We start from the raw sequence: 71,166 nt of genomic DNA, 5'->3' as shown, positions 1-71,166 counted from the left end.
CATTTTAAAATAACTTTCCCTTCCTTTCAATGAACATTGGTGTGACAATGCTTGTAAGTCCATTTTAAGGAATCACCTGATCTCCTGGAAATAGGAAAAAGGTGGTCATCTATAATGGGGTTAGTGGAATCAATAGGAACTAAAACATCAGAGGAAGCAAGAGGCAAACCTGGGTCAGTGTCAACCGAATTTGGAGTCTCCGGAAGTTATGTGGGTTTTCCTGCTATGGAATCAACCTCCTTGTGAAGTCAAAGGCGTTGTCGTGAAAAGCACTGAGAAACATGACACAAGGGAGGTGGTAAAGTAGGTGACATAGGAGGGTTGAATGCAGGAGTGGACACAGGCGGGTCAGATAAAAGAGTAGACAACAGGGATTGGAACTGAAAGAGGAATAGATTGCTCACTTCCTTCCCCAAAACACTCCCCCTGAGAAGAACCCCTCTGGAAGAAAGGTGTGGACTAAAAAAGGTGACATCCATAATAAATACCAACTTTTAGAGACTGGGTCATAGCAACAATATCCCTTTTGGTTTTCTGCATACCCGAGAAATGCACGCTTCTTTGCCTTGGATCAAGTTTCGAGCGGTAAGGACCAAGAACATGGAAAAAGCAAACACAACCAAAAACCTTGAGAGGAATATGGAATACCTCCCCCTCAGGAAAAAGAAGGCTGAACGGGGTGCTATATATCTAAGAACACGAGAAGGCACCCGATTTAAAGCCATCCTCGATACAAGTGATGAAAAACTGAGTTTCAATACAGTCCAAGTATATGGAGGATTGATACAAATATAAAATGGGTTTCGTTATTTAACAAAGTTGTGCTAAAGGACTGCAACTTCTAGATGAAACTCTTAGGACTCCCTTTCAATATCTGGAATGAACAGGCCTTAGGAAGAATCATTAGAGCCTTAGGGGGTGTTCTTCTGGAGTTGAACTTGAGAAACTTGCGTGCTGTGAAGATCAGAGTTGCAGGGCTGAAGTCGGAGAGCTTGCCTCGTGCTCTCGAAATTCTTTCAGATGGAGCCTGGTATAAGGTTTGGCCGGTGACGAAACGTGGCCAGAAGTGATAAGTGATCAGATGGAGCCTGGTATAAGTGATCAATCATAGGGTTTTTCCACCTCTCAAAGCTTCCTTTAAAAGCAATTAATTCAAATTTTTTGAATTAAATTCAAGAGTTTTAGGTGGCCCTTCCTATGTTGATGTAGCCAGAAAAGATTGTAACTCGACACGTCTTAACAGAGCCACCACTTCTAAACCGGGTGTAAGATTGGTCGAGCCATCTTTTGGTCTACTCACCACTTATAGCGAGCCACGCAATGACTTAAATCATCACGTGGAGCAGGACAAGCTCTATTCGACTGTAGATGGAAACATCTGTTTATCTTCATCCAGAAAAGAGGAGCCCGATCTGTTTGCTTCTCAAGGCTATCAGAAATCGCAAACAGGCGGAGGAAGGTGCTCCTAAGCTAGAATCTTTGTTCGAACTGTGGTGAGCATGCTTCCAGTGTAGAAGATCGCCCATACCCACACTACAATAGGGGTATAATAGAAGAGAGAGAGTACATCACAGAGAGGTGGACAACTGGGTAGAGAAAAAGGTATTTGTGTAAACCAGTTGACGGGGAATAGTTCCCTCCAACCCGAGGAGACAGGAAGCTCTAATTGTTCTTTACAGGGTTTGAAAACCAACCACCCTCATCTGCCCCTTTCCTATAACCCTCAGTTGGAACCAGGTAACTCTGACAACTCTTTCAATTCAATTTGTGCTACTAATGAGTGTTCTATGTCAATTGTTCCATATTCTTTTTCCAACCTCGAGTTAAAGGCCCATGGATAGGAAACCGCAATGAGATTACAAGGGGAGGAGGGGGAGACAATAGTAGGATTACAGGGAAAGGATAAAAGGATATGGGGTATCATTGAGAGGATAATGGGTGAAGTGGAAAGGAATGATTTGCAAAGGGAGGGTACAAGTGGGACAAAAAGAGTGCCTAGAGGAGAGAAAGAGAAAATGAATGAGGAGAGGGGTAGATGTGGAGAGCTTGGAAAGCTAGATAAAAAGGAGAATTGTAGGGAAGATTTAGTGGTAGAATTTGTGGAAAAGCTAGGGGTGTAAACTGAAGAACCCAAATGATTTAAAAGCATTTCTACGAAAAAAAGGAGGATAGAAAGTTCAAGAAAAGAAAATTGAGTGAGGTTGAGAGATTAAAAAGAGATATTGAGGGGGATAAAAAGTTTGGGGCCAGAGGGGGCAAAAGAAAAGGGTCCAAGTAGATTTTGGCGGTGATAGGGTAGATTCTTACAAAATTGTGATGAGAATCATATGTTGGAATGCGAGGGGGCTAGGTAGTGCTAGAAAGAGAGCAACAATCAAAGAGGTGTTTAAGAAGTTCAATCCAGATGTGGTATTACTTCAGGAATCCAAAAGAATGGATTTTGACTGTAGGTGGGCGAGAAGAAGATGTGCTTATAAGACTAGAGGATTAAGTGGGCGGCTGCTCTATCATGGGGGTCCTTAGGTGGTATTGTGACTTTGTGAAAAGAAGATGTGCTTATAGGACTAGAGGAGTTGATAGGGGATCATTCTGTTTCATTGAAGTTTAGGCAGGTGGAAAATGGTTTCGAATGGGTTATAACAAATGTTTATGGGCCCAATGACTATACGCAAAGAAAGAAACTGTGGGAAGAGTATAATGATATTAGGGGCCTTGGAAAGGACCATGGTGTTTGGGAGGGGATTTTAATGTAGTGAGACTCATAGAGGAAACCAACAACCCTAGATAGAGAGTCACAACAAGTATGAGGAGTTCAATCAGTTTGTGGATTCATTTGAGCTTAAAGAACTCCCAATGCTTAACAATACTTGCACCTGGTCCAACCTCCAATCAAGCCCAATTTGCTCTAAGTTGGACAGGTTTCTCTTTTCTATAGATTGGGAGGCACATTGGGGTAACTTAATATCTAGGGTGCTCCCGAGGCTTACCTCAGACCATTGGCCTATAGTAATGTGTAAGGAGAATCCGAGAGGTGATGGTCCTGCACTATTTAGATTTGAAAACATGTGGTTGACCCACCCGGGCTTCATTGAGAAAATCAAGGATTGGTGGCAACACTATAATCTGCTAGTATAATGGGAAGGAATGAGGTTCCATAAAAAGCTTCAGTTCTTAAAATCCCAAATAAAGGAGTGGAACAGTTGGAGTTTGGGAGAATTGAGGAAAGGAAACAAGTGTTGATAGAGCAGATAGAAGAGCTGGATATGAAGGAATGAAGGAATCTTTTTGGTGAAGAAAACAGAGAAAGGAGATGGAGTGTAAGGAAGCAATTAGATGATCTTTTGATTAATGAGGAAATAAGCTGAAGGCAGAAATCTAGGTGCAAGTGGTTGAAGGAGGGGGATAGAAACACCGGATTCTTTCACTTAGTGACAAACAATAGAAGAAGGAAGAATTTCATTTCGAATTTGGAAGTTGAAGGAACAATTATTTCCCACCCAGTAGAAATAGCAGAAACCTTTGTTGGCCATTTCAAATCTATTTTCAAAAGACCTTTAAATGAAAGGATCTAGTTGGAGGGTTTAGATTGGCTGACTCTAAGTCTAGAAAATAAAGAGTGGTTAGAAAGGAGATTTGATTTGGAGGAGATAAAGGAAGCAATATTTTCAATGGATAGAACAAAAGCTCCAGATCCGTACGGGTTCACAATGGCTTTTTATCAAGATTGTTGGGGTATTGTGGAGGAATATATTGGGTCAATGTTTGAGGAATTCCATAGAAGGGGAATAATCAACTCGGGCTTGAACTCCACTTCCATTGCTCTAGTTCCTTAGAAGAAAGAGGCTTCACAACCAAGGGACTTTAGACCTATTAGTTTGGTGAACAGTTTGTACAAAATAATCGCAAAAGTGTTGTCTCTAAGGTTAAATAAGTTCTTCCTTCTATAATTGCACCTAACCAAGGTGCTTTTGTGATTGGAAGACAAATTAATTATCAAATCTTGATTGCAAATGAGAGTCTGGAGAGTTTTAAGAAATCCAAAAAAAAAGGAGTGGTGTGTAAACTGGACTTGGAGAAGGCTTATGACTTGGTTGATTGGTCATTGTTGGAGGTATTGAAAAGTTTTGACTTTGGAGACAATTGGTGTAATTGGATTTGGGGTTGTATTAGAAGTTGCCACTACTCAATCTTGGTGAATGGAATTGTGGTGGATTTCTTCCCTGCCTCGAGAGGAATAAGACAAGGTGATCCACTATCCCCTTTCCTATTCACTCTAATTGCTGATGTACTTGGGAGACTAATTCAGAGAGCAGATTCAAGGAATTTAATAAAATGATGGAGAGTAGGGAGGAGATACCTCTTATTCATCTACAGTTCATAGATGACACTTTCCTTTTCTGTGAAGGTGAGGACATTGAGTGGATTCGGAACCTAAAGTTGGCAATACAACTCTTTGAACGGGTATCCAATCTCAAGGAGAATTTGGATAAAAGTAGTTTGGCAGGTGTAAATTTGGAGAGGGAGCTTAGAGAGTATGCAGATGTCTTAGGGTGTGCAACCTCGGATTGGCCGATGGCTTACTTAGGTAATAAAATAAAATTTTGGGACCAACTTTGGGTCGGGAACTCACCTCTAATGGAACAATTCCCCTCTTTGTATGCTCCTTCTGATTTAAAAAATGAACCCATTTCTTCCTTCTTAACCCCCTCAAACTCTCCTTCAGGGTTTGGGTGGAACCTATGGCTGAGAAAGGCAATTAGGGACACAGACTTGGACCACATTTTGTCTTTGTTAACCATTCTTGAAAATGTCTTCTTGGATCCCATTAAGGAGGACACCAGATTTTGGGTTCCCTCCTCTTTAGGTGTTTTCTCTTGTGCCTCATTTTTCGAGACTTTAACTTAGCCTTCTGATCCCATTGGGTTGTCTTTCCCGGTTAAAAAAATTTGGAGTAGGCCCGTTCCTCCTCGGGTTGGTAGTTTTTGTTGGAAAACTTTCTTGGAAAGAATTAACACAAATGACCTACTTCAAAAGAAGAGACACAACTATTGTTTACTTCCTAATAGATGTACTATCTGTAAAGCTGATGGGGAAACTAGTTACCACCTTATGGTCACTTGTTCGGTTGCTAAATCAGTTTGGGAGTGGGTCTTTTCCCTTTTTGGGTGTGTTTGGATTCCCCCTTGGAGTGTCCAAAGCTTGTTCTCTCCATCTTTTTTCATATGGCCAAAGAAGAGAGGGAAGACTATGTGGAGAAACATTAGGGCTGCAGTGTGTTGGGTCTCTATGGGAAGAAAGAAACTCACGAATATTTTTAGATAAGGAAAGAACCATTAGAAACTTATTAGATATAATCCTGTTAAGAGTTGCACATTGGTTGAAAACTGTGGAATTGTTCTCAGATTATTCTGTGGCTGATGTGGTGAGAAATTAGAAGGAGATAGCCTCCTCTGCCCTCTATAAGAGGACCTATAGTCCTTCGTGGTCCCCTCCTCCTTTTGGGTTCACAAAATTGAATTTTGATGGTAGTTGTATAAGGAACCTAGGGCTTTCTAGGATTGGGGGAGTATTTAGGAATGAGGCAGGGGCTATTATTGCTATGTTCTCAAGCCCAATTGGGGAAGGAGACTCTCTTAAGATTGAGATCTTCATAGCCCTAGAAGGTATCCAAAGAGTAAGGGAGTTGAGCATCAGATGTTTGGTTCTTGAAGGTGACTCGGAGGTGGTGATTAGGTGGCTAAAGGGGGGAGGCAGTGGATTATGAAGTTATAACAATGAAAAGAATAAATTTAATTAGCTGAGTAGGGATATTGTGGTTCATTACAACTGGGTGAAAAAGACTACTAATTCTTTTGCTGATGGGTTAACAAAGCAAGGGGTGGATAAGGTTTTGACTTTTTGGGCTAATTTTTGAATTTTCCTTATATTCTTTGGTGGGGAGTTAAGTCTTTTTACCTCCCCTTTGTACCTAAGCTTCACATAGTTTCATATCTTTAATAAGGTTTCTTGTTATTGATTAAAAAAAACTACATCACCCCAAAATTGAACTGGAACAGTAGATGTTATCATCATGCTCCTTGCAATCTCTACAATATGTCTGTTCTTTCTTTCTGCTATACCATTTTTCTATGGAGTGTTAGAACAACTGCTCAAATGAATTACTCCATACTTTGATAGGTATGAAGCAAAGTTCTTTTTAAAATATTCATTGGCATTGTCTAAACTAAACACTTCCAATTGTACCCCAAATTATGTTAGCACCTTTTGATGAAATTGTCGAACCAAGGATGCCACCTCATTACGGGATCTCATCAAGTATATTCAAGAATACTAAGAAAAATCATCCTCAAATAAAAGAAAGTATCCATAACCACCCATAGAAGGAACATGGTATGGTCCCCACACATCAATATGAATAACACTAAAGGCAGATGAACATCTTTTGTTACTATATTTAAAGGAATATCTACAATGTTTTCTAAGTTGACAACATTCACATTCTAAACTGGGCAAATTAAAAGACTCAAATAACTTTGGAAATAAGAAACACAAAGAAAGAAAAGAAAAATGATCCAACCGATTATGCCAAAGCATAATTTGACCCACAGACCTTGACTCAAAATCCCTGCTGACAAGATGCCTCTAATGGCTACGAAGCACATCCAAAAGGTAGATTTCATTCACCTCACGACTACTCCCATTCGTCATCTTTTTGAAACCAAATCCTACAAAACACAATGGCCAGGAGAGAAAATCACTAAGCAATTCAAATTCTTTGTCAAACTACTAACAGATAATAGATCAGTACATAGTCTGGGAACATGGAGGACAATGTGTAGGGAAATGGAATCAGTTATCTTGACAGACCTCTTCCTAGCAATGGGAACATGAGATCCATCAACTGTTGAAACTCTATCTCTACCAAAGTAGAATTGGTAAGAGGAGAAAATGGTGGAAATATTGGTCATATGCTCTAAGGCTCCAGAACCTATAATCCAAAGAGGTCCCTCCTTACCTATAGTAGAAACATAGTTTGTAGTGGCATGTGAAGTACATGTATGAGCAAAAGAAGTAGAATGTCCACCTCCTGATCCACCTGTACCTATCTGTCTACCTGATAATGGATTATGTCTGATTGTATCTTGCTGATTAAGTAACTTCACATACCTCTCTAGTTCGGGCCTCATTGCAACAGTTGTAACCGACTCCAAAGTAATTGTAGTAGGAGGTCCAGACAAGTCACTGGTTACTGCCATGTTCACATTTTCCTTCTTGTTTCTAAGTCTATTCGGCACAAGTTGAGGGTGAAGGTTCCAACATATATCTCTCACGTGTTTAGGCTTCTTACAATAGTTACAGATCAAATCCTTCTTACCTTCCTTCCTGATTTCATTTTCACTCCTATCCCCGCTCTGCTTAGGTTTCATTGTGCTAACCATAGTAGACTGCTCAAGACTTGGATTCCTCATCATCACATTCCTCCTACTCTCCTCTCCTAATACAAAGGCATATGCCTGAGAGAAAGAGTAACAATATCTCTAGAAATGATATGTTGTCGTGCAATGCCATACTTGAGGTTAAGTCCAACAAGAAATTCAAAATCCCTATTCTTCTCTAAAAGCTTCTGATAGGTTGTTACATCCTTGCTACTTTCCCAATTCACAATCTCTAAATGGTCAAGCTCCTGCCACAAGGTTTTGATGGTCAAAAAATAAACAACAATAGGTTTATCTCCTTGTTTGATAGCAATTACTTGGTTTTTCAACTAGTAGGCTCTAGCAATATTCTCACTCTATGAATAAGTTTCTACAACCACATCCCAAATCTCCTTATCTGTGTTAGCCCACAAAATTTTTTTACTTATATGAGGTATCATAGAATTGCACAACCAAGTCATTACCATATAGTTCTCCTATACCCATTAGGAATAATTAGTCTCGGGTTTCACTTCCTCACTAGTAATATACCCCAACTTCCTACGAGCACCAATGGTCATCTTTGCAAATTGTGACCATTCTAAATAGTTTGTACCATCTAACTTAACTATAGTGGTGGTCCTAGCCCCGAAAAGGTCTCCAACACCTCCTCCCACTTGTCCCATCTCACTCCTAGGTTTGTTTTTAACTCCGTAACCCTCCATTATTCCCAAAAAAAGGGTTAGAAAATCACTTTAAGATGAAAAAATAGGTATTTATCTCCTTTAGGCACCACAAACACCCTTCTAGTACCCTAGAAGCTCCTCCCTCCAAAGATTCATTTTTTGTGGGAGTAGGAGAATAGAGAGAATAAGCAACTACTCCCTCTAGAGGCCTCCAAAATAGGTGGGACTTGAACCGCCCCCTTTAGAAAACTTTAAGGAACCAAAAAAAAAAAAAAAAAAACTAGGGTGCCACTCCCTAGGTAAAAAATTAAGAGTCCTACAAAAACAAGACTCTCTCTTTTTCTCCAGTTCTTCCTGAATTTGATGAAAAACCCTAGACCAGTTACAAGACAATGCAGATCCACCAAAAAAATCCAAAAATTAGGCTTACCTGAGGTCTTCGATTAGCCTCTCACCTCACCATGTAGTCAGTCGATCTAGGGCTGCATGGTGGAGCAGCTCAAGTAACCTCATGATTGTTCTGATACCAAATAGAAGTTGTTGATAGTTGATTTTGATATAATATTTGTGAAGAAAAGAAGCAAAAGCTGAAAGGTTTTAACAAGAGAGAAAAAAAGAGAAGAGGATGTAGAAGAGAATGGGTGGTAGCCAAAAAGAAATTAGTTCTGGCTGCCCCCTTCCTTTGATTTATATACTTTATAAAAGAATGAATAAGTACAGTAATACCCTTAGTAAGTCGGCTACTAGTAAATAGTTGAAAAGACATAACTTAAACTAACATAAGATGATGGGCCTAAGGCCCAATAACTTCCTAACTAAATAAGGTAAATAAAAAATAAACAAAGTTGGGCCTAATAACTTAACATCAACCCAAACTCAATAAGAACTTTTTCCTCTTAACTATTTAGCTTTTATTGTTTGAACCCACGCCTGTTTAGCAAGCAAGGCTAGGTTGAAATGGTGAGGGTCCCTAAACCCCATACCCCCATTTAGTTTGTTTCTACTTGAATTAGCCTAACTTACCCAATGGATCTTTCTTTTTATATATATATAAAAAAAATCTCCTTTGGATTTTTTTTGGAGTGTATCACACACTCCTTTTGGAAGCAAAAAGCATGACATGGTGTAAGATGGTATTGCAGCAATTACAACCTTTAATAGCACTTCCTTTCCTACCTGGGATAGGAATTTCTCCTGCCAACTAGTTGTTTTTGTCACTGCTCTTTCTTAGATGGCTAAAAAGAGCCTTCTTAGTTTTGCCTGTTTTAGTTGGTAACCCCAAGTATATTGAAGGATATTCCACCTAGACCTGTTCATGGGTCAGGCCAGGTTGGGCTTTGTATATGTATCAACAAAATACACTTATGCTCGAGCCCAAGCCCGGCCTGACCATCGGGCCTAAGTCTTGAGCCCGAGCTCAAGCCCGACCAAAAATTTGAAAACAAATTTTTTTCTTTTTTTATTCAATAAAAAATGTTTTATTTATATTAAAAACCTTCAAAACTCAAAAATAATAAACATCTCACTATTACTTGGAAGAAAAGAGAAGAAGAGCAAAGAAAAAAGATTGTATATATATTTTTTATTAAATAAAATATATTTTTATTATTTAATATATTGTATCAAGTCGGTCTCGGGCTCGGGCCGGGCTTTTTTTAGAAAGCCCGAGCTTGGCCCAAAATAACGTTAGGCCCCATGCTTTAGGCTTGAGCCCGCAGGCCTAAAATTATGACCAAACTTGACTGGCTACCCTGCCCATGAATAGGTCTAGTACCCTCTTCATTCCCATGGTTGAAGCAATCATTTTTTTGGAGTTTATGATGCAAGTTTTTACTAAAAAAAATATTTTAGATTTTTTTAGATTTACCTTTTGACTTGAAGTTTTTTCATAACATGTGATAGACTCTAGAAAGAATTGTCCCTCCCTTGGATTCGCCCTTGTGAACATATAAATGTCATTTGCAAAAAAACAAGTGAGGACACAAATCCAACATTTTCATCATGCTATACTTGGTGGATTTGGAATCAGAATGACCCATTCCCATTCCAATGATTTGATTGGGCAAAATTAGAATCTCATTCTCATTCTTAGTGGATTCCCTGTTTGAGGGAATGACCATTCTCTCTCCATCCTTTGGGAATGAAATCCCATTCCATGTTTATTTCCACAAATATAGTACGAGAATAGACCATTCTTATTCTGATTGTGATCCAAACGGACACTTGGTAATTTCATAATAACCGTCCAATTGGTAGATTGTTATTCTTATGAGTTGACCCATGTCATAATGATCCGCAAGAGTAACATGACTCAACAACTCATCACGCATATGTGAATTCATTCATTCATTCATTCATTCAAGAGAGAGAGAGAGAAATGTGATTTGCTGGCATCGGATGAAAGCTTTCTATTTTAAAAGGTTAACTAGCCGTTGTAAGGAAGCCAACAACACCTTTAACGTTCGAAAATTTCGAAATCTGTCGCTTTGCGTTTGGTTGATGGAGAGAGCGTTTTAAATTAATTCCGACGCCTTTCATTCCCATCTCTTGCGCTCTTGTTCCTCTCGCGCTGTATTAGCTCCCTTGATCTTCTCCTATTGATTGCCGACTCTTTGATTTCTCAATCTCAATTTCTCTGTAAAGATGACAACCGAAACTCAGGGCTACAACAATGCCCCTGCTATCTCTACCGCGATCACGACCTCGAAGCAGTCTGTCCCTGTGGCCAAGAGCGTCGATACCCAGTCTGTTTTGAAGAGGTACATTAAATTCTCTAGATCCGTAATAAAGATGAACCGCTTTATTCTCTTTATCGGGCTGTTTCTCATGTTATTTTTTGATCTTTATGGTCTCTTTAATTCTTTTTCCTGGATTGCTTTTATTTATTTCTCCGTTGGATTCGTGTTGAGATTAGGGCTTGTTCATATTGCGTTTCCTTGCTGATTGGATTTGAATTTCAGTCATGATTTTCTTCAACAACTTTTCTGATGTTGGTTTCTTCTGTTTCTGCTATTGCTTCATGGAAACAGGTTGCAGTCCGAACTGATGGCACTTATGGTAAGAACTAAGAGTCATGCTTGTTAGAGTTTCAAAACCCCGAAATCGTTTTTTCCCTGTAGACTTCAGAAATTTCAAGTAGTTCAATTTCCTCTTATGTTGGCTTTGACAATCTTGGTTCGTTCTTCTGTTCTCAGATGAGTGGAGATTCTGGTATATCTGCTTTTCCGGAGGAAGACAACATATTCTGTTGGAAGGGGACCATCTGTGGAAGCAAAGGTACAGTGTTCGAAGGAACAGAGTACAAGCTCTCCCTTTCCTTTCCGGCTGATTATCCATTCAAGCCTCCGAAGGTGAAATTCGATACCAGTTGCTTCCATCCCAATGTGGATGTCTATGGCAACATTTGCTTAGACATCCTTCAGGTACATATATTAGTTGCTTTTCCGCCTATTTTAAGGAACTGAATTGTTAAATTAGTTTCTTATTTTTAATCTAATCGTATCTAAGAGTCAACTTTCTTTTCCTGGAATTACAGGACAAATGGTCATCTGCATATGATGTGAGAACGATACTGCTATCAATCCAAAGTCTGCTTGGAGGTAATTTGTCCCATTTAGCTTGGATTTTAAGTTCTTAAAAGAATTAAAACTGGCCCATTTCAGTAATTCTTTATTTACTGATTTTTAAATTGTTCTGCCTTGTGGATTCAGAACCAAACACAAGCTCACCTCTTAATACCCAGGCAGCTGCGCTTTGGATCAATCAAGAAGGTTAGTGACTGTTATTAAGTTCAACATAAAGACATCAATTCATAAGTACAAATTATGGGCTTCCATTCCTTCTATATGGAAGAGTTCTAATAATATCTTTCTGATTTTGTCGTTGGTTGGTTTTACAGAATACAGAAAGATGGTGGAGAAACTATACAAACCTGCTGCTTAAAGAGTTCTGAGTTTTCAGTGATTTTTCTCAGTTGAGTGTACAAATATATTCTTTCTCTTCTCATTAGAGATTGTTTTTGTCATCACTCATCATTTATAAGGGGAAGTGACATTTACTTACTTGCTCCTGTGTTAGAGAGAGAGAGATTTGTATTCCATAAAGACCAATTGAAGCTGTGTAAGGAATTTATTCTCAGGCTGATTCTATTGCATCTCAATTTGTCTACAAACTTGGTAATTGTTTACTACCCGGTTGTGGTTGTGAAATAAAGATAACAGTAACGATAACACTAGAAAATAAAAAGGGAGTACATAGAAAGAGAAAGCCATGGACCCTTAAATAACGGAGAACTACAAATATATTCTTTCTCTTCTCATTAGAAATTGTTTTTGTCATCACTCATCATTTATAAGGGGAAGTGACATTTACTTACTTGCTCCTGTGTTAGAGAGAGAGAGATTTGTATTCCATAAAGACCAATTGAAGCTGTGTAAGGAATTTATTCTCAGGCTGATTCTATTGCATCTCAATTTGTCTACAAACTTGGTAATTGTTTACTACCCGGTTGTGGTTGTGAAATAAAGATAACAGTAACGATAACACTAGAAAATAAAAAGGGAGTACATAGAAAGAGAAAGCCATGGACCCTTAAATAACGGATTAATGAACTACAAATACATTGTATTCAACAACTGCATCACCAGTTTTAAGGTCGAAAGTGCGAGTCTCGGCCTGAGCATAGCCTCGAGCGAACCGGAAAAGCCCAGTTCCTCCCACCACCGGCATCTCCCTCACCGTCGACTGAACAGGGTTTCTCCCTAACACACTAAGCGTGCTGCCATTGTACTCCCCTTCTGTGAAGGCAAAGTTCATGACCATTAAGAAGCTAAACTCACTTTGTGATGCATAGGCATAGAGTCCTTGACATCTCCCTACAAGCTTCGAAGTAGCCTCCAGAGTTTCAGTTAATGGGTCATCCATCATTATGACCCGGCCAAACGCTGTGGCAGATGTCTTCGTTGCTGCTGCTTCCACAATGGGGACGGCAGTAGGGTTGGTGCCACCAAGAATGTCATGGAAGTAGAAGTGAAGGTGGGTTGCAGTCTCCTCCTGCTTTAGCCCCACGGACTTCGGTAATAGAGTCCGGGAGAAGCGATGTGGCTTTCCAGCACCACTAGTGGCAACACTGGAGGAGAAGAAGCATGTTAAGACAATGAGCAATGAAGTTGGTTTCAGGAGAATTCCGGCCATTATTAGAACAAAAGGTGATGATGTTGATTCGCCTAGACGAATTGGGATGAACCCTATATATAGAATTGAAATTTGACGTAGTTTATTAGATTGTAATTTTATAAGCAAGGCTGCGTTTGGTTGCAATGTAAATCTATTTGCACTGATGCAAAACTAAAACTATAATAATACAGATGATATGAGTGTAAATTCTGATTTATTTTTTATTCGAATTTTGGCTTATTTTGTTTGATTGCCAAATGAACGGTTAAGTCCTTTTGTTTAGTGAACGGATTCAACTTTATAAGCCAGCCAACAACAATAATGATATCAAGCTATATTGGTCTTCGGAGTGGGTTACAGGAAAAATGGAGATGGGACATGGATGGTGATTCGTGGGACGGCCCTACCAGTTGGGTGTGTTTGGTAAAGATTCTTCAACGTGGCCATGTGGTTAGGTAAGAGCATCCAGGTCAAGCCTAACCTGACACAGGCCCGAAAGCGGTGGGATTAGGGCCCAGGTCTTCAAATTCGGGCTTGGGCCTTCGGTTTCACATTTGCTGGTGTTGGGTCTAGGTTCACAGCCCAATCCAGACCGGTTCACTCAAGTTGTAGCCTTTTGTCAATCCTATTTACGGACCTATGTTAACTTTTATGGAGATTATGATCAAAAGTTGCTTCATCTACTTGTATGGAGGTTTCAGATGAAACCCTATGGGCTTGTTTGGCTTTCCAGGTTTTTCGTCAATCACGGCTGCACAGCTTTCCATGTGGGGAATACCTTGCAATGGCACAATGCTGTGCTGTGTAAAATCCCTCACAAAGGGCATTTCCCAAGGATATATATTTGAAATAACTAAATGTACATTTTCATTGGTTGATACTTTCTAGTGGTTGCCCGAGGTTGTCTGGACTGGTGTTTCTTCACTTTCTTCTACTTCCCAATTAACGAGTTTGTTGGACTAGGACCCATGAGTAGAGTCCTGCTTTGGGGTGCACCTTGGGACTTGGGAGGGCCCAATCCGAGCCCAGACTTATTCAACACAGGATTTTATACGGGCTGAACTTAGATGTTTTGTTCATGGGTTGGGCCTAGCTCCAAATTCTCAGGTCTTCCTATTTTTTTAGGTTAGCCCGGGCTTTATCTTTAAGAGGCCCAAGCCCAAGTTGAAGCCTGATCTTAGCCAAATCCAAGCTGGGCCGATTACTAAAACTTGTCTATAGGCATACATAAATACATATGCATGGATAAAAGCAAAATATATAAAGGTTTATGTAATGATAACTGGTGTAAGGACATGTACGTGTCTAAAGGAAAAGCTAAAATATAAGTTAATATTATATAGTCAAATTTAACTTTTATGACATGCATAAAACCCATAGTTTTATTAAACTTTTTATTACATTGAAGTTAATAGGTCGTCCAAGTCCAACTCAGGCATAGACCCAATCCAATTACGTCAAATTTCCATTCGGCCTGGGCATATGTTGGACAGATCTTGACCTCAGGCTCAGTTTGGGCTTGGGCCTTAAGACCAGGGTTGGGCTTGCGTTGCTCTTGACCCGACTCAACCCGCCCGTTTAACCCCGTGTTACTGTAAAATTCCCTCTACGGCCCTACATATTAATAAATTTACGGTTGTGCCGATTCGCGCCCATTTATAAAGGCTCAAACTTCATTTTCTTTTTTTCTAGTTGAACCGTAATTTGTGAACAGTCATGGCGGGAAGAAGGCGCTGCAGAAGAAAGAGCTCTTCGTCTTCCTCACCCATTCCGATTGGTAACCGGAAAACAAACCCTAGAACTTAGAGAAGGGAGCCCTAGTCCTCCCAAAACTTAAAATGAACAGGGAGGAAACTCCCATGTTCTTCTCATTGGTACTTTTTGCAAGGCTTATTGTTATAATTATTATTAATTTTTTTCCAGGGAACTGCAACGTCGAGATTGAAGGAAGCGACTTCGTCTGCAAATCGAGCAGAAACAATCTCCATATCTCAGTTTCAGATACCGTAAAAATCAAAATTTCAGGTGATAATTCCGCCAATTTTTTTTAAGATAACAACACACTTTGTCGTTTAACTCCAATAGCCAGATTATTATTCTGTAAGACTCTTTTTTTTCCTGAATCAGTGGACAATTCAAGAAAATGCATGGCAAAGAAGCACTGTAATGAGCTTCAGCACCAGGATTCTGAAGAAAGAGGTAAAAGATTATGTTTATTCATTTGATTCATATAGCGTTTGGATTTTTAGATGGCCTTTGATATCTATATGCAATTGGGTATTTTTTATGATGTTTTCGAATTCTTCAGTGGAAAGAGAGGGAGGTTTCTCTATGGGGAATTACTTATTCCTGCTCATTAATCCCAAAGATATTGATAGTCGTAGCAAATGCCTGCTGCAGGTACCTTCTCTTTCACTATATGAGTAAATGTGAGTAGTGTTTTTGTTTTTAATGGAAGTAAAATTGGCCCCTAAAAGGAAGCTGAAGTATGATTTTATTACTGTCCTCTTGAGTCACGATGCAAGCATTTGATCCTTGGTTCTTGGTCACAGAATAGCTCATTTGTTGTGTATTTTAACACACAAATACATCTACCAGGAAGTTATGCAAGTGGTCATGTTGGGAATTCTATCCACTCTTTTTAAAGTTGTTTGTTGATGGAATTCCAGGAAGTGCTAGGGATTTACACGAAAGAACTACCGTCAATGAATTATGCTGCAAATACTGGAAAGGAATCACTGTTCCTTGAAAAATGTGTACTGAATGGGTAAGAAATATCTTCCCATATCTGCTTTTCTCCATGCTTTTGATATGCCTGTAGAAACCTATAAAGGAAGATTATATCTGTGAATTGTGCTGCTACTGGATGTAAATGTAATTGTATTGGCATTTGTTTAAATACATCTAAACTAGTTCACCGCTTGTGTCATTAATAAGGTAGAATTTTAGAATTGGTTGTGGTTCATCCTGCAGTTTATGTGTATTCCAAGTTTTTAATCTGTTGAAATTTGTTGTGCTTCATCCTGCAGAAAATACTGTACCTTGTTGTTGAAATCAAATTCTAGCGAAAGATCTACTGAGGTAAGTAATGTCTCTTTATTTCCATTGGTGTAATTACATTTAAGCCATGGTTTATCAAATTGTGGAGTGCTTGGTGCTGTTATATAGCTATTACAATTGGATCATTTGTGCTCTTTCTATCCACAAACAGCACTCTCCTGCTCCATTCTGGGCAAAGTTCTTTATAATCATGCTTCACCTGAGTCTCATTTTTCCATGCACCCAATTACCATCACGTCTAGAAGTGTTCTTGGTGGTAAACTGGCAATGGTGTTATGTGATACAGATACTTGGATTTTCAATAAACAATTTGTATGCTTGTTCAATAATGTAAGAACTGCTAGGTTGTGGTTATCTCAGTTTTGCTTAACATGGACACAAAAATCTATGCATGGGAAATCTATTTAATATTTATTTTTATTTTTCTATTATTTCCATCTTTATGAAATTAGCACAAATACATCTATTATTTTTTATGGACATGTTTCTCTGTTACTTAATTTATATGACCTAGTCTTGGTTAATGTAAGCGGGTTTTCTAGGAGTCCATCTTTCTGCTAATCTCAAGACATCCCAAAAAGCTCCTTTTCCTATTTAGTCCCTTGTTCTCTGTTTCCTCTGCAAGACAAACTTTTTCTAGGAGTCCATCTTGCTGTTTGGGTCTGGTTGATTGTCAGGATTTTGCTTCATCCTTTTTTTCTTTTTCTTCTTTTTCAATAAACTTTTACTTTCAAAAAAAGGAAATAGACAAACAGAGGACATAATGCCTATTGTCTTTTCCTGATTAACAAAAACAACTTCTCTAGTAGACTGTATTTCCTAAATGATATGGGATATGAGCATACTTTTGCTTGCTCTTAGTGATGTATCTAAATTGAACAGAATAGCTCTCTGACTTTTAATATTGATGTATTATTCTTTGTCATTTTATTTATACAGGTGGTAGGTGCAATAACTTATCAAATAATTCCTGTTGACACACAGTATGCTGAGATCCCTGTTGCTGCCATAAGTTCAAACTACCAACACAAGGTTTAGTTGTTTCCGGTTTCTGTTTCATCTACATGCTGTCTTCATGCAAAGTTTTGTCAGTTTCTATTTAAATTGCAGAGGCCAGAGAGCACTCTGTATTTTTTTCTAATGCACAAAGATTTCATGTTGAGTGCTATATTTGAACTCCATTGTTGTATTTTTGTTTTTAAAATTGTCGCATTGGTTGAAATGCTGTTAATTCTCAATGTGGCAAGAAGGGATTGACAGATAAACATAATTGAACCATAAGTTCCAATTCTTATATTTTTTGTTCTTCAAAATATTGGAGTCTATATATCTAGGGAGATCTTCTCTTGACTTTCATGTTAGATTTACAATGTTCCAACATAAGACAATGGTGTTCTTTGTTTAAATGTGTCCAATTGAATATTTTATTAGTGATTTAGTGCTGATAAAATTGAATATTTTATTAGCTGTAATTTTCCATAATTTTGGATTGTAGAATGCATTTTTTTGGTTCTCAGTCATAATCAGATTCTTAATTTAATGTATTGAACAAATCTGGCACATCTGACACTTTCTTTACATTTGACGGATCTGGGCAATTTTCAGGGGATTGGCCACCTTCTCTACACAGAGCTGAAAAGGAGACTTCAGAGTGTTGGTGTACGTACAATATTTTGTTGGGCAGACAAAGAATCTGAAGGCTTTTGGCTTAAACAGGTATCTTGACTGGACTTGAACTGAAATGGGTATAAATATATTTAGGATCATGTCATATTTCTTGGTTGATATGCTCAATTCTGATGGTCTTCTAATGATGTCATCATCATCATCATCTAAGCCTTGTCCTCACCATATGGGATCACCTACATTAACCCTGTTTCTCCATTCCATTCTGTTCAGTGCCGTATACATTGCTAAATTATGGACATATGTCCTTTTCGGCTGGATTTCCAATGATGTCCTATTTATAATTGTTTATAAGCATCTTGAGTGCCAATTTCTGAAAATGGTCACTTTCTTGTTCAGTGAGTGAAACACAACTCCCTTGGTACCATCCAAATCTTTAATCTAATATAGTTTCCATAAGAAGAATATGGAACTGAAGTAATAATTAGATTTTGAGTGAAGCCTGAATTTTACAAGTCTCCATTTTTTAGATCAGATTGCAAATTTGCAATTTGATCGCCTTCACTTCTATTTACCTGTCAATTTTGGTGACAGCATTCTTTATGTGAAAGGCTTGTTGATGAAGACAACCAGTCAAAATATTGTAAACTTCACCATTTGTCATTTTTATGATTGATGCTTCACCATCTGTCATTTTCAGAAAGAGAAGAATGCTGGAACCAATTTTTACAGAGAAACTGTTTTCATAATATCTGATGATTAATTATCCTTAAAATGGATTGCAATGCAGAGTTTTGTATCAGTAGCAGAAGTGGATACCAAGGGTAAAGTTCGCAAGGTTCCAATTAGAGCTGATATTCGGAGAGCATTATGCTTTCCTGGTGGCTCCATCCTTATGGTTTCTCATATTAATAAGGATATCAATCTTCCTGCTAATCATTCAAAACAGTTTGAATTGGGCTTTCCATTAAAGCCTCATGCTCCATCAACATCATCTTTTCCTGTTGAAATGCAAGAACCTGTGGGTATAGGGGAATTGTCTAATCCTATGACAAATAATTGTTTGGAGGAAGCAGCAGCACTAAATCAAATTGGTCCCCAAACCAAAAGTCAGTGTCAGGTCTTGGGGAATGGTGGATGTTTAGTGGATGGTAGGTAAAATATTCTTTTTGGTTTCTTTCATTTCTTTCTATATTCTCTATGTATTTGGCAGGACATTTAGAATTAAGTAATTCATTTCTACAATCAAATGTTCTTCAATTACTAATATGTAGTATTAAAACCCTCCCTACACTGCAGGTTCTTCTCCTAGTGATTTTGTAAAGAATTGCATGGATGTGGTTCTGTGGGATGATTGCAAGAACACTACCATTGCTCCAGATGCAGCTGAAACTGGAGATGGTACTGATGTAAAGTATTGTTCTTGTTCTAGACAAGGTGCAAAGAAACGGGTGTGGGAAGCATCCTTGTCCTCTTTGAAATCAAAAAAAGTAAAGGGTGGTCATCATATTGGCTGTCATTTGGATTCTAATTGGGAACTTGTTTCTGAAAATGGACGAGGAAATGATTCTTCTGTTGGTGGTTACTCCTTGGGTACTTCTGTAGATAAAACTCTTGTGGAAGTTAATCACAAAGATGCTCTGAATTGTAGTTCTTTGGCATCCCATGTTGAAGAAAGTCCTCCACTTCATATCATGCCAATTGAATATAATACAAGTGAGAAACATCAGCCAAAAGGGGAATGCCATAGAATTATGCTAATGAATATAGCAGATGAGGTTAAGAAAATGCATCTTACAAAGGTAGGTTCTGTTATCATCGGTGCACACAAAGCATAATTTGATTTGGAATTTGTGGATTTGTAATTTCAATTGCTGTAAATGAAAACTCAGTTGTGTATATAAGGAAGTTCTGAAATAATCAGAGATTGAACTTTGTCATTTTTATGTATCAATAAAATGCAATGCTTGTAAGACTTTGCAGAGTGTCAATGTGTCTAAACTTATCATTTTATGAAAGCTTTAGTGGTCCACTCCTTGTAAGTACATGGTCCTTAAACCAAGACTTTCACTACTACATATTTCTTCAGGCTGGTGAGACCCAATCTACTTCAACCTTTTAATAAAATAGGAGTTAAATCCCTTTGCAGATCAGGAAAAAAGTGCAAGAATTGGTCAAAGTTGTGGATGTTAAGCAGTTGCACAATTGCCATTATAGTTTTTTCTTTGCTTTTCTTTTTTAATTAACTACCTATAACTTTCGACATTCCTTTAGACAACTTATAACTGGTCTTTTCCAGTTAGCAGTTACCAAAACATTGATAAATATCTCTTGTAGTTTTTTTTTTCAATGTAATGGCATGATGACTTGAGTTTTTGGCAGTTCCTTCTCCAGGATTGTGTGTGTTTTCTCCTAAATCTCTTTAATTATTGTTCTCTAATATAAAATCTTTATCATGAACTTGATCTTAACCCTAGAGTCCATTTCTTCTCCTAGTTGACAGCTGCTATCTCACTCTCTCCCTACTTATCCACTTTGTATTTTTTCCTCACTCAATTTCTATGGCTTTTGGACAAAGAAGATGAAATCTAGTAAAGCATAGTTTTGTTTAGGCATTGTTATAATTTCTAACTCCTGCCGGAAAGTTATTAATTTATTTTCATTTTTCTCCTTGGTCACACTAGACACATTCACTAGGCTCGTGTCTTAAATCATAGATTTTCTTTATGAGAATGGACAAAATAGCACATGTAACATTATTTAGAACCCCTGCGATTTCTTCTGTGTATTTAAACAGTTAATGGTAGTTTAGATATCACAATGGTTTTGTTGCATTCTTAGTCTTTTATATTTACCAAGTGTATTAATCTCTTTGTTTTGTACACTTGGTAATGGCATCAGAAAAAGAGATGATATGTGTTGAAAACTTGAGTCAGCATCCATTTGCCATTGGAGTTTACTTGTAAGAACTCACTCAGAAAATGCATGACAAGTTCTAATTTCTCTAGTTGCGCTGGGATTAGTTATTGTTCTTCTTACATAGTTACCTGAACATTTTATTCATGCTTGCTTCGATAGACCAAGTATCATGTAATAAAGCATCAATCTTGGATGTCTGCTTTAGTGGGTATTTCATTTACAGTTGAACTTTTGTTATCTTCTTTTACTTGGTGTTGTTTATGGCTTATAATTCTTGGGCATGGATGTGGATATCATAGATTATTGAAGGCCTTGGTGGTGGTGTTACATCTGATGGGAGAGTGAGCACTCATGTTGTCACAGGAAAAGCAAGAAGGACTCTGAATTTTTGCACTGCCTTGTGTTCAGGGTTAGTATTCTATGTACTGCATAGGTCATGACAAAGAAATTATGTTTGATTTCTACTAAAAGTTTATTACATTTTCCTCTATTCTCTCCTAAAGAAAAAGTTAATCACATCAAGCCTTCTATTTGTATCTTATTTAAAAGTTTAGATCATGTTTTGATTTACAATGGGATTTTCAAGTGTATATATATATATATTTATCGATATTCGATAGGGTTCTCAAGTGTATATTAGTAAATCTATTTCCTTCGCTTTTCATCTTAACCATCATATAGTGCCACTAATCTATTGTCTGTTCTACTGCTTCCTGTTTTGTAGAAGCACTGACATATTTTCTTTTTACCATTTTCTAGATATAGAATGTGGTTTCTAACATGTAGAATGTTTTCCTAGGGATGATCATGGGCCGGGACTAGGCCAGGTTTTAATATAGTAGTAACAACATCTGGGGCTGCTTGGGTCTGGCCTGGCCCACACCCCAGGCCTGATAATATATGTCCAGGCTTGGACTTGGGCTGGGCCAGGCTGGGCATCCGGTCCTCCCTGTATAAACTAATAAAATTATATTTTAAAAATTAAAATTTCAATTCAAGTTTATAATTAAAATTACAGAAAATATATATAAAAATTTATTATGCATATGTATGTACACATTATAAAATTTTCTTTATATACACAAATACATATATACAAATTATAAATACATGTATTATTTAATGGTAAAACCTCAAGCTCGCAAATGTGAGAATGCGGGTTCAAGTTTGAGAGTGGCCATTGTATGCAAAAAATGCCAAAGATTGGGACTGAGTCCAGTCTACCCCTCCCAACCAAGACTACAAATAGTTGGGACCAACATGGAGTAATGGCCTTATATACATATTTTATTTAACAACACACAACAAAACTTCTGGGGTGGGCTAGGATTGGAAGAAAAACTGCTGCCTGGGCACCGAAGTTCTTGAGACGGGCCAGTCTGGGCATTGTGGGCCCTGGGAGAAATAACAAACCCTAATGTTTCCTAAAAACAACTGTTACTTTTTCTTCTCCTAAAAAGACACCAAAAACAATTCCAAAAGTAGCTTTAAGTTGATGTAATGGTAAAATCTTGGATTTTCAAGCATGAGAACATGGGTTTGAAGTCCAAGATAGGGATGATAATTTTCCGCCCAGGCCATTAACTCTGGGCCTGGGCCCAATACTTTAGGCCTGGCCCAGCCTACACACACACACACTTATATACATACTATATTTTATTTTGTACATGAATATTATAATATGACACCTATAATTCATATTAAATATTATATATTTAATAGTTTATAAATTAAAGTCATAGGCCCAGAATCCAGCCCGGCCTAGGACTAGGCTTACATTTTAGGTCCAGAACCCAGTCCTGGCAGCACCCAGACCTGGGCTATAGTCCTTATTAAGGTGCTAAGCTTTCCTGGCCCAGTCCATGATCCCCTTTAGTCTGAGTCTCCTAGAGTAATCACTTTGTGCTTAAATAAGTAAATAAATAAAGGTTAGGTTCATATTCAGTCCACCCATCCCAAGGCCACAGATAGATGGGACCAAAATTGGGTGATGGCCTAGGACAAAATTGGTTCATGATGCATGATTATGGATGGGGACCATTGTTTAGTGCAATGGTAAAATCTTGGTCTAACAACTGAATACAAGTACAAGTTTGAGAGCAGTCACTTTGTGCAAAAAATGCCGTGAAGAATAAAATTGCTATGGAGGCAAACTTTCTAGTCAATTTTACCAAGGAAGTCCTTGCATACGCCATTTAAAACTGATAAGGCAGGCCTTCAGAACTGTGAGTTCCGTGTTAAGTGTCCAATGTATGAAGCAAAAATAAGGTTTAAGAAGCTCCAATCTTAACTGTGTGTTATGGGGGGATTCCAAGGGGGATTTTAGTTTCCAAACCATTGTATCATATGCAGTGAGATGGGGAAGTGCCAACCATGTGTTTTTTACTGCCTTGTGGGCAAGTCCTTGCATACACATTTAAAACTGATAAGGCAGGCCTTCAGAACTGTGAGTTCCTCTTTAAGTGTTCAATGTATGAAGCAAAAATTAGGTTTAAGAAGCTCCAATCTTAACTGTGTTATGGGGGGATTCCAAGGGGGATTTTAGTTTCCAAATCATTGTATCATATGCAGTGAGATGGGGAAGTGCCAACCATGTGTTTTTTACTGCCTTGTGGGCAAGACCACTCTAGGTTTTTTCATTGTGTAGGGTTGAGCTAATTACTTGAATTCTTGTACGTTCCAGAAATCTATCTTAGCTTTCTTTTCTATACTTAAAGTTTCTGTTTTAAATTATATTTTTCTGTTGCTGATAAAAAATCAGTTCTCCTACATATATGGTAAGCTTCGTTGTCTTACTATTAGCATTTTTTATTAGCACGTACAACCCAACTTTACCAATATTTAAATACTTGATCTTGAATATTTGTCATCATTATACATGCATTGGTGCCATTAATATAGCTTTCCATTACCTTTTTTCCAAAGTCGAGGCAAACAACATTCAGTGCTAACCATCTAGGTGTGCTCAGCTCAATCTAAAAGATCTTCAAAAAAAGGTTTGAACAAAGTCCATACTCCATAGTGCTTTGCCAATGCAAGGTGCAGAGTTTCCATCTGTACTGAGAAGAATTAGTTGTAAATGGTTACCAAAGATGCAGAGCAAGTTAACCCTCTTTTAGTGCTGTTAGTTATACATGCCCCCTCTCTGTGGTACATGAAAATATCTTTATGGGCGTGTAAAACCAAAGACGGATCTTAAGAAATTCTACTATCTTCTCAAGAAGTGTAGAACCCTAGTTCTCTCCTGTTAGTTCCTGAAGAATAGAGTTTCTCATCTCATTGCTTTCAGTATACCCCACCTTGTCTCTCTCAGTGTGTAAATAAACCCATAGAATACAAGACATCTATTCAGCATATTGTGTCTACAATGTAATTCAGAATTTTTTGGGGCCACTGGTGTTTAGTAAACTTACTCTATTTCATTTCTAGTTTTATTATTTCATTGTGCCATCATCTATCTGTAGATTTTTGCCAAAACTTGACTGTTGCACTAATTAAAAAATCTTTAACCATCTTTTGTCTAAATTGCAGTTATATGTAAAGCATTGTTTGTTATTCAGCATGTGTAATGTGAACTGTTCCATGTACACAAAAGAACATGCACAGTATTCCACAAAAAACAAAGAATAAATGTTGCCCTGGAGGATCCATACCCCAATAATTCACTCCTAGCCTCTCTCCTGGCAAGACTGTTCAATCAAGTTAACCAACCTTACTGTACAGTCATTCTAGAACCATAACACATATATACAATGACAGTCTATTGATCACCCTCTACATTATCAAAATCCGAGGAGAGTGTGTCAGCTTAAGAATCTAAAGCATAAGCAAAAACTCAGCTCTCAGAGCCCGTTGAGCTAATCAGACCATGGAAAATATAAATATTTTCGACCTTTACTTGTCTTCACACCTTTATGTATTGGTCATCTTTATGAGCTATTTGTCATTATACACTCATGGTGCTTATGAATTATTATCAACCATGCAGAGCTTGGATAGTCTCGTCAAGTTGGTTAAAAGCAAGCTTCAAGGAAGGCAGATTTGTGGGTGTGTCAAATCGCCTGTACATCTTAGTATTTAATACTTGGTAAAGCACTCTAATGATCCTCCATTAACCACTCTTCTCATTTTACAGATGAATTACAATTCATTCTAAAAGATGAAGAGTATGAATTGAGATACAGAATGGAATTGAAGGATGCTGTTCATAAGGGAAAAACAAGTCCCCAATCTTTGCTTAAAGGATACGACATCTATCTTGCTAAACATCTTCAGCCTCCTGTTGATGTCCTTTCAATCATTATTGAGACTGCTGGTGGAAATGTAAGTTTATAATGTTGCACTAAATTATGAATGTTTGGATCCACTGGTTTTTAAGAGTGCCTATTCTCAATTGGTGATGCATATTTGTTCGATCTGAATAAAATTCACATGAGCAAAATGATTAACATATCATACATGTTATCACATAGAATGTTTATATTTTACTTGATGCATCTTTACAAACTTGCATATATCTATTCTTTAAATTTTGAACAAAATTAAAAAAAAGGTGGAACAATCATCAAATGCAAAGAATGTAGTGAGAATTACTTATGGCTAAAAGATATATTTTAACTGAAGGTTCTGAAAGGAAAACAGAACAGCAGGTAGACAAATTATTTCAGATGGTAATAGAAAATTGCCTCAGATCTTTCTTTCCAGGCATTTGACATGGAGGTGGTGGCTTTATGATATGCAGCTTTACCTTCTAGAGCTTGCATATTGACTGATTTTTGGATATAATCCTCTCCCTTGACATGTGAACCTTAGCCAACAATATAAGAAATTGGCATTTCTGCAAGATGGAGTTGTAATTGTTCATGTAGGTTAGAGTGCTAAATTGTCGACTTTTAAGTTTTTGAGAAAACTAATGTTGGTTAGCCCTGTTGAAAGCATTTCAGATATTTCAATTAATGATAGCAATTTGAAACATTATCATTTCATTTAGATTTTTTGGGTAAAGTTATTTCGTTTTGATTTCAAACAGGAATAATTTCACAATTTAAAACCTTGTTTTTTCATCAATCTTCCATTATTGACAACTTTATCCTTTGAATATGTGAATGTGTGTTTGTGTTGTTTAACATTGCTCACACCTTAAAAGACCTACTCTCTGGTGTTTTTAGCATGAAGTGGCTTCTTGCAGAATTGAGTCTGCATTTTCATGTTTGCCAGCCTAAGATTTTATCATGTCAAGCAATGACACCTTTATGCTAAGAATGTCAATAATTGGGTCCATATCTGGTCCACCTCTCCCAAGACCCTATAGCTGTGACCAACATTGGGTAATATCCCATTTACCAAATAATGGCTCCTTGTTAGTTAAAAGATCCATTTTTTTAAATGTTTGAATTTGTTTGATTTAGGATTCAATCTCTTGTATTTAATATAGTTAGGACCATTGATGGAATTTATGACTAAGGGTGAGCATTCGTTTTATTTGGTTTTCCCAATTACAAGTTAGGCTTCCAAAATTCAAAAACTGAAATAACTGAACTGAAACCAATTTTTTTTTGTTTTAACCAAATAATCCTCACCCCTATTTGTGACTTCAATTACCTTGTATGAATTGATGAGAATTCATTGTTTGTGCTTCCACATAAGAAAGACGAGAACAAACATGGTTGTGCAGCGTTGCAAATATTGAATTTCATTTAAGTTTGCATTGACAGTGGCCTAGGTTATTGTATACACGTAGCACTATAGCATTGCTTGGTGTTATTACTTTGAATTTTACAGGTTCTTTGTGGATTGGATAAAGTTAACGAGCCATCAAGAACAATCTTTGTTGCAAGTGAAGAAGACATGGATGAGGCACTTTTGGCTTCAAAGAGAGGGATATGGATTTTCAATAGCGACTGGTTTATGAATTGTGTCATGACACAGGAGCTTGATTTGGAGGCAGCTCAGTTTGCAGAACCTCTCTAGTGCACTCCAAGCTTCTCAAACATGTAGATACGTCTATTCATGATTCTTGTGAATGGGAGCAAAGTTTCTATATATGCTATATATTTTAATGCCGCATTTTGGTCCAAAATTGTCAAACAAGGGTATCTGGTTTGTTACCATATTTACAGCATAGAGGAAGTCGGCAAATGTTGATTTTACTATTGGCCGACTGTCCAACATGATTGCTTGACTAAGAACCCGAACGAGGTGGTATCAATATCTTGTAATTTTCTAAGCTAGTTAGATGGTCTCTACTCTCTAGTGATGGCAACGGGGTTTGGGGGTTTTGTGATTTCTAAATCCTACCTACCTCAGATTTCTCAACCTGTACCCTCAAAATCTGTAGCAGGTTGGATTTTAAGAGTCTACAAATATGAAAATGCAAAGTCCTCTAATATACCCTCCCCTTATTTGAGGGTGGGGTGGGGTGGGTTGGGTTCAAAGCCTACATATTCACATCAAATTCTAAAACAAACACAGGAAACATCTCTCAATGAATGACGGGCAGATGTTTCCAATGTGCGGCTACAGTGGCTATTGGGACTGGCGAGAGTGTTTTGTTGATTCGAGTGCAGCTGTTGGTTGGATAAATTTGCTTACTTTCAGTAGTTGATTCGAGTATTCGACTATTTGAGCAAAAATATAGAGAATAGACTGGGACCACTATACCAATATTAATTAATGGGGTGGGGGGATCAAGATTAGGCTGCTTTATCATTTCTTCATGAGGAAATTACGGTACAGCAAAGAAACAAAGGGATGTTATTGGGTTTTTTTTTTTTTTCTTTTAATATCGTGCTGCAAGAAATTAAGAGTAGACGGTATAAACAGAAGGAATATACAAGGTTTAAGCCTTATAACATGGTTCAGTGTTTTGTGCGTACGGCCATGGCAAACTCCTATGAAATTCACTATTCTCAATCCAGGGAATGCATCCTTAGCAAATGGCGTTGTTCAAAGGTTTCCTGATTTGGAGCCCCTTTTCCACCCTGAACACTGACAGCTTTTAGCTGTTTTTGTTTGTAACTTGTCCCTTCTCTTCTAATACAAGATACTTGTTCTATCATTCAATCTATAAAAAGAGGGGCATGTTGGTCTCATGATTTTCGTTATATAAATACCAGAGAGATTTCTTAATAAGTTAATATCAAGTGAAGGTTAGAGCTTGCTTTTCTTTTTCAATGTCAAAATGGAAGCCCGCCTCACAAATATACGTGTCTCGTTTTGCCATTTATACCTTATTAACATAGATCCCTTGATTAAGGTGATGTTTGGCATTGATGTCGATTTTTGAGAAAAAAGTGCCACATAGGTGTTGCATCAGAGAAAGTGGAGCTTCAAACAACGCTCTCTTATTTGGTACTGTTTTTTCAAAATAAAAAATATTGCTCCAAATCATCTTAGAAATTGGGAAAGTGTAATCTGGAGCAACGTCAAATTCAATGTTTTATGAGTAAACGACATGTTGTCAGCGGTGCAATGATGTGACTTCAATGTAGCATCATCTTGGACATTGGATAATATAGATTAATGTTGAAAATATTGCTGCCAGCAATAGTACCAAATAAAACTAATATTGTTTTATCAGAAAACACCTATATAGCAGTACACTTCCAAATAAAAAATCTTTCAACCTCACATGCCCAATACTGTTTTTATGAGAAAATGATGCAATATTCCCAGCACCAATGCCAAACACCTACTAAATCAAAAACACATTGAGATTAGTATAAAAAATACCCAGAATTTAGGCAAACAATCTGAAATTAGAACATATTCCCATCCCCAAGATCCAACAACATAACTAATACTCTTTTAGGTCTTCATGTGAATGTTCTAATTGTTTATAAAACCTAAGACTGGACATGGCATAAAGCCATAAACCTGTCAATTCGTTCTTCTTGTTTGTCATATTTGTTATATTTATCACATACCCATAATTTGACCTAGTATGGCTGCTTCTTCTAAATTCTTCTTTGCCTACATGAAATATAACCAAAGTCTAGCATTATTTAGATTCCATATAATTGAGTTCTGTTCCCAGTTAATTAAGCAATGAACCATGTTCTAGTTTTTGTAGCTTTCTTCCTATACCAAACAACCTCGCCTAACCCACCAACAAAACAATGGAACAAACAAAAATAATGAATTTTCTGTCGGCTTTTCCTTGTAATATTCTAAAAGTGCTCACCACTAATTAAATGTCTCAATTGAATGATGTCTTTCCCTTTTGTTTGTATATGGTAGTTGATATAGCCTCTCTACCAAAATTTTATTCAGTTATTACTATACTGATGTTTAGTTCCATTTGAAACCCATACCTTTGACCATACTCTCTGGTTGCTTTTTCTTCTCACCCATTTCTTTGGAAAGTTGTCCTTCTACAGAGGGCATGTCCAAGTACTAATCAGAGATGGGTTAGCCAAGTATACCAATGGGTCCAACCATATGATCCAATGATCAGCTCTGCTCTACCTGGATCTCGGGTCTGATAGTTTGTCCTGGACCAGCTTGTTTAATGGTTCAAATGGACAAATTGATCCAGGTTTGTAGCAATAGATAAAAGAAAGAAGCTTCTACTACTCTCTACCTTATATTACATGTGTTACTATTACCGTATGTACAAGTATGACTGCCAGTGACCGACACCTTCTACGTAAAACTTAGAAAAGCATATTCAAATAATCAAATATTAAAATATAGTTGAGCTAGTTGATTCAATAATTAGGGCTGGTGATCTTACAGACCAAACTTCAAACATAACCTAAAAGCTTTAGAAGTAAAATTACTGAAACACCAATCATGTCGAAAGATATCTTGCTTAACCAAAAAATAAAAAGAAGTAAATATGGTGATTCTAAGGTGTGTCAGCGATATAACGGGTCCCCCAATCCATTGTTTTAGATTCTAAGTCAAGAGCTAAATTAACATTCGAAAAGGGTTTTTCATTTACGAATTGGGCCCTACAGATGGGACCCATATTTAATGAATCAAAACTATGATATCTCAGCTCAACTCTGCCAACAATATTTGTTGGATCGGGTACATGAACCCTGCTCTGCTATTCCAGCCTATCATGGGCCGTATTCATTGAATAGAACTATGAGATGAGATGTGCTGCAATAAAAGGTCTGAATCTATTCCTCTATCAAAATCAAATGGCTCTTCCATTCCTTTCTCACCATACCCTTTTTAATCCCTGAGAAGCGTCTATCCACATTTTTTCAAATTGGTGAAATCCGACTGGGTCCAAGTTTCAGTCTGAACTTAGTTACCCAAAAAAATGTTTCAATCTGAACTCTGAACGGTCGGACAACTTGCCCCAACCTGGCAGACAAATGGGTAGATGTCCAGGCAAAACAGTGACAGATGTTCCATTTAAATGTTCATTGATCATGTTGATCCTTGCACTTAGAGTGAATTATATGTGGGATCCACTAAATTGTTTGTCCCATGCAGTCCCCAAAGATCCTGAGGGCTATTTGGTCAAACAACAACAACGAAAAATGTGTATACTATACCCAGTTACCCACAGATGCTGACAGACCTCTCTTTAACAGCCCCTAAAGTATGTGGTCCTTTAAATGACTTTGGAACTTAGTTTTATTCAAAGTAGCCGTTGCACCCCCCCCCCCCCCTATTAAAATATATACAAAACCATCTCCACAAGCATTCTGTGTTAGGAGGCTCCCCCTTTTTATTTATATTCCTCACCAACGGCTTTCTCTCTCTCTCTCTCTCTCTCTCTCTCTCTGTTCCTGTACTCTTGGTCCTAAGCTCTCTATAAACCCACTACAGATTGAGTGGTTTATTACACTATCATCTCATATTCTCTCAATCCATAAGCCAGGAGATGGTCTCTTCAACAGATTCTCCTGTTTCAGAAGCAACACTTTCTACCCCATTACTCTCAGCAACCGCAAGCAGCAGTAGCAGCAGTGATTCCGATGATAGTCCCCACACTTCATATAGATTCGCGTCAGAAGATCTTAAATTTCGATTTCGAGGCATACCCATCTGCGGGTCTTATCGATCCTTGGCCGTCTTATCCGGGCACATAGGATCAGTCTCTTGCTTGGCGATCTGTGGTGAGTTCATCCTAAGTGCCTCACAAGGTAAGGACATAATAGTGTGGCAACAGCCCGACCTCAGGCAGTTCGCTAAGTTCGGGCAGGGTGATGGCTCTGTCAAGGCCCTTGTGACTGTAGGCAACAAAGTATTCACAGCGCACCAAGATAGCAGGATTAGAGTTTGGAAGGTGTCGAGGAGCTCGGAGAACATTTTCAGGCTTGTTGCTACATTGCCCACGACCAAGGACTACTTGGGCAAATTCATGAAGCAGAGCAATTATGTCCAAACACGGCGGAACCACCGGCGTCTATGGATTGAGCATGCTGATAGCATTTCTTGTCTGGCAATCTACAACGGCATCATCTATTCAGGATCCTGGGACAAGACGTTGAAGGTTTGGAGGGTCTCCGACCTCAAGTGCTTGGAGTCCATTAAAGCCCACGACGATGCGATTAATGGGTTGGTTGCGCACAGGGGACTTGTGTACTCGGCATCTGCGGATGGAAAGATTAAGGTTTGGTGCAAAGGTACGCAGAACTCACATTGTCTGAAGGGAGTGTTGGAAGGTCACAGGGATGTGTCATTGAATTCAGTGGTGGTTTGTGAGGATGGGAGGATGGTATATGGAGGTGGATCAGATGGGTGTGTGATGGGGTGGGAGGGAGACGAGGATGTTGGCAGTTGGGAATTGGTTTGTGAATTAAAAGCACATAAAATGGCTGTGTTGTGTATGTGCTCCAAAGGGGAGTTTTTGTGCACTGGCTCAGCTGATAAGAGCATAGGTATATGGAAGAGAGAGGCTGGTGGTGGGCTTACTATTGTTGGAGTCCTAAGGGGCCATGAAGGACCAGTGAAGTGCCTACAGGCCTCACCTAATAGTATTGGTGGTGGGTTCTTGCTGTACAGTGGGGGACTTGATAAGAATTTGAGGGTTTGGTGGGTTCCCAAAGAGAAATGGGAAAAGAAAGGGGATTGTTCTCCTATACAAAGTACAAATACAAAATACATCTTGAGTAGTTGAGTTGAGTTGTTTTGTTTATTTTTTCCTTTTCTATTTCTTTTTGGTTTTCTTGCAGCTTTCTTTGAAGCTAGGAAGGATGGGGAGGCATTGTTCTTTTTTTGTGTTTGCAGTGCTTCCCAGAATGATCTTGCAGTTGGATTTTCTTTCTTTACAAAGGAGTTTGTGAGGTACTGAGGTTACAAGGGTTTGGGTGTAAATGAATAAGAAAGTATACAAGCCTTAGGGGTACTTCAATTGGTTTTTGGGATTTGGTGTTTTTTTTTTTTGGATAGTCCCTAGTCCTTGGGCTGATGGGCTTTGGCTATAAGAATTGGAAAAAAGAGATGGCAGAAGATATGCCAGTAACAACACAATGGTTAGGGTGGGGGTTGGGGTTTGGGGGTATTTGTGAATTGTGATTAATATGTATTCCATTTTTATTTGTTGAAAAAATGTATTAGAGTTTGAAGGATTTCATTCAACGGAAAAATAATAAGAAATTTTCTAGTCATTTTTCACAAATATGTTGTTCTCCCAGGAAACAATATGCTTTTGCTCAAAGTTTTTGAATGAAGATTCCAAAATATACCTTGCCTCCTAAGCAAATCTTCTAACTACTTGGGTGAAGAATTATTCTAGGCCAACTTTTTGGGTGTTGGACAATTCAGATTAATAGGCCAAGAAGCTTGTAATAATGATTTAAATGGATCTTTTTACTGCCAATAAAGAATACATAAAAGTAGTTTTAAATAATAGCGGCAACCTTAGTCCCTGTAAATCAGTCTGATTATCTCTTGAAAATCAAACCATATAGGATACTAAAGATGGTTTGAGATACGGAAACGGTTAAATATCAGATGGTTAAACTCATTCATTGCTCAAATCTCGGGCAGAGTACAAAGCATTTAACGTGAAGTCAGGAGGGTTAGACCATGTAGTTAAACGAGGGAGAGTGAAAATGCAATAACGTGTGCAACCCATTGCATGATCTAATAACATACAAAAATGAGCAATGGAGGATGTTATGAAATAAGACTTTGAAATCAGCAATAACGTTAAAGATACGCCACGGAGGACATGATGAAGATTTAGGGAGCTAATCAATTTGAGGGCCTCCAGTAGAGCCAAAACTTCAATTTTACAATAAGAGCACTGCAAGGTGGGTGGGAGGAGGATTCTGGGAAGAAGAAATACGAACTCCTAAATATGGAAACTGTAGTTTAAAGGAGAGGACTAAATTCTTACTACAGGCGTAAGAATTAAGACAATGTAAACGGAAAACCATTTGTTTATATATGACTGGCACTGGCAGTAATTCTCTTGCACTCTAAAGAACGACGAGGAAAAGTGGAGACCAACACCTCTTGGACTGGACCACCGAACCCAAAGGGCTTCAACAAGAAAAAGAAGATACGTTTATCCCACATCCACATGAAAGCAAGTGGCCGTGCCGGGAACAGACGCAAGAGATGTTATCAATCGACCTACAACCCAATTCAGAAATCGTTTGCTGAGATTTCACAAAGGACCACTTAAAAAAGTGCAAGAACCATCCATTTTGAGACCTTCAGGAAAGAGAGATTTTTAAAGTCTTTTTTATATATAAAAAAAAAGAGCTTACTCTTACAATAAATGCATTTCCAAAGAAAAAGGGATTGAAGCGTGGTGCTGTCAATTCGCCATATCTTTGTTGCCAGCGCCTTGACTAGATTAAAGGACGGGCTTTGAGCCCATGTGGAAGACAGGTATGGTAGAGGATGCTTCAATAAAAAGTAATAAATAATAATAATAACAATAATAATAATAATAAACCATACTCACGCCACCCTGGAAAGAAAGAGCAAAGAAAAGAAAACTATGGGTCCAAATTTTGATCTATCCAGCATGCTCATCCGTATCATATTCACATCACAGAGTCGAATAAGGAAATTGGGGTTGAATCCAGAAACATGTTAATGGCGACTAAAACTTTCCCTAAATATCATCATAAATGATAACATTGCAATAGTTTCTCAAAGGATAAGATCAAAAAACAACTCTAATTTTCAATAAGTGGAGAGTTCTAGCATGCCAATTACAGGGCTACAAATCAAAATTCAGATAAAACGTTTGGCTTGCATGTCTATTTATAAAATTTAGATGTATTTGTAATTTTTTTTGCTCCCTAAGTCCTATACTTTCTTTAACTCTTACATGCACACAGGCTGCAATCAGAAGTTATCACTCGTAAAATTAACCGGGGAAAGGGTTTCCTACAGTTTATTCAAACTTGAAGAAACCAACTAATTTCAAATTTGAAATGTCATAAAGCTACGGCTTTGGGGATGTGAGCTGCCTCAGATTGTATTTAGATAATTCCTTGTACTTTTCAACGACCCCAATCAAACACATTGTCTGAAAAAATATGAAACAGAATATGGCAGTCAGAATTCTCAAGGACATTAGTTAAATGATCTATCAAAAAAAGGGCATTAATTAAATGGAGTTCAGAAAAAAGAAATAATAATGAAAGAAAGCAATCAGCAAATGCACTAATATCAGAATTAGACAAAGCATTCTCTATTTCTTTTTCTAGGTACAAATGACTAAGACCACTTTTAACAAGGCACAAGCATATTGATCAAATGCTATATAGACTCTCATCCCAAGTGCTATAGTGATTATTATCCATAAGCAGGAGAAATGAAGCACACAGGAAATGGGTATATAGCCATTTGGATGAATGTAACAAAAAGTAGGGGTGCAACCGTGCAAGTTGGGGAGACTTTTAAGAATTTAAATTGCATCTGGCCTGGGGCCTGGGCCCATTCAAATTTCAGCAAATGGTCTCTTAAGATTTTTTTTTTTTTTTTTTTTTATTTCTGGTTGCTTTGTTTTGTCTAAGAATTAGTTTACCAAGGCAACCACAAGCATTCGGCCCTATAAATTCCTTCCTCAACCAGAAAAGCTAAAAATCCGTACATCAAATATAAGTATAAATTTGGGCTAGGAACAACCCAGTTGTCAAACAAGCATATCAACTTTAATGCATGCACCAAAAATTTCCAACGAAATCCCAAAGGATCAAGCCAGGATGTCCTATAGACAGCAACATCACCCATGTTTATAAATATCAGCCTGAGGGGTAATCACCACTGTTTGGGTTGCACCCAAGATTACGGATCATCATGTCACATTAATGCATATTTTCTTTGTCCCATTAAGCAATCATGTCAAAAACGCTAAAAGCTAATTTTTATACCTAGTTTAGATGGTCCTGTAAATAGATTAAAACAGGCAATGTTATTACATACCTCATCCAGATCTCAAACTCTATTGAGCTGAGGGTATCTGAAATTAGGATTCCCAGGCTAATTTATTTAGATGAATAACTTGGATCTCAAAATTAAAGGGCATGTAGTATCTAGGATTTTGATAAACAGGACCAGCATATAGGATTGCATCACATACCACAGGTCCTAATGGCCAGCCAAGAGCAACATCCGGATGGGTTTCACATGAGAACTTTCTTGCACCAAAGGATCATCCTTGATGAATAATCCTTAACCTTTGATCTATGCATTATTTCAGGAGGTCTTTACCTTCTCTCATTCTCTGAACCCTCCCTCAGGCATGTAGTATCTAGGCTTTTGATAAACAGGACCAGCATATAGGATTGCATCACATACCACAGGTCCTAATGGCCAGCCAAGAGCAACATCTGGATGGGTTTCCCATGAGAACTTTCTTGCACCAAAGGATCATACTTGATGAATAATCCTTAACCTTTGATCTATGCATTATTTCAGGAGGTATTTACCTTCTCTCATTCTCTGAACCCTCCCCCCCCCCCTATCCATAATTTAATTATGCAGTTAAAAGACATAGCAGCAATCATATCTCAAGCTGATTTTTGGTCCATTTGGTACCTTAGAAGATACCCATTCAAAGTAGAATTCTCTTAAAAATTAACACAGTTACAAGGGCCTCAGGCAGTTCTACAGATCCCATAACCACAGACAGATTATTTCCAAGACTAATGCTCAATTCAAGATGATTATATTACAGGTAAAGATTTCCAACATTCTATAATGCATAACATTTCACCACATTGTTGTCTGAAAGATACAATTTCGGCATTGCATCCAAAAAATCCAGAGGCCAAAATGTAATGCAAAAACAGCAGGAAGCAGGAAAGGTTAACCAGCAGGGAAACAGTACAAAATTAGCTAAAATCCAAGCTCAATGAAATGAAAAACTAAAGGGACTCACTTTTTCCCCTAGAACCAGACAGGGGAAGCTCCCTACTTGATGATTTGAACCCCTCAAGTACCAGAGATTGAAAAGTAATCAAAGGATAACCACCATAATCTATGTATTAGAGCTATATTGAGTCCCTAGATTATAGAGGTCTAGATATGGTATGCACAATTCTCCCATAATAACAAGATAACTTATTATTCTCATATCATCCCAGTAGAAAGGTCCACCCATCTGGCATTATGATCAAAATTATAATAAGCATTAAAGAAGGCATCGAATAACTGGAAGGTGCATCTTCCATACCTTAACTAAAGTTGCCACTGATGGATAAGGCCAAACATAACTAAAGTAATAAAACTAGATTGATGGAACTAATTCAACACTTAAACCACAATATTCTATCCAAATGCCAGCACAAAATTTCTATAAAGGAACAGTTGTATAATGGAGAAGATGAATTTGTAAATATCCAAGGCCAAACACACCATAAGAAGTTTAGTTACCTTCACTATTTGAACTATAATGGTCTTATCTGGGTTACTAAGATCCACTTTGTGGGGTCCAGGAACAGATTTTGCAACTGAATTTATAATTGCCATTCTTTCAACGCCACTATTTGCACGTGCTTCATATAATACTGAAAACTGACAATAAAGGTAAAATAGTTAAAATAAAATAAAATAAAGATCATTATGTTAGAGGAAGGCCTAAAGCTACCAGTCATGCATTAACAACAACAGAAAATTAGTGTTTTAACTATACTTTCTGTGGCATCTGAGCATCTGCTGGGAAGTATCGGGAAATAAGAGGTTTGATTGCTTTTGAGATTTCCTCTTCTGAAGCATAGCATGTAACTTCAACTGGCAATACTCGCAAGATGAACCTGCATATGTTACAAGATATATTTTCAGTTCAGCAAATAGGCACCAAAATACAAATATTTTGTGCAATGCAGACAAAACAAAGAATGTATCTTTGATCCTTCAGATAAATTTAACTTGAAAGAGATGAAACATAGGATATACCTACCTTGAAACATGTTTCCTAGTGGAAGCAGTTGATGTCATCATGTGCTGAACAATCTCTTTGGGGCTAGGGTCCCCATCTCTCTTATGCATTTGGACAAAGACAACTCCATTACAACCTGAATCAAGACTGACAAAACGCCTCTGTTTCACAGATAAGTCAGTCCCAGCACAAGAGTAAACCACTCCTTGTGTATGCACTAGAGTCTAGAAGGGCAAAAACAGTCCAAGGCCCACAATAGAAAAGAAGGCTAAAAATTAAAGTACATAGAAAAGTCTCCATAAAAAGAAGCTGAATAATACTTGCAAATAAAAAAGGAAAGGTAATCCAATTCATCACAATATTTTAATCATTAACAGGGACATCTTTATTAACATAAATAAGGAACAAGAACAGTTGGTAAAAGGAGCAGGCAATGCAGCACTGGGGAAAAAGGAAAACAACCCACATTTGCTACGACAGTGTCGTAGCCCTGCACTGAAACAAGTAAATCAAAGCCTTTGATTTGCTGTCATGGCCCGACCTTGAATTAGATGAAGTGATTGGTGGGGCCACTGCAGTAGATCCAAGGCCATGATTTTCTGTGTTAGCCCTGCGCTACGACAGTGTCGTAGCAGAAGTGAACTCAAAGGAAAATACATGGATGAAGAAAATTACAAGGGAAGTCCTCAAAAGGGATTAATCTCCCTCTTCATTCTATGAAATTTTTTTTTTATCAGTTAAAATGTTGTTAACAAGATTTTATTCTATGAATTGTAAGTCAATGTAAATGATGCTTCATAATTTTTTCATATGATGACAAAGCCCATGACTCTCTCTTCTTGCCTGGTTGCCCCTGGTTCAAAAGGATTAATCTCCCTCTTTATTCTATGAATTGTTAGCCAATGTAAATGTGGATGACATGCTTCATACTTTTTTCATGAGATGACAGAGCCTACACGACTCTTTCTCCTTGCCTGGTTGTCCCGGGTTCAGTGTTAGTAGTCTTTCAACCACAAAACCTAGCCAGGTTAAATTTTTAACAGAAGCTGAGAACATTAAGAATAAAATAAGACTCAGGTGCTTGACTTTATCCAGTTTAACTTCAGCAAGTTTTTATATTTTTACTAGAACACGTTTAAAAATTTAACCTGGCTAGGTTTCCACATATTGAAGAAAGGATAAGGGATAGTTCTAGGGGTGAACAAGATCTCTCCTGATTGGCAACCATGCTCAAGCTCGGATTTGCAGTGTGGCTCAGGTGATGGCCAAACAGCTGGCTCTGTTGGGGAACACCATGTGTGTCTTTGGAGCCTCTGATGTTTTCATCTCCCACCTCCATCAGTTCTCTTCTGTTGCCAGCTCAACAACAGCTCCACCAATGTGGGAAACTTGATAAGACTTTGGGAAACATAGCTGTATCCCAAATACTCACAAAACATTTACCCATAAACTTCTTGCAAAGCTGCATTTTGTATGAATAAATTGTCTGCCTCTTCTGTTGCCTCACCACACATTATGCATTGTTACTCACCACCATTCCCCTCCTAGTCAGATTATCAACTGTGAGGCATTTCACCAGTGTAGCTTTCCACACCATGAAAACTACTTTCACAGGGGCTTCTGATTTCCACACTCCAACCTCCGGGAATATTTCTGTCTCAGCACCAATCTGCTTATAATAGAATGGGTTTGACTGTAAATCTTCCTTAAGTCTATCACATCCATATTCTTCTATCTTGTCTTGAACTATCAAGTCTTATCAAGTTTAGCCTTTGCTGCAACTCCATCCAAGGTTCCACCCCCCAGTCATTTAAATTCCTTCTAAAAATGGGGCACCAATCACCTGTCTCACTGCCAACAGAGAAAGCATCTGCTGCCAAACACTCTTTGTTCTAGGCAATCTCAAACAGTGTTGGGAATGCTTCTGTCAGAGGTTGATCTCCACACTAAACAGATTTAGTTGGGTTTGCTTGTAGTTGTACTCTTTAAAATTTTCCAGTCTTAGGTTTAGAAATTGATTTGTTGGCACCAATTGAGAGTTGGCTCTGTAAGTTATGGTGGTTGTATGTATGTCACTTTATTTGTAGATATTGTAATGTGTTATGTGGCTTTATTTTAGCTTTCCTGTTTATAAATTTTACTTTACTATAAAGAGGAGTTTTAGTCTTTCTGATATCCTATCAGTTGGCATCCCTAGCAAAGGGGTTTGAGAGAAAGGTCCTATGTTGAACAAGATGAAAATACATCTGACTCTTTTTAATCAAGGTTTTTAAAACCAGACCGGACAGGGAAGCGTTCTGGGTCTGGTTCCCAGGTCAAACAGTCCGAACGGACGGCCAGCTTTGACAAAAAAAAAATAAAAAATAAAGTAAAAATTTAAAGGACCCAAAAAATGGCCAAAAACCACTCCCAGTTTGATGGTTTGACGGTTCAACCACCTGGGTCAGTGGTTCGCTAAACAAATCAATGGTTTTTAGCCAAATAACGGTTTTGAGGTAAATCGGAACTGGTCAGGTGACTGGTTACCATTTTCCGGTTCAACCGTCTGGTCTGGTCCGGTTTTGAAAACATTGTTTTTAATCATGTATTGGGATGACAATCTAGGGATTAATAACGTATATCGATTATTAGGAAATTACATGTAATGTAAAATGTAAATTTCTCTTGATAGAGCATATTGGCGGGACAGGATTTGCATAGCTGACCCCAAAAGTGGGTATGTAGGTCAATTGAGTTCAGTACATGTATTGAAGATTACTAAGAGATTAGGGACAATGACCAGCTCACAAGCTAGCATTAATATATTGATAAAAAAAAAAATACTACACATTGATAAAGGAGGTAGAAGAATCAAGCAAGAAAAAAAGCAGAGGAAATATCAAAAAAAAGTTAACACCCATAGGTTAATTAAAAAATAACAACTTAAAGACTAATCAATCTATAATTGGCATCATCTACTTCCTCCGCAGAACAAAATAAATCTAAGAAGATCAGGACATTATAAATGAGAAATATCTCAGCATATTAAACAGAACAAAGGAAAAAATCTGTTAAAGGGAAGACATATTGACACCATTATTTTTTTCAAGAAACAAACATGAGGAAAAAAGAAAAGAAGTAATGAAGAGCCAAATAAAAATCCCACATACCTCTTTCGCATATCCTTTCTAAAAATAATATAAACCAAAATTGTATAGAAAAATTCAGTTTATTTTATAAGCTCACCTTGTTCCTATCACCCAGCTCTTTGAGTTCAGCTTCAATTAGCTTATCAATGGATTTTTCTTCCTTTTTGTAACAGACTGCATTTTCACATTTTGATGTCTCAGTATCTAGGCGTTGTTTTTTTGACGGTGCCTCAACTATTTCATTTGACTGATTTTCATCATTAGCAGTTTCCTCCCTATGAGGATCAGAATTTCCTTTTTCATGACTTGCATGATCCTCTATTTGAGGATCTGATTTTTCATTTGCTTGGCTTGCAGAACCTGACTCTTCATTTTCTTCATTTTCATGATTTGCAGCATCTTCTTTCTGAGCATCAGATTTTTTTATTTCTGGATTTTCACAATTTGTGTCATCCTCTTTATGAGGATCTGACTCATTATCCTCATCACTGTCATCACCATCCTCTGCACTTGAAGAATCAGAATCTGAAAATTTAGTTATTTTGTTCATGGGCTTATTTGGAAGCACTGCACGCTGCACACACATGCCTTCTCCATGGACTAGCTCCTCATAGAACTGCAAAATAAAAAGAAATGCTAACTGTGGGAGTACAAAATCTATTCAAATCTCAAAGTGAGGGGAAAACAATTTATTTAGTGGTTGAACCCACGGGCATAAATATTGTAAGCATATTTCAGGGTCATGCAAGGGGAAAAGTTAAATTCAAAACCAATGACTTCCATCAAAATGTCACATAATCTTTTCATAACATGAACATAACAAGAGGTCAAAACTTTTAGCACCATATTCTTTGTGAATTGTAACAAAGAAACTCTCATGCTCAGACCACGAATTCATGAGCTGAGAGAAAATTCTTCTCAAACGCAAGATAGTCTCCAACCCTGTGATTGACAAGGAATGGGGTTTTTGATGCTATAGTAGCTATACAAATAATTAAAAAGGCCTACGCTAGATCAAGGTCAAATTCACTTAATGGAGTCCATAAAAATGGAGGATGGTCATCATCATCATCCATGCCTTATCCCAACCATATGGAGTCAACCTGTTTCACCAATCCATTCCATTTGAAGCCATATCCACTGTTAAATTATTAGTACTTAAATCATTTCTTACTACTTCTACCCATGTCCATTTTGGTTACCCTGAGATCTTCTAGCCCCTTCAATGTGCAACAATTCACTTCTTCTAACTGGCGCAGTTAGTGATCTTCTATGCACGTGCCCAAACCATCTACTCTCTCTCATTTTATCACCTATTGGAACTACTCCTAGGTTCCTATGGATAACTTTATTCCTAATCCTATCCTTTCTAGTTTTTCCACTTATTCATCTTAGCATTTGCATTTCTGTCACATTCATTTTCTAGACATGTTTAGAAAATGGAGGATGGTACGAATAAAAAAAATAAGATTTTGTTTTAGAGGAAGCATTGAGATAATGACTATTCAGCACAATATCACAGATAAATAGGTTAAGATCCAATACTTAATGCAACTAATCTAGAGATTCCAAAGGTAAAATAAGCATGATCCAGTTCTTTCTCTTTCACTTGGAAGTGTACATGGTGTGTGAATGATTCTGAGATGATGCAACACATGGAAAACCTAGGAGAGTTCACTAACTTAAAAGACAGGCTACTTAAATCACAATATGAAGCTGATAGATGTAAGATGTTATAAAGCAAGAACAAACAGGAATTTTAATCTAACAGCAAGCTTTCTGCCAAGTTTAGACTGCTAATAAAAGAATATTCCAAACTTTGAAAAAAAAAAAAACACATCAAATTCATTTTGCATATTAATGAGTGCTCAAGTCTTTCTATTCTTATTTTTTATGCATTACAAGCATAGGGCATGTATTAATATACAAGAATACCTAAATAAAGAAAAATCACTGACAATGTCTTGCAAATATGCTAATACCCCAATGACTGAAGTAACAAAAGCTTGGGTGCTGGGATCTCCTTCAATCCACTATTCACTATCCACTATCCACTAATATTGGCTCCCGAATTCCTTTTTTTATTGTAAGAGTAAAAGTATTGAATTAATAAGAGAAATTAGTGAGCATAAGCAAGTATGAAGTCCCAAGACTTGACACAAAAAACACTTGATTCCAAGTTTTAGATTATTGCTACTAGAAGCCTTTTTCATGTAAACATTTGAACATCAATCCTAGCAATGCAGTTCACTAGATGCATAGTTGTGACCAGTGGATTTCTATTTTGTTGTTTGTGTTGCATAGGAGAGGGTTCAATTTATCATCCTTGTATGTTCTACTTTTCCACAAGTAGTGGTATTTTGATGCTCCCCCATGGATGTAGGCTACCAAGAAAAACTACATTAAATCTGTCACTTCATTTAACTTTTCTGGTTATTTTATATTGCTATCTTCTCTGCACATTGAAAGCAACGAGTAGTTCCATGAGTGTGAAGGTGCAAAATATCAGCTAACTTATCAGTGTCCTAACCTTCATAGTCATGGAAATTGGTATTTCCATGAGTGAAAGTGCAAAATATCAGCTAACTTATCAGTGTCCTAAATACAGCTAACTTTCATCAAAGAAGATGATGAAAGTTTTCAAACCAGAAAGATCAAAACCCCTAACTTTTCTAGAATGTTCTTTAATCTAAGGAGATAAAGCAAGTTTCAAATCCCACCTTTATCTTTCTGAATTCTAAATATTTCATGAAATAGCAACTAGGTTGCAATTCGTGGACAGATCACCAATTGAAGTGTGATGTTAGTGTGCCTTCTGGCTTTTTCTACATGTTATCGCATCCATCTATTCACTTCTTGCATTGAGTAACTAATTTTCCAATACGAAAAGCAACCAAATAAGTAATTTCATCTTGCCTCCATAAAGAATAGTGTTTAAAGTCCTTATCTTGATCTGGATGGTCCTATGTCTCAATTTTGAAGTTCTGTAACTGAATGTTGATAGGAGGCCATGAATGCAGTGTTTTAATTTTAATACCAGCTCAAATGTAGCAGCAAGCATTAGTAAAGGAGGCAAACAGAAGAGATGCTCAAACATTCTAGAAAATATCAAAAGGAACAGTACTGAATAAAAGGCAGGATACAACATGAATCTCAATATCCTCTCCAGTCAATAAGCCATATAAGAGTTTGAAATAGAATCAGGAGAAGGTAAATTGTACTAGACTGCCACACTATCTCAAGATACCCCACTGGAAAATAAAGAAGCTCCACTTCTACCTCAGGAAGAAGCAATGGTCTCACCAACCAAAAAATAAATGTGGTTCTTAAGAATCATAACTGTAAACCGCAGCAGTTAACAGTTGGAGGGGGCACCAAAATTCAGGCACCACTAAGAAGAGTAAAACACGGAAAAATAAAAGACTAATACTAGGCATAAGAAAAAATCAACAGAAAGTGTCACTTAAATAGCATTTAAAATCATCTAGCAGAGAACATTGGTACCAATTTTAATACTAATTGGAGGAGATTTTTCCTTTTTTTTCCCTGGGAAGCAAGCTTCCACCTTTCCATCTGAATCAGATTCCAATAGAAAGATTAGATTTTATTAAGAGTTAACTGAGGAAAGTTAACAAAGTACAAGGCCTTAGGAGGCAGAAACAGAGTTACACGGGCAGAGAAACATCAGAAAACATATTGTCTCTATGGCTGGATACACTCAAAGCAAAATAACTTCTTCAACCTACTCCGTTTCTTGATGATTTCCACTACATTAACTCCTTTTGCATGATTATAGAGATCGTCCCAAAAAGGCTCTCGTATTCAAATGAATCCCACTGTGAAATGAAGATAGACAACAAATGATTCCATATTCTGGAAGCAAAAACATATAATAAGCCATCAAGTAGAAAGTTATTCACGACTTCAACTACCTCCTGCCACCAGGATTTCAGCTGCACGAAGAGAAACTGGTTGTTTCATAAATCAACATATATCTCAACCAATTATTTGCAAACACTAGAACTATAATCAGTTACAAATGGTAAGTTGAATTTACTACAACACCAAAATGGCAATCTAGAAAGACCACATACACTACTAACTTCTTCTTAGCTTCTGTACAAAATCAACAGAAGAATTCGAAGTTACAAGGAAAAAACAACTTCTTAGCTTCTGTACAAAATCAAAATTCAACCCTCAAAAACAAAACAAAATTGATAACTTATCTATGAAAAGCTGGAACTTTTGAAGCCATAGTATACCCATTTTGGAGAGCTAAAAGATTAAGGAAAATACTAAGACAACTCACACACGCACAAACAGAGAAGGAAAGAAGCATACGCTATCAATGACATTAATGGCCTCGTTAGTGGCTTGGCGTTCTCTACCACCATCACAGGTGAGGAAGAAACCCTGAACTCCAGGTCGTAATGGGTAGGAACCCTTCTTTACGGGTTTCTGAAAGACAAAAGACAAGAAGAGGAAAAATAAATGAGTAAGAGAAGTTTAATTGAGATCATATATCAAACAGTTCTCAGGGTTCTTCTGGGATCAATAGATGGATATAGAGAGAGAGAGAGAGAGAGAGAGAGGACTCACATTATGGGGAAGATAACGCTGCCTCCTCTTCTTGCTCTTGACGTTGGGTTTGCTTTCACCGGCCATAGGAGTTGATTCAGAGACTGCGCAGCTTACGGTTCACAGTCACGGAAGAACACCACTAGCGAGCGAGAGACAATTGTGTTCTGTATCTTTCTCTATACTCTATAGACATGGGGTAGCAAGAGTCCAAACTCACAAGGGAACGTCTTGGGCCTAAGGCTACGGTATACAGAAGTAGAACCATCAATGAGTGAAATTTGAAGAAGCCCAAACCAAGCCCAGGTTGGATACGATGGAAAATCTTTTACAACTTACCCAATTTCCAACCCTACGGTCTACACCATTTGATTTCTTCAAATTTAGACATATGGCATTTTCTGATAAGTTATTATTAAAGCCCACATCCCACTATCACTTTTCAAATAAATGGCCATCTCATTTTTTTTGAAAATTATACACTTGGCAATTTTTGAGAAATTCCTATTAAAACCCACAATTCATTATCGGGTTACAACTTCCCATTATTCAAATACATGGCCTTCTCATTTATCTGAAAAGCTAGATATGTGGCATTTTTTAAAAAATTGTTGTTAAAGCCTAGATCCACTACCACCATTTTCAATCTATTTCTAAAAAATACAAAAAATATAAAAGTGATTATCCACAATCACTTTCAATCCATATTCTAATAAATATTGAAAAACTATTTTTTTTAAATATATTTCTTAAAACTTTAATAATTATTTAAAATATTAATAAATAAAAATTTAACATTATTAATTCTATAATATAAATTTAATAATACTGATTCTCCGTAATTAATACGGGGTCATTCAGTAGTTGGAATTAATTACAAGGAGAAACCAGAAGAAGGGAAATTACACCTTCGACAAACGAGAAGAAAAACCACAAGCATCAAGTAAACAGATAAAAGCCAAATCCGAGTCACTAGAGGAGGGGTTCGAAATTCTTCTTAGGTGTCCCAAGTTTGCCAATCTGTCACCTGCGCTATTTGCTTCTCTGATTATTGAGGTCTTGCAAGTTGTGGCATCCATCGATGAAATTACTGATGTTCCATGGAGGCTCTGTCTTCTTGTTGAGGTAGTTGATGACAAGTGTCGAATCATCATAGTTTATGCTGGGGGAACTTGCATGCAATTTGGTGGGCTTCAAAAGCGGCTCATCCTTCAGCTTCGTTTATCGAACAATCACCTATATCTCTACAACTGGTCCAAATAAATGGACTGACCTAATTCATCCCTCATAATTGCTCCTATGACACATTTGCCATTCATCCTGTGGGAGGCATCGAAGTTTATTTTGAACTCTCCAGTCTCCACTCCTGGTTTGGCCCATCCAATATTTAATTTCACCTTCCTTGCTATCTCTTTACCAAGATTGAAAATCTTAAGATATTTATCAAATTCCGATCTGATCTTTGCACTAATTATACTTATACTGGGGGAACATACTTATTGTTAAATATCTTCTCATTTCTTTTTTCCCATATATTCCATAGAATAAACCAAACTTTTTCTAAATCATATTTATGCTTATTTTCTGTTGTGTTACGTCGGATCCTATCCCACCACTCCATCATCGACTAATTAGAGATTGGGGTAAGCCTAATTTCCCCTGTAGTCTCCCATACTTGTTTTGAGTCTTGGCAGTACATAAACAAATGCTCATTATCCTCCTCCTGCCCACATAAGGGACAATCAGCATCACCTCTTAAGGCCCGGCTTTTCAACCTTGAGTTTGCTAAAATCTTCTTTTTTAAACAGAGGTAGAGGAAGAATATGATCCTTTGCGGACATATTAATTTCCATAGTTTACTCTGTCTATTTTCCATTGCATCATGGTCATAACCTTCCCCCATCAGTCGATAGACTATCTTTATTGAAAATTTTCCTTTAGGATCAAGTTTCTAAATCATGGAATCTTGTTGCTCCCTCATCTGGATGGGATGGCTCTGATTTTTTCCCATAGGTTCTGAGGGAGTAGGCCCAATATTTTGTCATTATTCTAATTTTTTGTCATTTATGACATCTCCCTAGGTCCTAACACTTTCTAAAGGAGAGTTTCCTACCCAAATATCTTTCCACAAATTAATAGACTGATCATTTCATATATTCTAACCAATTCCTTTTTTTAGAATTTCTCTATGGATTATAGCAGATAAGGGCAACTTTTGGGCCCTAATATCAATAAAAGTAATATTTAAAAAAATTCAAAAATAGGTTTAACTTTTTAAAAATAATATCAATTTAGGGCAAAAACATTATTCATCTTCTTCCTCTTTCAATCCATTCATCAACACCAATGCCCACCACTGCCTCCGGCAATGTTGCCGGAGGTGGGCGGAGGCAGAGGCAACGGTGGCGGCATTGGTGGTCATTCATCCGCCCAACGCCGCCACCTCCGCCTCCAACAACGTTGCCGTAAGTGGGTAGAGGCAAATGTGGTGGCAATGCTGGTGGTCATTCCTCTACCCAACATTGCCACCTCCACTTTCGCCTCCGGCAACGTTGCCAGAGGTGGGCAAAGGCAAAGGCGGCGGTGGCACTGGTGGGCAGAGGTGGCAGCGTTGGGTAGAGAAATGACCACCAGCGTCGCTGCCGCCACCTCTGCCTCTGCCCACCTACAGCAACATTGCCAGAAGCGGAGGCGGAGGTGGGCGGAGATAGGCAGAAGTGTTGCCGGAGGCAGTGGCAGACGGTGACTCTGATGAATGGATTGCAAGAAAAGAAAATGAATAGTGTTTTATATCAATGGACCAAATATTGTCTTAATCCAATCCAATATAAATTTATTACAAATAGACCAGGTCCAATCCAATCTAATAAATATTATGGACCGGATTGGTCCAATCCAATATGATTTGTTGGTCCATCCAATCCGCCCAAATTGATTTTGGACTGGACAGGGTCCAATCCAAAACCAGTCCATTGACAATCTTAGTTGGGCTTACAAATTGTGTCCCATTTTACCAAACTTATGCTCTTTTTTTCCTTACCTCCCTAGAGGAAGTTTCTCTGTTTCTTTTTTAGGGTTTCTACCAACTCTTTAGGAAACTTGAAGGACCTTATTAGGAACTGTGGCGTCATTGCGATAGAAGCCTTTAGGAGGGTGACCCTTTTTCGTAGAGAAAGAGAGTTTCTCTTCCATCCTGCAAGCTTTTTGTTTACATTATCCTCTACTTTTTTGAAAGTCTCTTTTGATTACTCTTCCCTCAATAATTAGGGCTCCTAGGTAATTTTCTTTTTTCTTTTCAATTGGAATTCTTAGGATCAAGTATATGAAAAACTTGTTCTGTTTGGCATCCTGCATATTAGGTTGCCACTTGCATAGACCAAGTATATGATAAAATTCATTTTCCAGTATTTAAGTGGGGAAATTTTTGACAGGATGCATGACTTGATCCCATTTTGATAAAATCATATATTATCAGTATTGACGTTTCACCAGCTGACATGGCATATTTGATGACTAATATGGTCATTTAAATGATGTGTGCCATAAATTTAGCCACGTGGAAACTCTAATTGACACATATTCCATGCTTTTTCCTCACCTGGATAATACTAACTCTTCTTTGTGTGATGACATGGCATGATTCAATCCAGCTTAGTTAAAATTCAGCTCCAAAGAATCACTATTTGATGAACGAGTTTCGAACTAAAAATGATTATTTTTCCAAGCTAAATTTCTCAGTTTCAAGAATCAATTTTTAAAATGAGTTTTGAACACAAACAAGACTTGTTTTGAAGATTTCTCATGCATCCAAACTTAAAAATTAATTCTTGGAATCGCAAAATTTGTGTGAGCATGTTCCACTCCCCGTATGACACAAATCATATTCAACTGTAAAAGACATCCTTACTAGCCCACAACTATATTGGGGTTCAACTTGTGCTGAGAGTCAGCAGTATATATGGTGCTAACGTTGGGGTGAATATAAGCTTGTTTAGGTATATGGGCTCAATAAAAAACGGGTAGAGAATAGAATTTATGATTTTCAGTCGTGGAATTTGAATTCAGATCCCACTTGTTGCCAGGGTAGCGAACAATCAACAACGGGCAATGGATTGGTGATTTTTGTAACAAAAATGAAAAGAAGAAAAAAGTAGATATTCACATGCAATATCTATGAAGGCATTGCACAACATGGAAGCTTCTATATATATATATATATAAGACTACTTTTTATCATTTTATGGCAACGTTTACAGGACCAATACTGGGATAAGAATGAGAAGCAGCAAGCAGAGCAGATCCGATTCCTGAGCCATCTTCTGAAACCTTGAGGACAACATACGGAGCCATTTCTTCCCCCAAAATCTCAGCCACAGCTTCATTCAAGTACTCCCTGAATAAGGAATAACTTGTGTACAAACCACCCTCTATCGCCACGACTGTTCTTCTCTTACTGCTTGATGTTTCACCACTCTTGGTTCTTCCACTCATAATGCCACCACTCCCATCCCTTCCAATTTTCTTCAAGATCCCTACGATACCTGCAGCAGCCAATCGGGCAGCCCTCCGGGTCACCACATCACATATTCTCACGATCAGCTTCCTCACCTTCAGTGGGACATCAGATATCTAAAAAAGGCATATCATTATCATTCAAAGAGAGAATAAGACTACAAAATTCATCCAAAAAAACAAAACCAGACAAAAAGGTAAGTTGTAACAGAAATTTTTTATACAAGGTAGAAGGAAAAATAAACACATCTGAACAAAGTAGACAACTATTGTACCTCAAGATTTTCTTTCAAGACTCTTGATACATCCTTCAAGTCAGGAGAATCATCTTCATGCATGGCAGCCATCAGAGGCGTCCTATACATACATTTAGAACTCGAGTAAAAATTTGTTGCATATTTGTCTACGAGATTCAGATAAAGAAAATTTAATGAACGGAAAGGTCTTTCCAAGTGTATAAAATCCAATGGCGATATGTAAATCCAATAAATATAACACATTGGTGTGCAACTGTCAATAGATGCTACTTTAAGTCGTTAAAGATGGTATTAACTCCGTAACACAAGAATTCTAAGAAGATTAAATAGACATCCATGTACTCCTGATTAATGCCTATAACGTATAATCCCGGACAAATCTAATGTTTCCAAGTTAAAAAGAATTCCATTGGCTACATTGCCAGGAGTACAACAAAAGCTGTGCAAAAGCCATAGAGTTTAACAACAATAGAAAGACTATTCGCATGATGTTGAGAACAATGCAGAACTCAAAGCAGATACAGAAGGATTCCAAAAGAAGTCGCACAAGGAAAGATGCAGAGTTAAAAAAAATTACAAACTACTATCATATCTGCAACCCATACATCTTTCCCTACACCTGCAGTTGAGTCTCAATTACATTTATGGACAACCCAAAACAACCACTAAAGGCAGGCCTACCCTGTTTGAATTAGATCAAATGAGAAAGAGATTCAGATGAATAGCCTGATAGTTGATCTCTATCTGATTCCACTAAATCATATATGGAGTCCATCCAGAAGAGACTCCAATTCTTAGCTATTGGACCAATGATTTTACCACTTGAATGGTAATTGGAAGGTTAACATAGTCCAGAATGAGTTTCATCCATTTACAATCCGTATAGTACATTGCAGAATTTCTTCATAACTATTGACATATCAGACCACTTGAATGCTAGATATCCAGGTCAATGCAGCAACTAGGGGGCAACAATGCGTGACGCCCAGGCAGGCGTGCCCTTGGCCCTCAACTTTCAAATATTTCGTCTTCTGAAGTTTCTAAATACTATCAAACATGGCGTGTACTTCTGCAATTGTAGATCTTAGTAGACAGAAAGCTGTATGGCTTCACTTTCTCAAACTACCAACAGAAATAAAATTACAAAAGAATTCTGACCCGAAGTGATCAATAAGGGAGTCAATGCCAAAATGTTATGACAGAGAATAATGTGGACGGTGGGTATAACTAAGCATGAACAGTAAAGATGCTAAATAATTATTATGTAGAGAGAAGAAAAAGGAAAAGACTAATTGCCATTGCTTAAAGAAAAGCTGATAATTAGCATGGTTATGCATGCCACCCACCACAAGGGACTTTCTTGTACATTATTATTATCTCTTCTCCCTGCCCAAGTTTCATGTCCCTATCTCTTCTCCCTCTTAGCTAGGACATTTTCCCTTTCCACAGGAAATCTAAGGCTGTTATGCTAGAGTGGTAAAAACAAAAACGAAAAAACAAACCCAACAACAGGGTATGTAATAGTAAACCAACAAAAAGGTAAACTTTACACTATGCTTTTTATCAACAAATGCCCTCCTTCACAGACCCAGAGAGATAATAATATAATAGTGTGACGAGCAGACAAAATGGGCTTCATTTCAGTTCCATTTTAGTGTTCTTGTGATTGGGCTGGATATGGGTTTTATATCTTTCTAAGAATAAATTTTTGGGTCCATGTCGAGTCTTTAGGCCAAATCTTCTCCAACATAAAGCAAACAGATCAAAGTTGATTAATCATCATGCAACGGTCATTTAATCGTTCTTAAGAAAGAAATATTAAAAGAAAATCAGTCAGAATTTGGAATTTTGATGGCTATTCTATTTGATCTTCCCTTTTGGTTGTCATGAGCTGAAAATCCTTGTTTTTTTCTCAAAAACCTAAGGCCTAGTTTGTTTTCAGTGCAATTTCATCTGATGCAAAAATATGGGAATACAAATGATTTGAGTGCAAACTCTGGTTCATTTCTGTTTCAGCTCTTGTCTCATCTTATTTGTTTGCATTACCAATGAAGTACAAAAAAAAATGAAACCAAAAATAGATAAAACACGAAGTAAAAAGTAAATCAGAAATTGCATTCTTCACTATAAACAAACGAAACCTAAGAAATTAAATGCATGGGATGCACGCAAAGAAATATCACTGAAAAGGTCTGTTTCATCATTTCAATTACAAAGATGAATGAGAGCTCAGCCACTTTGATAGTTGAAATTATTTGCAATGCACGCAAAGAAATATTCATGCACTTTTACACGGGGTCCGTTTGGTTCGCAGTCAGAATCAGAATTGGAATTGGAATCGAAATCCTCCAGAATCGGAATTGGAATGGGCCATTCCCATAGTCTGTTTGGTTCAGACATAAATGGGAATGGGAATTGAAATCAGCAGGAATGGGATTTCATTCCTAAGGGAGGGGCAGAGAATGGCCAATCCAGCAGGAATGGGAATGGGATTCCAATTCCATCCAACCAAACAGCTGGAATCAGAATAGCCCATTCCAGAGCCCTATTCCCATGAACCAAACAGGCCTCTGAGATGTCTTTGTGTGATAAAACTCCCAGTTTGCATTCTGTATATAAAACCATGTGGATACTTATAAGCATATCAATAGTGTATAATAGTGTATAATCACATGCATGGATGGTGGATAGACAGAAATACAGATGCCACTAGATGATTGAAATGATTATCCCATTCCAAAATAATGATGATGATATAAAAATGATATGCAATGAAAGGTTCTGGTATTACATTACATTACATGCATGATGCTCCCCAACTTGTCTAGATTTATCATATACAAAATTCTGATGTCCTATTTCTACTACTTAATGTCACGATAAACTTCATTCATGCATTTTTTTTTGGATAGTCAATAGTAAATTTGACTTTTATTGCATACTTAGAAATCACTTTACCATCCAAAGGGGAAAATAGCAAGGTACAAGTACAAAACAGCCCAGGCTCAGCAAACCATCTTTTATCAGAATAAATTCTTTAGAACTCAATCCCTGGCCCTGGTGCTCCAACACAAGATTCTCTCCGGTAAACTTCATTCATGTGGCATATAAAGAACGCACAAAATTCTCATGTAAGTTATCCAAAGACTTTGCAACTGATGTTACAGCTAAGCAGATAGGTTGGATCACTTAGTTATTCCATTTGGCTGATTTGCATCAGCATGGTACAGAGGTGAAAAGCAGCAGCTCTCTATATTAATCCATGTAACCACAGGCTAACTGACAGCAAATGGTCATGTACTGTGAATGAGCAACATAGAAGAAAAACTGTGCCTATCATGAAATAGAGAGTAAAGTTCAGGATACCTAAGGTGTCAATAACTGCTGCTTAGACCGCGTCATTGCACCTTACGAACAACTTTGAGACCTAGGTTTTAGAACTTCAGAAAAGAAAAGGAAGGACAAAGGATCTTAAACAGATAGCTGCAGCCACAGCACCAAGACACAAATCAAGTGAGGGGCAAGATATAGGGTGACAATGGGGGAAAAGAATGTTCATGTCATAGGAAGAACTATCAAAAGCAATAAATACAATTAAAGATCAGGTTATTTAAAATCCTATAGAAATTAAGCAATGTTGAAATCAGAATATTAAAAACAAGAAAACAACATCAATATAAATTGCAGATACTTGTAGGAATATAAAGAGAAAGAGGATTTCCATACAATGACCAATGTTTCACTCACCCAATTATAGGCTTATCATTGATGAGATTCTCTAGATGTTGAGCAGGGGGATATACCAGATGTTTATATTAAGATAGAAAAATCTATTAATGAAACTTACTTCAAGATAAATGGCACTGATAGCCTAGAAGTAGCATCCCCAAAAATATCTGATTCCTTTGACATCCTAAGCATTACCCTCCTTACAATATCACCCAGATACATTCCTGATATCATCTTCTCAAACCCCTGAAGCCAAAATTACAAGGCCATGTCATACACTAAATCCATGAGGAAGGCAAGTTTGAGAAAAAAAAAATGTTTTTCAATAGTAGCTGGCTCTTGCCTGATCATTTGGGTTAGGACTATCACTATCTAGATCAATATCGTACGAAGTTCTTGGCAGATGGGTTGACCAGAAGTTTCCCCATTCCATGTTCACAACCTGATTAACAGCAGATGGCTTAGAATGAGACATAAACAGTACAACTGTACATGAATTCAGTTATTAAATCATTATGAATTAGAGCTACGAAGAAAAGATACCATGCCTCCAGATTTTGTCAGAAGGCCTTGACACTTGATAATTGAATCTGTCTGCTCCACATAGCAAGCATTTGTGCCTGTTCCAATAATCACTGCAGCAACAGTGTCCGCATCATGATAATGTCCAAGAGCTAATGTTCCCACAGTATCATTCACCTGCTTACATAGACCAGAGAATTATGCTCATATGGCCTAGCTACGTTACTAGCATCTGTAAATACAATAATATATAATATATAAACAAAGATTTATAGTATATATAGCATGCATAACTACAAATGTATGGGCATAAATAGAAACAATATTTTGGGCATATAGTTTTGAAATTATGTGTCAAAACGGTGTCCTAATTTGTTTGCTTTTTGTGTTTGCTCTTTGTGCCACCACAAACCCTTCACACCTTTTTGTAACCATAGTTTTGGCCTTTAAAAAGAAAGGGGAGAGGGATAAAAAAAAATCAACTACCATCAGTTGGAAATATTTGAGTTTGCCTTGGATTTTGAGAAATGAGAAACCATATCCCTGTTTACTGTAGTAGCAATCGTGTCCATCTACAGATCTTACGTTGAATAAATAAAGAAATGGAAAAATAACTCAATAGGAGAGAGGAATCAGACTTAAGTATTGGGGTTCACACCTAAAAGTATATTGGACATGCATCCATGCCTACACATTAGATGAGTTATGACAAGAAGTGCTTCGTACATTAAATGGACAATTCTGGCCACAATACCGAGTTAACGACAAATTTGAGCTTTCTATGTATCTTTGCACTCTTTCAGAAGGAATTTTCAGGATTGGGAAATTCCTGTCCTGGCTGACCTACTCGATCTGCTCTCCCTTCAACCCCTAAATCTGCTCAAAGAAGACAGCTGGTCCTGGACTTGGAGTACAGATGGCCTCTTCTCAGTCAAGTCATTTGTCACTCACATGACAATGAGTACTTCAGAAGAAATGCCTGCCTCCAGAATCTGGAATTCAACCTCTCCCTCAAAAATCAATGCTCTAGTGTGGGCGGCAGTTCTAGACAGGTGTTTAACTAAAGCCCACCTATGTAAGAGAGGGGTTCATATTCAGGATCAGAGGTGTGTGTTATGTGGTCAGGGAGTGGAAGATACCAGTCATCTGTTTCTGCACTGCTCAATTTCTGCTAGTATTTGGAATCACTTTCTTGGTTCGGTGGGTCTTGCCTGGTCAATGCCAGCTTCGGTGAAGGAGATGATGTGGAGCTGGGGATTACAGGGATTGTCAAAGCTTGCTTCAGTAGTGTGGATGTCCATTCTGGCGGCAGTTATCAGTACCATTTGGGCAGAAAGGAACAATAGATTATTTCAGAATATCTATAAGGATCCGAAAGACCTGATAGCTATTTCTTTTGGAAAGCTGATTTCTTGGGTCTCGGCTTCGAAGGGAATCATAGTCGTCAAGGCGTCGCCTAGGCAACTAGGCGCCCTTGGCTGGGCGCCTCGCCCAAACGCCTTGACTTATAGCAACTAGGCGCCCACCTAGGTGACAAAAATGACAAGGTGGGCGCCTTTTATAATATCATTTATATTGCTGTATCTTATTAATGTATGTGTTAATACATTTTATTATATGCTATATATATATATAATTATACTTTGTTTTAATGTTACTATTGAAATTTAAAAGATCGAAAGGTTTTGAGAAGAGAAAAAGAAAGAAAAGAAAGAGGAAAGAAAGAATAGAATAATAAAGTTATTTTTTCTATCCTCTTTCTCTCTAATTAAATAAAACAGAAACTCCATCCTTGTTTTTGTTTTCTATTTTACTTTCCATCTTGAATATTTATCATATAAAGTTGATAACCGTCTTTAGCTGCTAATTAATATGAATTTTCTCTATTAAATACTTATTATAGTAGTATTATTTTTTAAAATAATGAAATTAATATATGTAAAAGATTTTTATCTTTTAGATGTGATGATTTACCACATTTTTAGAGGAAATTTAATGTTCTTAATAAAGAGAATTGCTATTTTTTCAATTAGCATACATGCTGAATGGTATATAAAAATAGGAAACTAGCCCAAAGTCAGATTTTTATATTATAAAATTTTTATCGCCTAAGTGACTAGGCGCCCCAGTGTTGCCCAGAATCGCCTTGAAAACTATGAAGGGAATTCAGGCTGCTCAGTTGGGGACTGGGCTGAATTCTAGGAGCCTTTGGCATCTGTAATTTTGCTATGTTTGGGCTGTTTCACCTTCTAAGGTGTTAGTTGTGGGGCCTTTGTACTAGTATTTTCTATCAATAAAATTACATTACCTTTTCTAAAAAAAAAGTATCTTTGCACTCTAATTACTCTGTAATTTAACCAATGTTTTCAGCCCATCATTGACCAAGATGATCAAAGCATTTGACAACCAAGAGGCCAAGACCATTTGATCCAACTTAACCCATCAATACACAAAAAACAGTTGACTTCGTCAAAAAGCCATTCAACCAGACAGCTAAACCACTGCACCAGTCAACCTAATTTACATTTTTTTTGGAAAAGGTAAAGTAATATTTATTAAGATAAGAAATACACAATGGAGGCTGAGATCGGTCCCAGAAAAGGCCGACTGATCAAATCAGCAATTAACATTCCACCAGGAACTAGAAAGAAAAATAGCTGACACATTACAATTTCTGAAATCCTCAGACACAGACACCCAAGACATCAGTTTGCCCACTGTTTTCTGAATTAGCTCTTCCGGACTTAAAGCCTTGTTACAGAACATCCTTCTATTCCTCTCAGACCAGATGGGCCAAAACACAGCAATTGGAATCGTCTTCCAAACAGCCTTCTTTTTCTTGCTCAAACCCATGAGCTTCCAGCAACACAACAGCTCCTTAACCGACCTCGACATAAACCAACTTAAGTTCATGGAGCTGAGGAAATGACTCCACAGCTGAGCAGAAAACGGGCAGTTGATGCACAAATGGTCAGTGGATTCATCACTACTCCCACACAGACTGCATGACAGGTCCAAAATCTGAATGCCCCTTCTCACAAGGCTAGCTCTAGTAAGACTTTTATTAAGAGCCATAGTCCAAACTAGGAAGTTAGATTTAGTTGGGCTGGTGGGATGTCACACTTGACAGCCAAGGAAATCAGGAACACCACTACTACAGAGGTTAGAAGCCAGAGACTTGACAGAGAACACACCATCTGAGTTCCACTTCCACTGCCACTTATCCTCTGAACTGTACTCCAGCTCATGATTCTGAAGACAGGTCAACAGATTCAAAACCCCAGCCACCTCCCAATCAAAAAGGTTCCTTCTAAATGAAGGAGACCAATGAACTGAACCACCAGATATACTATAGCACTCTGCAACTGAAGCCTCTTGATTCGAAGCACACTGGAAGAGGAGAGGATAGGAATCAGCAAGGGGTTCATATGAGCACCAAGAGTCCTTCCAAAATTTGGTCCTAATACCATTGCCAACTTTAATTGAGACCCCAGCAGCCAGAGCTGAAAATTTCTTCATTATCCCTCTCCACAAAGAGTTATCCCAAATGGGAGGAGGGTCCCTCGTTCTCCAATTACCCCATTCCACACCATATTTGCTAGCAATGAGAGATCTCCACCAGGCATCATTTTCTGCTACAATCTCCAAACCCACTTGCAGAGGAGAGCAGAATTAAAAGATTTCAACTTCCTTATGCCTAACCCCCCTTCATCTTTGGGGAGGCAGACTTGCTCCCAACTCACCAAATGCACTTTTTTCTCCTCCTCCCAACCTCTCCAAAGAAAACTCCTTTGAAGCTTTTCAAGCTGATTTGCAACATTGTTTGGAATAGAAAAAAGAGACAGGAAATAGGTGGGTAAATTGGAGAGAGTACTCTTAATCAGAGTCACCCTACCCCCAAAAGAAAAGTATTTTGCCTTCCAAGAGGCATCATTTTCTGCTACAAATCTCCAAATCCACTTGTAGAGGAGAGCAGAATTAAAAGATTTCAACTTCCTTATGCCTAACCCATAGTTGTCAAGGCGTCACCTGGGCGGGCCTAGGTGCCCTTGGCTGGGCGCCTCGCCCAAACGCCTTGACTTTTAGCAACTAGGTGCCCTTCTAGGCGACAAAAATGACAAGGCAGGCGCCTTTTATAATATCAGTATATTGTTGTATCTTATTAATGTATGCATTAGTACATTTGATTATATGCTATATATATATATATATATCAATTATATTTTGTTTTATTGTTTTACTATTGAAATTTAAAAGATCAAAGGGTTTCAAGAAGAGAAAAAGAAAGAAAGAAAGAAAATAAAAGAAAGGGGAAAGTAACCATAGAATAATAAAGTTCTTTTTTTCTATTCTCTCTCTAATTAAATAAAACAGAAACTCAATCCTTGTTTTTTTTTCTATTTTACTTTCCATCTTGAATATTTATCATATAAAGTTAATAATCTTCTTTAGCTGCTAATTAATATAAATTTGCTTTATTAAATACTTATTATAGTAGTAGTATTTTTGAAAATAATGAAAGTAATATATGTAAAAGATTTTTATCTTTTAGATGTGATGATTTGCCACATTTTTTGAGGAAATTTAATTTTCTTAATAAAGAGAATTGTTATTTTTCAAGTAACATACATGCTGAATGGTATATAAAACTAGGAACTAGCCAAAAGTTAGTTTTTCATATTATAAAATTTTTATCACCTAAGCGACTAGGCGCCCCAGTGTCGCCCAGAATCGCCTAGACGCTTTGAAAACTATGGCCTAACCCCCCTTCATCTTTGGGGAGGCAGACTTGCTCCCAACTCACCAAATGCACTTTTTTCTCCTCCTCCCAACCTCTCCAAAGAAAACTCCTTTGAAGCTTTTCAAGCTGATTTGCAACATTGTTTGGAATAGAGAAAAGAGACAGGAAATAGGTGGGTAAATTGGAGAGAGTACTCTTAATCAGAGTCACCCTACCCCCAAAAGAAAGGTATTTTGCCTTCCAAGATGCCAGCTTTCTTTCCATTCTCTCAATTACCAGGTCCCAAATTGCAGAAGAACCACCACTCACCCCAGAGGGAGCCCCAGATATTTGACTGGAAGGGACTCTATCTAACAAGCCAAGATTCCAGCACAATCTACTAAATTGGAAACCTGACCCACTGGGATAATTTGACTCTTGTTCCAATTGACTTTTAGACCAGAAACCACTTCAAACCAAGATAAGATCCCAAGGATTAACTCTACTTGTGAGAGGGAGGCATCCACAAAGCATAACGTATCATCTGCAAAATGGAGAATATTCACCTTCTCTCCCCTCGGAGCAATTGCAAAACCTCCCCACTCACCGGAAACAACAGCCTTCGTATAGAATAAAGTGAGGATCTCCATTACACATATAAAGAGTAGAGGAGACAGAGGATCACCCTATCTAAGACCCCTGGAACTATCAAAGCAGCCTGCGGACTGTCCATTAACCAAAATTGAGAACTTTGGAGAGGTGATACAAACTTTTACCCAGTTCCTCCATTTCTGCCCAAAATTCATCTGCTGTAAAATGTTTTTTACATTTTCTGCCTTGCTTCAAAAAGGAGTGTGCCTCACCTTGTACCTTGGGTGCAAAATGTCTCTTACGCTTTTTTGCACCTTGTACTTTTAAAATACTGAGTAGAATCTGACCTAATATTCCAATCTAATGGCTTAGATCTATTATTTTGATCAAATGGTTTTGATCCATTCAACCCAGACGGTCAAATTATGAACCATCACATAGAAAGGAGAATAAGCAATCACCATTGATTTGAACATCCACTTAAAAATTTCTGTTTTATGTTAAGAACTTTCTAGTAGCAATGGATTTAGGTAAATGCAATTAATTCTTCTAAATTCTCAAAACTTTAGTCATCCAAACATTCCTATATATAATTATAGTCCCTTCATACATATTATTATCCTTATATTCCAATCTAATGGCTTAGATCTATTATTTTGATCAAATGGTTTTGATCCATTCAACCCAGATGGTCAAATTATGAACGTCACATAGAAAAGAGAATAAGCAATCACCATTGATTTGAACATCCACTTAAAAATTTCTGTTTTATGTTAAGTACTTTCTAGTAGCAATGGATTTGGGTAAATGCAATTAGTTCTTCTAAATTCTCAAAACTTTAGTCATCCAAACATTTCTATATATAATTATAGTCCCTTCATACATATTATTATCCTTATACTTATTTTAGTCCATTTTCCTTATAAAAATGACATCTCAAAGCTTATGCTTTTATTGATTGGAAGATCCTTGCACGATGTCTCATACCTCTACCTTCTAAAACATTGGTCATTGTCAAAATCTTGTGATTCATGGTACGATTCATGATTTGAATCATGAAGCCAAAGGGTTTTGATTTGAATCTTATGTCTAAATCCTTTTCTGCAAAAACCTTACAATTTTTGTATGAATCCTACAATTTGATGCATAAATCTGATGATTTATATGATTCCTATGATACACTACGATTCAAATAAATTCAATTAAGAATTAGTTCTCTACTTTCGTCATTTTTTTTGGTTTATAATTAGTTTTGTAAGGGAGGCTTGTTTTAAAGCACTTACAAGAAATGAAGAAAATGATTAATTTGCGTTATTTAAGACCAAGCATTTAGTTCATTTTCTGTCATATGTAGGTTAAAGAGCCGTTTGTGGATTATTTGACTTTCAAGTTAAACTTGATTATATCATCTTAGGCTTCTATTGCACATGGGATAAATTCTACTGTTTTAGGTACATATACGGTAGATACAGATTAAAAATAGGGTGAAACCACTTTCCTGCATATATTTGTCATTTTAGCCTATCTATATTTAATTTTTTGACAACTTACTGTTACAGAAAATTTTGAATAAAAAGTTAGTTACCTATCCACCAAAAAAATCATTTGCACTGTGAAAAGTGTACAATTTTTTCCTTATTTTCAGTGTCGGCCTTTTGGGGGAGTTCTGAAATTTAATCAGATCCAATTTGGAAATTCAATTTTTTTAATCAGAATACAAATTGAATTCAAAGTTTCAAACATGACATTCTAATAACCAAATTGATCTCCAGTGTACCCCAATTCAATCCAAATCCTATCTGTTCACAGACCCAAGAATGAGCAATTCATATATCTGAAGAGTAGGAACAATGATTTCACTGACCCTAATCTAGTAATCTAGCCATCTGAACTACTGAAGAAAGCAACATACCAAATTAAATTATGTGGCCCCAACACAACTAAAAAGCATGCATTTTGCTCATGTATGCTGCCACCCAAAATCCAGAAAATCATGATGATCAATAAGATGGTGCCTTACCAATGCTACTACCCGCATATCAAGTCCTCTCTTTCTTATTGTTTGCTGCAAACATTCAGAAACATCTTTTCCAATCTGACAGGCAAACATAACACATCAGGAAAGAGGTTGCAGAATACATATGCAGTATAATGCGTGCATGAACTTTATATGCATTGCATACGTGTATAGTTTGTGTCATACATATATGTTCATTCCAAAATGGTTCCAATAACCCTAGATCAAATCAATAATTATTGCAATTCCTGTATGATAAAATTATTTAATCTAAATGGAAATAAAAATTTATTCAATTAAAAATGGTAAGTTGGATAGGAAAACAAGTCCAAACAAGTCAAGCATTTTCCGCAGATAATTAAAGAGGGTAAACCAATTATACTTCCCCTGGGGTTTTGGTCAAATACTATGACCTCCCCTCAGGTTTAACTATTAACTTGCTTACACCTTGCTTTGGGCTAAGTTACCTATTCCACCCCTCCAATGATCACATTGAATGGAATTTCACAGAGAAATTGGACATTGAGGCCCATTGCAGATCCCTGGTGTACCAATGTATTTCTCCAACTGCATTCACAATTTCATTCAATAGTGTTCAAAAATGTAGGATTTGTCCCTCGAGCAGATCCAGCAAGGGTATTCCTTCTCCCTCTACCTATTCATCCTCACGGCCCAAGTCCTGCCCTTATGATTAGCTCTGCAATCAAAAATGGTGAATTGAAAGGGCTTAGGTTACAGAGGAACAGCACGATCCTCTCAAGCATATTTTTTGCAACAATAGTGTGCTACTCTGAAAGCCAACATTCTAATTGCCATAAAATTTATGCAACTTATTAGGACTACTTCAGGGCATCAAGCTAGCTAATTAATTTCCAGAAGTCAGAGGTCTCCTCCAGTGCTAACACCCCAGAAAAGCTTCCAAAGACGTGTTTATCAGTTCTGTATTGGCCACTTTCCCTGCTTTTGCTGTGAATCATTTTAAGATTCCTCAATAGATCAATAACACCATTACACTAGAAATATACATCTTTTTTTCTGGGGACAGGAGAACAAGATGAAGCTTAGTTGGGACAATTGGATTCACATGGAGGAGGGAGGCCCATGGAGACTGGCACACTACCTGACTGAAGCCACAGATATTTTGGACACCTTGGCTGTAAATCTAACCTGGATTCCCAGGGAGCTAAATTCTACAGTTGACGGTTTGGCTAGATCGGGCATCTTTAGAGAAAACTTGTATAGTAAAAGAATTCCTGCCTTTGTAATTTCTATTGCTGGTTCTTCCTGTACACTGTACACAATCTCATGTACTTTCTCTTTTTTTTTAATACAATCAGTTATCTTTTCTCAAAAAAAAAAAAAAAAAAACTGGATTAAATCTTGCAGAGTTAAAGCTAGCAGTGCCATGGGATTTTGTAATATGGTTGCACTCAAAACGGCATTATTGGATCACCATTTTTTGTGAAAAGTTCATTTTACAAAACGGTGCTTCTTTGATTAAGAAATAGTTTCTAAGTAGTTATTCATTCTTGGTTTACTAATTTGAGCTTCTTTTCCTAGGGCAAGAGAAATCAAAGGATGAATTGGTAAGAAGGAATAACCATCAAGGTCATACATTGGCTGAAAATTTTAAATCTTTTCAAGGCCTTTTCGGTAGATGACTTGCTTAGAGGCTGGAGTGCAGTAGCAGGCTCATCTTCCTCATTTACTACTATTCTTGAAAGTTGGTCCTCTTCTTTACAGCACAGGGTAAAATTGAATTTTGATAGCAGTTCTGTAGGCAACCCTGGCCCCTCTGGAGTTGGGGGCGTTTTTAGAGATGTGGAAGGAAAAAACCTGGCTCTTTTCTCTGGACCAATTGGGCTGCGTAACTCACTTAGGGTGGAGGTAATGGCACTACTGCAAGGGCTCAGATTGGCAAAACAATTGGGCTTTCAGCAGCTGGAAGTGGAGGGAGATTCAAAGTTGGTAATATGCTGGATGCAAACAAATAGCTAGGCACTTGGACCCTTAGACAAACTGTAAGGGAAATTTTGAATCTAACAAGGGAGCTTAGGGTACAGTTCAAATGGGCTAGAAGATCAGCAAATCCCTTGACCAATGCTCTAGCAAAGCAAGGGGTTAATAGGGAAATTTTATTTTGGGCATGTTTGTAAGACTGTTTATGATTTGGGGATCACCTTTTTGAAGGTGATAGTCGTTCTATTTTCTTTGAAGTTAATGAAAGTTACCATTTCCGATCAAAAAAATCAAAATAACTTATTTTATTAGCCAGAGTTAAATTCACCATCATGCTCGGTTTCTAGCTTACCAAAAGACAGCTGAAGCAGCTGAACTGAAAGGCTTACTGTTTTGTGATTTAGTAAACAAGTTATTAAGTAGGGTTTTGACCTCCTTTAATGGTTTGAGATGAAATTGGGTTGATTGCTATACCCTCAAATATTTTATCATTTAACTATTTTATTTATCAACTGAAAGACAAAGGACCTAAGAATCAGTTGAGCCACTCCATCTGTTATCAAACAGCCCCTAGATAAGGATACATAGAAAGGCCAATAGACCATTACCCAATGTTAATCCCAGCTATCTAAGGTCTTGGGAGGGGTAGCTTGGATACAATCCCAACTATTGGCATATTTTTTTTTTTGCACAAAGTAATTACTCTCAGACTGGAACCTGCGTTCTCATGCTTGCAAACCCAAGATTTTACCATTAAACCAAGCAATGGCCCAATGGCCCCTAAGTAAGAATCTATCCTGAACCACAATAATATAGGAAAAGGGCAAAGATCAACAGAAAATTTTCCCTACCACAAAAGGCAAATTCCAAGGAAGATGGATGACAACAAAAACTATGTTTCCCAACTAGGAAAAGCATTCATCTATTTTCAAAACTCCAAACTATTCCATGGACTTTTCATGATAGAAGTGTATAATAACCTTTCATTCAGCCAAGGAGCAAATTAGCAAAGCTATGTTTCCCCTCCTTCAATAGGCAAAAGCACATGACAAAAGGAGCCAACTTCCAAAAATATGTTTATCAATTCTAATAGTGTGATAAGCCTACAAAAGATTGTCAAGTAAATCTCCCGAATCCACTGAATCTATTTAACTTCAAAAAGGTAGAAATAAAACAAAAGCTGATATATGGATTTTCAACAACAGAAGAGAAAATTAGCATTCTCTCCATCTGCAATAGCAAAGGGTTATAGGGACATTCAAACTCACCTAAGAGTATCTTAATTACCATGCTATCAAAGATCCACCATAAGAACTTAGTGATGCAATCTAGCAGGAGGAAGGATCATCACAGAAAATCAATCTAGATCATATTTTTTAACCAAAAAAATAATGTAAAGAAAAGAATATACATGTAGAAGTTTCAGGCTTCAAGGATGTCACAAATCATCCTCATTAACAGTGCAAAGCTTCTGACTCTCTGGAATGAGAATAAAGGATGCAAGTTACTTATAGGTCTAAACTCTAAACAATTTGAATTGTTATTTTTCTTTCGGCTCTATGCACTATCCAAATTAACAAAGGATTGGAGAAAAATCTTTAGAATATAAAACTAGTTAAATGCCATGGATTGAACCACCTAAACTGCCATGACCAAAAAATATTAAATAGAAAAGTTAGAAAAAACACTAAAAAATTATTCAAATTATTTGATCCTCTCTTTAGCCATCAGTCCATCATACCTAAGGACAAGTAGTGATTTTTTTTCCTATGCCATGAACAATTTGAACCTTGGGACCTGGCTGTTTTGCACTCTGATGTTTCTTAACTACGGGTTCTCTATTAATTTTCTTGAACTTCATGTTTAAAGTCAATTGATCCAAACATCCTTGAGTTACATCAGTAGAAACCTATAAGTTAGGATATCCGCTTTAAGCTGCTATCAACATTCAAGTATTAGACAGATTCAGATGCTATTAGTAATCATAAATCCATACTCTTTTTTAACCCAAAAATTTACTCCCGGTGGAGGGGCAGCCACCTATTTTGCAAATATAACAAGAAATGATTTCTAATTGCAGATAATACTTTGTGGTTAAATTTATTAAAAAAAGGTTTACCATAATTCTACCAATCACAAGTAGATTAAATAATATAGAATTAAATTTCAACTGGGGAGATAAGAGATGCTTTCAATGAATTCTGTTATGAAGAATATAAATCAAAGAAATGTTTAGCAAAGAAAAGGTTTATGTAACATGTATTTTTTCTATATTTGGAATAATATCCAACTTACCATGTCTTCAATGGAAAATCCTTTTGTCCACTTGATGAGAATGCCTGATGAAACAGATGTTTGTTTAACAGGAAAAGAAAACGTAAAGCCAAGCTCCCTCCTTTTGTCCAGCATAGACATAGAGCCGTTGCCCTCTCTCTCAACAAACTGCTCTAATTTTGAGACAATAAAATCAAAAAGACCCTGCATTCATGAGGAGTATGTAAATTTGGTAAGACTGTAAGATTTTAGAGCTATCCAAACAAGTTTTTCTTTTCTTTTTCCTTTTTTAGGGGGGTGGGGTACCTCACTTGTACTAGTCATTAAATGTTGGGGAATAGGTTGTCGATCCACCTCATGTCCCAAGATCAATGAATTTTCCCCCCCTAGCTGAACCCGCAATACTCTAAAATTGGTTCCGCCAAGATGGAGTGCATAGTAAGTTCCTTTTTCATTCCTGGAGGAAAGATCACAACAATAAATTGACTCCCTCCCTCTCAATCAATATAAAAGTGGAAATGCAACGATCAGAAGTCCTGAATAGTTGCTGGATCAAACAATCAGCGGTGCACGTCACTGAAATAGTTCAGTAATGAAGCCAAGAAATCAATAAAAAATAAGGATTCCATGTCCCTCCCTCCTTTCACATTGACAACAATTTAAACAAATATATGCAATAACAAATGAGAGAAAACTGCAGATAGATCCATTTGATTAATTTACAGTGTAGTATACAGTAAGTTCCGTACAAACAAACAAAACCGCCACCATAACTAGGAAAAGAAGATTATATTATTCTCTTCACTTGAAGGAAAAAGTATGAATAATAGAAGACAGTTTTCCATAATAAAATGCACAATAAAGAAATGAAACAGTGGAACCAAAAGGGAAAAGAATGAAAAAACAAACTTCTATCAAATTCAAAATTAACAACTCAAGGCAATACCAGTGACGATTTTTAAAAGAGTTCAATTTGCACAACAACAATAAGGAAACAGAAAAAGAACAAGTTACCCTTCAAATAACTATTAATCAGGAGAACAAAATTGCAAAGACATTGGTGAAAAGAATAAAACAACACAACAAATCTATTCTAATGTCAAAGACATGACAATCAAGGCAAAATAGAATAAAATAAATTTAAAAAATGAAACTCTATAAAGCACAGAAAGTGGACACCAATAGATAGAACCAAAAGAGTGAAGGCTAATAAAACATTAAAACCTCAATAAAAATAATAAAAAAACAGACAAAACCACTTCCAATCAACAAAAGAACACAAAAGAATAACAAAAAAACCTAGAAATGCTAAAACCTGAGAAACTAATGAACAAGCGGAGACGCATGGACCATCCAATTAATCGTCCCAGTGACAAGAGTAAAACCCATAAATCCTCAACAAAAGATAAAAGAGAGAAAGGACGAGAGAGAGAGAGAGAGACTCATTACCCGTCGGGGAGATTGTCAACGAAGGTGAGAAGCATCTTGAGTTTGCTCCCGCCTTCAGATGCCAACCCTGCGTGCATCTCAACGGCCATTGCATCAACAACCTGCTTCAATCTTCCTATCGACGTGGAACATCCCTCTTCTAATTCCTTCAAGATACCCACCACCCTGCTCCACTTCCGCCGGCTCTTTACTCTTCGACTCACCAATATAGCTGCGATCGTACACGACGCCACTGCACAACTCAAAGCCAAACCGAAGCCCACCTTCCCCATCGCTACCTTTCACCCCCCACCACTCAAGTCATGGAAACGACATAGCTTAAAAATAAAAAAATAAAAAAAAAAAACTTTCATCACTCCATTCTCCCTCTTATGTCTTCTTTCACTTCAACTCGCGTCGACCGGATTGCTTTTCCCGGCAGGAAATCAGAAAGAAGTCAGTGAAGAGGAACTGTTCGACTAAATGCCCAAGAGAATTGATGTTGCAGTGATAAACAGACAGGCCAAGCGGAGAGACAGAGAAAGACAGGGAGAGAGGAGAAGGAGAGGTTCTTTGTTTGCTTTTTAAGTAGTGTTGGAAAGCGAAATGATGTTTGCCAATTTTGAAACGGAATGACTGATTTGCCCTTAATCTAATTCGGCAATTACAGATTTGTTGCCAATTCCCTCTGTCATTTTCTGTCATTAGAGAATTCCACGCCATTGGAAATTGACTCGAGTCAATGGAGGGGCTTTCAGTACCTATTTGGCATTTCCTTTACTGGATATTACGATTTTGCCATTAATTTCAGAGGAAACCAACTAAACAAATATATTGATGATTTGTTGACTAATGGACATGACCTGCTCTCCAATAGGGAGATAACACATGCAAACAGGAAATGATTGGACTTTACTTTTGTAAAAGTGCTTTTTGAAAAATCTGTTTCAAAAAGTCAGGGACATAAATAAGATTCACTTCCTACACCACATATGCCTGATTTTATGTGGAAAAAAAAAAAGATTGTATGTGACATCCCACATTAGAAGACGATGCTCCCACGCCACAAAACAACCTACAACAGTCCAAATTAGGTGAGATCTGTTATCCTTCAAATGTTTAGGCTGCGTTTTGGTAAGGGTGCAAATGCAGAACTAGGATAAATTTTGTACTGATGTGGTTTTTCAACCATTTTTGCATTTAAAATGAAAGCAAAATTCGCTTCCACCACTCAATTGGTAAATGCAATATAAAAATTCATTCATGCAAAATTTGAGTTTGCATCCTTCCATTTAAAAAAAAAAATTGCATTCACTTTTTGCACTCTTACTAGACACATAACAAAACTAGAAGAATATAAATGGGAAATTATATAATAATTAGTTATAAGCTAATAAAAATGAGGCAAAATATATGGTGCATCAAATGTACCCAGCAGCAAAAGACATGAACCAATAATAAAATGACACATCATATATAATATCTTTAATGTTGTTAATGTCCTGATGACAAATACACCTTATAAAACATCATGGAGATGCACTTTGTGTAATGTGAACCAACGAAAAGTAAGTAGACTATATGATTTCTTTAATGTGAAATTTTGATGCATTAGTTGGATTCTTATTAAAATGAAGAGACAATAAGAAATAAATTATAATAAGGACAATGAGAGACAAGGTTAATTTATCAAACAAAATTCAATCAAGTAATTGTGGACTAGAATGCCTTGTATTTTCTAGTTCTACACATTTCATGTAGAGGATCTTCATGATGTTAGATGTCCCATAAAACCATAATAATTGTTGAGCCCACATGGTGTCTATTATATGCAAAGTAATAAAGGTGTGGCATGTGAAATAGTTATTGGTATAATTAGCTAATTGAAACAAAAAAAAGAAAAAAAAATCAAATTGATTTCATAATAGCATTGAAATACAAAAAAAAAAAAGATTAAATTTGCATGAGGAAATATAAAAATAGAGTATCCCAATTGCTATTGCCACTTTAATCATCAATATGGTGATCAAAATCCAAAAAAAAAAAGTTAAAACAACAACAAACAAAGATGATAAATACCAATGAAAAAACAATGCATGACATCTGCTCAAAAGTCAAAACTATCTCCATTAAGACAAGAAATTACAATTCATGTGCGGAAAGATGAATGGTAATGGGAGCAATATAACAAGTCTGAAGCCCATTCCAACAGCCTTTATAATCTTATGTTGGGAATATTTCTGTACTTATATAATTTATTTCATTGGAGATATTTCCAATGCAAGGTTGCAATAAGCGGCTGCTCGAATGGTGCGAGTACCAACTTGCCCTGAGACAAGCCGAACTCCAATATAACATAGCAATGAGGGAAAAGGAATAAAGAAGAATGATAGGGAGAATTATTCTATTTGGAGGTGTCATTTACCATTTACTACAATAGAGGGAAGGGTCAAAACTAAAGAGAAGGAGAGATAGATATGTTAGTTAAAGCAATCAGAAGAACAATAAGAATGGGAAACAAATATGTATTTCATTAGAAACATTTATTTGAAAACCTAAAAAAAGAAAAAAGAAAAAGAAGAAAATCTAATTCTTGGAAAAACTTTTGCAACTTGGGAGAGAAGTGAATGTCACATGAGTTATGAATGGTTCTCTAGGCTCTATAAGACTCATCAATAGCTTTGAAAAAATAGACATAAGTATTGGCTACCATTTCAACAACAACAACAAGATTGAAACATACAATAAAATTCATGAAATAACGCTTTAGAAAAGATTTTAAATAAAAGTAAGGAGCTAGATGTTGGATTTTAATCTAATAAGAGATTAAATCCAATGGGTTTGATTGGTCAATTACATGAGAAATTGCACCCACACACTTGATTGAGAATTAGTTTTTCTCTTACAAAACCCAATTTTGAGCTTGTCCCACATTGGAAAATTATAAACTTTGTTTTCAGTATTTTAATAGGAACTGATTTATACTCCTTAAAAATAGTAGAGGAGAGTATGGGGGTTTGATATTGCGCAACACACATGCATTCGTGTGCACGCATGTATGGGGTGCAATGAGGTGCTTTAGAGGTGCATTGTTAATTACTTTTTAAACAGCACTTACCTTTTCTTCATACCTCTTCATAAACTATTTAAGGAGCACGAATCAGACTTCAAAAACACACATTTTCGAAATCCATTTTCTCTTTCTCTCTCTCTCTCTGCCCGGTCTACTATAGTCTCACTGAACGTTTCTTCAGAGATTCTTCAACTTTGCTAGTTGCAGATTCTCGCCCAAGGCTCTGTTGTATCTTAGGAACGAATTTGCCTGTAACCCAATAGCAAACTCAGTAAAACTGAGTGGGAGCAAATAACTTTTTAAAGGCAATGCCTTCAGACGCGCCTCAGAGCTTCTCCTCCAAAATTACAGTGACCCCATTTTCCAACACTAGAAACAACAATCAAAGGATGGATTGATTTTTTTTCCTTCTTTCTGATTTCTCTCTCTCTCTCTTTTGGACAAAAGAAAAGTAATTCATTCATTCATATCAGAATTACAAGATTCTCCAGAATTGGAAGAATGGATAAAAAATCCAATCCGAAGGCAAATCAATCTATTCTAAATTTGACTTGGCTAATCTAACTAGCTCTATTAGTTTGTTCATGTGCTACTAGGTTGTTGTTTACAAGAATACATACAATTTTACATTTTGCTAAAAATTTCATAAAATAACCAACTTCTTCAAATAGACTGCTCATCCCATTTTACAATTTTCCAAGAATACACACTACAATATATCGAACTAGGCAAAATCCAAGAATAACAAAGCTAGGAGCAACATCGTTACTATTAACAAAGGAACCATCAATATAATTAATTAACGTTGAGCACAAATCATCTTCCAACACATTGCCTTCCAAATGATTTATTATGACTTTAATTTGTCAGACATTGTTGTTTCTTTGCTACCTTTGAGTCGATTCGAAGGCTTCACATATGCACTCAAACTAGGTCAGCTTTGGCACCTTTGAAGAAGTTATTGTTACACTACTTCCCACATAAATTTGGTAAACATCATCCATCTTTTCAGCCTTTCTAGTTCTCATGCTTTTTCCACATCCAAATTCTCAAGCTATATTACAAAGTTCAAAGTTCTATTGACTGATCTCTCTCTCTCTCTAAAATAGCTATCGATGATGTTATTGTACCAATACTTTGAATCTTACTATTTGGTTATGATTTCTTCAATTTATTCCATTAATT

General features: G+C 37.1%; 5 protein-coding genes, 1 long non-coding RNA gene and 1 pseudogene across 9 annotated transcripts; 3 read left to right on the top strand and 4 right to left on the bottom strand.

The window, feature by feature from the left end:
- Positions 1-10,401: 10,401 nt before the first annotated feature.
- Positions 10,402-12,272, top strand: LOC148845027 (ubiquitin-conjugating enzyme E2 20-like). Of its 2 annotated transcripts, XM_088953955.1 has the most exons (7): positions 10,595-10,860; positions 11,131-11,158; positions 11,296-11,523; positions 11,637-11,700; positions 11,812-11,871; positions 12,000-12,073; positions 12,179-12,272. In XM_088953955.1, exons 1-6 carry the CDS (start codon positions 10,745-10,747, stop codon positions 12,041-12,043), a joined length of 540 nt encoding a protein of 179 aa, XP_088810081.1. In that variant the 5' UTR covers positions 10,595-10,744; the 3' UTR covers positions 12,044-12,073; positions 12,179-12,272. The 2 variants fall into 2 exon arrangements, with proteins under 2 accessions (XP_088810080.1, XP_088810081.1); XM_088953954.1 differs by having other exon boundaries at positions 10,402-10,860; positions 12,000-12,272.
- A 251-nt stretch (positions 12,273-12,523) lies between these two features.
- LOC148845026 (dirigent protein 22 pseudogene) lies at positions 12,524-13,437 on the bottom strand (annotated as a pseudogene). The gene has a single exon (XR_016102079.1). The product of XR_016102079.1 is annotated as a dirigent protein 22 pseudogene (transcript).
- A 1,488-nt stretch (positions 13,438-14,925) lies between these two features.
- LOC148845025 (N-acetyltransferase) lies at positions 14,926-27,131 on the top strand. Its single transcript, XM_088953953.1, has 14 exons — positions 14,926-15,053; positions 15,200-15,301; positions 15,404-15,475; positions 15,585-15,676; positions 15,946-16,043; positions 16,306-16,357; positions 17,276-17,368; positions 17,942-18,052; positions 18,753-19,113; positions 19,262-19,764; positions 21,181-21,290; positions 24,870-24,928; positions 25,017-25,204; positions 26,663-27,131. Exons 1-14 carry the CDS (start codon positions 14,993-14,995, stop codon positions 26,849-26,851), a joined length of 2,091 nt encoding a protein of 696 aa, XP_088810079.1. The 5' UTR covers positions 14,926-14,992; the 3' UTR covers positions 26,852-27,131.
- Positions 27,132-30,567: 3,436 nt separating this feature from the next.
- On the top strand, positions 30,568-32,465 carry LOC148845024 (protein JINGUBANG-like). The gene has a single exon (XM_088953350.1). It carries the CDS (start codon positions 30,726-30,728, stop codon positions 31,962-31,964), a length of 1,239 nt encoding a protein of 412 aa, XP_088809476.1. The 5' UTR covers positions 30,568-30,725; the 3' UTR covers positions 31,965-32,465.
- Positions 32,466-33,963: 1,498 nt separating this feature from the next.
- Positions 33,964-45,323, bottom strand: LOC148845022 (THUMP domain-containing protein). Its single transcript, XM_088953349.1, has 7 exons — positions 44,921-45,323; positions 44,663-44,779; positions 40,419-40,937; positions 37,215-37,354; positions 36,948-37,068; positions 36,689-36,829; positions 33,964-34,337 (listed from the first exon to the last, which is right to left on the bottom strand). The coding sequence occupies exons 1-7, from the start codon at positions 44,984-44,986 to the stop codon at positions 34,254-34,256; spliced, it is 1,188 nt and encodes a 395-aa protein (XP_088809475.1). The 5' UTR covers positions 44,987-45,323; the 3' UTR covers positions 33,964-34,253.
- Positions 43,905-44,378, bottom strand: LOC148845023 (uncharacterized). Its single transcript, XR_016101860.1, has 2 exons — positions 44,254-44,378; positions 43,905-44,157 (listed from the first exon to the last, which is right to left on the bottom strand). It is a non-coding gene; the product is annotated as an uncharacterized LOC148845023 (long non-coding RNA).
- Positions 45,324-49,018: 3,695 nt separating the features above from the next.
- Positions 49,019-67,466, bottom strand: LOC148845021 (hexokinase-3-like). Of its 2 annotated transcripts, none has more exons than XM_088953347.1 (9): positions 66,930-67,466; positions 65,787-65,937; positions 65,502-65,684; positions 61,251-61,325; positions 53,941-54,096; positions 53,741-53,839; positions 53,516-53,643; positions 49,687-49,768; positions 49,019-49,528 (listed from the first exon to the last, which is right to left on the bottom strand). In XM_088953347.1, the coding sequence occupies exons 1-9, from the start codon at positions 67,199-67,201 to the stop codon at positions 49,133-49,135; spliced, it is 1,542 nt and encodes a 513-aa protein (XP_088809473.1). In that variant the 5' UTR covers positions 67,202-67,466; the 3' UTR covers positions 49,019-49,132. The 2 variants fall into 2 exon arrangements, with proteins under 2 accessions (XP_088809473.1, XP_088809474.1); XM_088953348.1 differs by having other exon boundaries at positions 65,835-65,937; positions 66,930-67,457.
- Between the last annotated feature and the right edge of the window lie 3,700 nt (positions 67,467-71,166).

This window comes from Nelumbo lutea, chromosome 7, assembly GCF_056320005.1.
Source record: "Nelumbo lutea isolate HS-2025 chromosome 7, American lotus-T2T, whole genome shotgun sequence".
Taxonomy (NCBI): Eukaryota; Viridiplantae; Streptophyta; class Magnoliopsida; order Proteales; family Nelumbonaceae; genus Nelumbo; species Nelumbo lutea.
Note: the sequence above shows the minus strand (reverse complement) of the source record. Positions and strands in the feature narration are given on the sequence as shown.

Coding starts and splice junctions, on each gene's coding strand:
- LOC148845027 (XM_088953954.1), top strand. CDS start 10,745: ATGACAACCGAAACTCAGGGCTACAACAATGCCCCTGCTATCTCTACC. Junction 11,159..11,295: donor CCGAACTGATGGCACTTATG/GTAAGAACTAAG, acceptor TTCTGTTCTCAG/ATGAGTGGAGATTCTGGTAT. Junction 11,872..11,999: donor GCTTTGGATCAATCAAGAAG/GTTAGTGACTGT, acceptor TTGGTTTTACAG/AATACAGAAAGATGGTGGAG.
- LOC148845025 (XM_088953953.1), top strand. CDS start 14,993: ATGGCGGGAAGAAGGCGCTGCAGAAGAAAGAGCTCTTCGTCTTCCTCA. Junction 15,302..15,403: donor CGTAAAAATCAAAATTTCAG/GTGATAATTCCG, acceptor TTCCTGAATCAG/TGGACAATTCAAGAAAATGC. Junction 25,205..26,662: donor TTGAGACTGCTGGTGGAAAT/GTAAGTTTATAA, acceptor TGAATTTTACAG/GTTCTTTGTGGATTGGATAA.
- LOC148845024 (XM_088953350.1), top strand. CDS start 30,726: ATGGTCTCTTCAACAGATTCTCCTGTTTCAGAAGCAACACTTTCTACC.
- LOC148845022 (XM_088953349.1), bottom strand. CDS start 44,986: ATGGCCGGTGAAAGCAAACCCAACGTCAAGAGCAAGAAGAGGAGGCAG. Junction 37,069..37,214: donor ACTAGGAAACATGTTTCAAG/GTAGGTATATCC, acceptor TAACATATGCAG/GTTCATCTTGCGAGTATTGC. Junction 36,830..36,947: donor ATGCTCAGATGCCACAGAAA/GTATAGTTAAAA, acceptor CTTTATTGTCAG/TTTTCAGTATTATATGAAGC.
- LOC148845021 (XM_088953347.1), bottom strand. CDS start 67,201: ATGGGGAAGGTGGGCTTCGGTTTGGCTTTGAGTTGTGCAGTGGCGTCG. Junction 53,644..53,740: donor GTCCTAACCCAAATGATCAG/GCAAGAGCCAGC, acceptor TTTTGGCTTCAG/GGGTTTGAGAAGATGATATC. Junction 49,529..49,686: donor TCTTGAAAGAAAATCTTGAG/GTACAATAGTTG, acceptor TGCCTTTTTTAG/ATATCTGATGTCCCACTGAA.